Source organism: Nicotiana tomentosiformis, chromosome 6, assembly GCF_000390325.3.
Source record: "Nicotiana tomentosiformis chromosome 6, ASM39032v3, whole genome shotgun sequence".
Taxonomy (NCBI): domain Eukaryota; kingdom Viridiplantae; phylum Streptophyta; class Magnoliopsida; order Solanales; family Solanaceae; genus Nicotiana; species Nicotiana tomentosiformis.
This window is the reverse complement of record NC_090817.1, coordinates 57,146,898-57,218,986: the sequence shown is the minus strand read 5'-3', so window position 1 is coordinate 57,218,986 and position 72,089 is coordinate 57,146,898. Positions and strand designations below refer to the sequence as shown.

At 40.5% G+C, this 72,089-nt stretch overlaps 2 protein-coding genes across 2 annotated transcripts; both read right to left on the bottom strand.

Annotated features, from left to right (window-relative positions):
• Positions 1-27,364: 27,364 nt before the first annotated feature.
• Positions 27,365-27,940, bottom strand: LOC138894042 (uncharacterized). Its single transcript, XM_070178716.1, has one exon. The coding sequence runs from the start codon at positions 27,938-27,940 to the stop codon at positions 27,365-27,367; it is 576 nt and encodes a 191-aa protein (XP_070034817.1).
• Positions 27,941-28,261: 321 nt separating this feature from the next.
• On the bottom strand, positions 28,262-57,101 carry LOC138894041 (uncharacterized). The gene is made up of 2 exons (XM_070178715.1): positions 56,920-57,101; positions 28,262-28,502 (listed from the first exon to the last, which is right to left on the bottom strand). The coding sequence occupies exons 1-2, from the start codon at positions 57,099-57,101 to the stop codon at positions 28,262-28,264; spliced, it is 423 nt and encodes a 140-aa protein (XP_070034816.1).
• Positions 57,102-72,089: the final 14,988 nt, after the last annotated feature.

Genomic DNA, 72,089 nt, shown 5'->3' with positions numbered 1-72,089 from the left:
GACCAACATAGCTGCCCGTAATCTAATCCAGTGCCAGCAATTAGCCTCATATCCGTTAGAACTCTGTTTCAAACCTCCACTAAACCAACAATGATGGAAGAAAAATGAAGACCTCATAACTACTCACCCGAATCAACAGTCACATCTAACACCACCGGGACACACACCTCGCAAGCTAAAACTCAATAAGCACAACACGAACATGACTGAATATATAAGGGAACACATGAAAGAACTATCAAACAAGCCCGGCAGGCACCACTCCCTATCAGTACCATACTACAAACTGATTACACAAGGGAGAATCAAAACATATGAACAATTCACAAGTATCTCATCCTGATATAACTCCACCGCGGCATGCAGCTCGGTTCAAACACATCAAAACACATGACACCACGAGGGTCTCACCCTCATCTCTGAATCGCAAGTATAATATGCATCATATCAATCGAAACCTTCCACTAATTCGATTACGACCACAAAATCACAACACATGCTGAACTTCCACACCGGTAGAGCATCTAAATCACAAATCATAGCCTATTGCCCAAAAATCACATCAGAACTACCGAAATAAATAACGGAAAGACACCTCAAGTCTTCTAGCTCTCAATAATGAATTAAAACAAAATGGTAGACACGGGCTACCACTATAGAATCTCCCATTAGGGGGGGAGGGGGGGAGGTAAACACATAAGTAGAGTACTAAATCACGAAACTCACCCACATGTGAAGCAAAATAGGAGGACTCACCCCGATAAGCAGAACCGAAACAAAATACGATGACGCTCCTCTATAATAATTCGAAACCATAACTGTACGGCATCATCTAGTGCAGCGGCCTCAGCCCTACTATAGAAAACATATCGATGGGCCGGGTCTCCTCCTCTTAGGTGCCCTCAACTCGCCTGACCTGTACCCCAAGATGGCGGTGCAGGGATATTAGCAACTGGGGCCGAACTCATAGCTTGAATACCCCGCTGTGACACATCTGTCCGGAGTCTGGAACAATCTCTCACCATGTGGCTGGTATCTCAACACTTAAAGCAACCTTTCTGCTGACTGATGAGTGGTGATTTTACCATTTATTTTAGTCTCTTTTCTTTAGTTTTTGTGTCTTTTAATTATAAAATGAGGTAATTTATGGTGTGCATTGCTAGATTTTCAGGTACAATGACTTTTGAAGAGAGTTGAGACCAAATGGAGTGGAATTGAGCAAAAATGGTTGAACAATTGCAAAACTGCTCCCAGTGATCTCGCACCTACATGAGAATTACCGCTTCAGCGGACTCGCATCTGCGAGTAGAACACTGCATCTGCGGAATAGGAAAGCTTCGCATCTGTGCTGGGCCATCCGCATCTGCGAAGGCGCTTCTGCGGAATAAGTCTGCTCCTGCGTATGCGCTTCATGGACCGCTTTTGCGGAGATTCAACCATCTACTCAATTTTGCATCTGCGTGCATAATTTTGCATTTGCGTTGATCCTTCCGCAGGTGCGGCCAACAGACTTCAGCTCTGGACAGATTTGGCAATTCACATTTTCCTTATCCCAAACCCATAAATACACGACCTAGCTCATTTGTAAAATATCTTTTGGCTTATTTTCAGTCTCTTGACAAGAGAACACAAGTTTTGGAGCTAGGGTTCTTGCACACACACTTGTGTCTTGAAGATTTGAAGCTTTTGGTTGAGAATTTCTTGCCCATTTATATTCATTTCTTCATTTCCTTGCTTTGTGTTGAATATCTAAGTGTGTAGTATTTGTTTCATTACTTGAATCTTGTTTATGGGAATATTCATATTTAAAGTGTGGATTAAATATCTTGTTGTGCTTATGTATTGAACGATTTTTATTTATTATGAAATGAGGTATTGTTTCTTTAATTATTCTTGTTCTTTAATATTTCCAAAGGGATTAGCTAACCAAGGACTCGCCCATTCACTTCGAATTAATTTTGGGAAAGATAATTCGGGGTTGGGAAAGATTAATTAACAAGAACTTGAGGCGTTAATCCTCACTTTATATATTCTACCTAGGGATAGGATTGAACTACTTGTAGCCATATTCGGGTGTGCCTAATCTCTTAATTGTTTTAGGGATAATTCAATTAGGATGTCTTGTTAGTCTTCGGAAGAAGCTAATATAGAATTATTACCCGAGGCTAATTAACATAAACTCGCTCGTATTTGTAAAATCGTGAAATACATTGGATTGTTACTTGAGTGTAATTCCCATTACATCCATGCTTGTAGCCATTGATCATTTTACTTGCCTTTTAGGTTAGTTTATATTATGGCATTTAGCTATAATATTTTCACAATCACCCTTTAAGTGTTTGGCTTAGCATAACAAGTGATAATTATCTTACACGCCTAATCGCCTACATATTGTTCTATGTGGGATTCGACCCTGACTCATAGTTGGATAAAATATATTGCATGCGATCATGTCTATTTACTTTTTAGTAGTGGATTTCGACGTCATCAAAATTGGCATTGTTGCCGGGGAATAATTTGGCGTATTTAGGTTGTTTGAGAAATAAGTGTACGTGCTTTGGTCCAAACTTGTAAATATTTATGTAATTATTTTTCTCATCTTTGTCTATTTTTCTTGTTGTTTTCTTGATTGTTTCTTATTTATTTTCTTAGTTTGGAAAAATGCCATCGCATAATGAAAATTGGCTGGATGGTAGTTGTTCATACTTTGATGACCCTTGTCCTTATTGTGGAGGACCACACTCATGGCAAAATTATTTAAATTCTCCCGGGAGCGGATTGCGTGCATAATCTCAAACCCATGAGTGGAGTTTATGTGATAAGTGTGGTAGTCAAAATGACCATTGGGATAATTGTGCTTATTTGCTCTTCCTTTCCCCGAACCCCCACTACGATGATTCTACTTTTTGTGATGCTAATTATAGGGAAATGGAAGTGGAAGAAATTGAGCATGGTTAAAATGGAGAGTTCAGGCTCATGATAGAATTCCTACTTGAAGGAGGAAACAAAGAGCAAAATGCCTTGGAGGAGCTTTTGAAAAATAGTCTCCAAAATGATTTGGTGCTTGAAAGGTTGAACTCACAAATGAGAGAAATGCTTGAAGCTTTAGAGGTCCAAAAAGCCTCGGAAGTAAATGATAGCCAAGAACCTTCCTTAGAGGTTAAAGCCGAAATCCTTCTTTGGCACTTGATCAAAACCAAGAAGAACTCTCAAATGCTCAAAATGAGAGGATGATGCTCATTTTGGAGGCTATTCTTGAAAATAAGGAGAAGCACAACTTGACACTCGAGGACTTGAAATAAGTTTTGACTCAAAATGATGAGAATATCCGCACTTTGGAAGCTCAAATAAAAATATTGGTTGTGGCTCACTATGCCCACCAACTTGAGAGTGTGGAAAGAGCTCAAGAAAAGTCCAACTTCGAGGAAGAAAGTGAGCTTTATTTTGAGGAATCAAGAATTGAACATCCGCCAACCGACTCCATGCTTGTTAATTGTCACGACCCCAGTTTCCCTCCGTAGGATGTCATGACGGCACCTAGTCTTCTAAGACTAGGTAAGCCTAACACTTACTGAATTATTAGAAGTAATCAACCATCCACGAAGAATATGAAATAAAAATCTTATACAAATTTCAATTCCCAAAACCGGTAGTACAAGTCATAAGCTCTACTGAATTTGCTAAAAAAACCCTCTAAATACAACTGTTTCAAAATTGAGAATAAACAGTGCAAATACAATAACAGAAGGTGACTTTGAGGCCTATGAACGCAGCAATAGGTTTACCTTAAGTCTCCATAGCAAGATCCGTACAGCTAGCTAGCGATTGACTGACTTCGAATTTTCTGGATCTGCACAAAAATATGCAGAAGTGTAGTATGAGTACACCACAGCAGTACCCAGCAAGTATCAAGACTAACCTCAATGGAGTAGTGACGAGGGACAGTAAAGACACCTACTAGACTAGATAACCTGAACAAGTATAGGTATAGAACTAACAGAGTGCGATATCTCTACAGAACTACCATAATGACAACAATAATACAGGGCTTACGATATGAAATAGAAGCAACAATCAGCAGCGGAACACCACCAGTAATAACACAGTTTAAATGTGAAAAACAAATAAAGGGAAGACAAGTAGCAATTGATAAGAATAACCGCTTCCGCACCAGGTTTATTCCATAATCTCCATGAGGTACCATACCTCAAAATATTCACAAGTCACGGGTCCCACTTTGTGAACCCTAAACACTTGGCATCTTGTGCCCTCATTTCAACTGATAACTGCATGGACGACTCACGTGCTAATATAACCATTCTCACATAGAAGGCAAGTAGACGAGGGTGTGTATAAATGTTCAATAATATCAGGAAACATCTTCTTAAATCGATAGGAGTGATTAATTACGTGTATGCTTGTGCAAGTGTTCAGACACAGTTCAGGCCAACCAGTAAGTGTAGAGAAAATGAACAGCACGTAAGAATGTCCCCCATAATTTTTCACAAGATAAACTCACATATGTTGGTACGCCACTACACAAATATCAGCAACAAGAATGCCCCCAGGCCATCACAAGTCATCACAGATCAATCCCTGACATAGCCACGTGCGCAATAATAAAGTAAATGCCCGCCTTGTCTCGCCACACGTGCATAATAATATTCCCACCTTGTCTCGCCACATGCGCAACCCACATATATAGCCCGCCTTGTCATGCCGCATGTGCACATATCAATAGTAACAATAGCATGGCAGAAACCTCGTGCAACACAACAACAACCGCATGGCAGAAACCTCGTGCATCACAACACTGAGTATAACATCAACAATGACAATAACACAAGAGTACGACAAGCAAATCAACTCAAGAGCTTTCGATCACAAAGAAACGGTAGAACGAGTTCACAAAGAATAAATACAATAGAGAATACTAGTCATAATAAGAATAGCTCAACAGGGAGTAATAATATCTAACAACGATCCCACAAAGTACAGTTCAACAACAACGGAGATAACACGAGTCAATAATTCCAAATAAGGATAAGTCAACTAAGATATAGGATAACTAAACTTCTTTTAAGGTTGAGCAATTACGAAAGAGATACAACAAATCCAATTAAGGGTAAGCAGTGGAAGGATAATCATAACCTCAATTAAGGATGAGCAATTACATAAGAGATAATTATAATTTCAATTAAAGAGAAGCGAAGGAGGGATAGCATGGCAATAGAAGAGGTAACAACTTCAGTTAAGTCACATAAGAGTCAAATAGGCAATACGAGTGGATCATGAAGCAATTAATTCTAATTAAAACATGTAGAGGCGAAACTAGTAAATGGAAAACTTAATCATAACAAAAAAACTTCATATTCAGTGAACATGAGGACTTAAGAGCCCTAAAAGGTCAACTTTCCACAAATAAGCCCGAGCACGTACTCGTCACCTCGCGTACACGGACTTTACATAACACAATTAACATAAAAGACTCAAGTCCTAAGAGGTAGTTCCCCCCACATGAAGTTAGGCAAGATACTTACCTCAAAGAAGATAGACCGTTACTCTAAAATGAACTTCTCGAGTGAAATAACCTCCAGACGGATCAAATCTAACCAAAATAACTTCAAAGCATAAATAAAATTCATAAGAAACTATTCCGGATAATAAAAATTCAATCTTTATCAAAACAAAAAAATTAACCCAAAAGTCGACCCCCGAGCCCACACCTCGGAACCCAACAATTTTCATAAAATCCGAATACTTCATTCCGATACGAGTTCAACCACACCAAAATTATCAAATTCCGATACCAATTCGTCCCTCAAATCATCATTTTACATTTTGAAAGTTTTCTTCAAAATCCCCATTTTTCCTCAACTCAAAACACTAATATAATGATAAAAATAAAGATAGAATCATAGAATATAATAAATTCTAGGTGAATAACACTTACCCAATTGATTTGCTTTAAAAACCCACAAATAATAGCCCAAAACCGAGCTCTAGAACTCCAAAAATGTTAAAAATGGCCAACCCTCAGGATAGAGTACTTTTATATTCTGCCCAGTGATTACTACATCGCGATCGCGGAATTTCAATTGCGATCGCGAAGAGGAAATGGCTACTGCCCGGATTAGTGCTACGCGATCGCGAATAAACATGTGTGATCGCGAAGAAGGAAATTCTGATGGCCCAAGAACTGAGCTACGCGAACGCGTGAAGCAGTATGCGAACGCGAAGAAATGAAGTGCACACTTACGTGATCACGGATAGAAGCATGCGAACACGAAGAGTAAAGATTATCTGCCTCCAAAAATCACACTACGCAATCGCGGAAGAGCTGGTGCGATCGTGATGAAGGAAACCATCAACCACCAGAACAATAATCCAAAATCATGGAGAAATGGTCCGTAGCCCATCCAAAACCCCCGGGACCCCGTCTAAACACACCAACAAGTTCCATAACCTAGCACGGACTCGCTCGAGGTCTCAAATCACATCAAACAATGTTGAAACTATGAATCGAACTCATGAACTTTCAAATCTTCCAACTTTTAAAACTCGCGCCGAAACCTATCAAATCAATTCGGAATGGCGTCAAATTTTGCAGGCAAGTCCCAAATGACATAACGGAGCTGTTACAACTCTCGAAATCGCATTTTGACCCCGATATCACCAAAGTCAACTCTTGGTTAAACCTCTCAACATTCCAAAACTTCAACTTTTTCAACTTTCACCGAAATGCTTCAAATTACCCTACTGACCTCCATATCCAAATCCGGGCACACGCCTAAGTCCAAAATACTATCCAAAACTGTTGAAATTATCAAAACTCCATTTCGGAGTCGTTTACACAAAAGTCATATTTCGATCAACTCTTACCGCTTAAGCTTCTAAAACAGAAATTCTTCTTCCAAATTGACTTCGTATCATCCGATAACTGAACTCGACGATGCACACACATCATAATACGTAATATGAAGCTGCTCAAGACCTTATGTCACCGAGCAGGACCTTAAATTCTCAAAATGACCGACCGAGTTGTTACATTAGTGGTGCCAAGAAAAATATGGAATTAGAGTAAACCGATATAATTGAAAATATGGTTGAAGTTGCCTCTAGTTCGGGGGAAAAAGAGGATGTCAAAATCCAAAAAAAGTTGCAAGTTGAGAGTTCGATATCTCATTCCAAGCACTTTTCAACTTTAGACTTGTATGGTGATATGGGAATTGAGCCATGTGAATACATGTGGGAGTGAAAAGAAGAAAGACAAAAGCTATACATCTTGCAATTTGAAAATTCAAGAACACAAAATGACTTTCCTCACATGAAAGCCAAGAAATTCAAAGTGAAGAAATTAAAGTTTGGCTTGATCATCTACTTATCACCCTCCATCGCTCGTGGTCACAAACTTGATTCCAAGTTAGGTGCCCGGTTCATATCTTCCAAGATGTTAAATGCGATGCTTGGTTGGAGGCAACCCATCGTTTTCAAATATTGTTGTTAGATTTTTATTTTTGTAGAGTAGTTGTTTTTGTTGAACATTTTGATGTGTGTGTGTCTTAGAGTACAGGGAAAGTGAAGAAAAAGTGGCTAAACTTGCTTTTTTGCGGCAAAATAATGCGATCGCATACTGGTTATGCGGACCGCATATTGGTCGCAGAATGAGTCAGAAGTTCGTAAGCTTTGGTCGCTCAAAAATACGGTGGAATGCCAATTCTGCGGATCGCATGATGGTTATACGACCAAAAATGTGATCGCACATTGGCCAAGCACACACCCGTCATTTTTCAAATTTTGAGTTCATTTTTGAAATTTTTTTTTAGAACAACTTAGCATATTATTTTTGAGTAATCTGTCAAGTTTCAGATTTTTTGGAGTTGAATTGAGGAGTTTGAGGTGTTGGAATAAGCCAAAATAGTGGCTACCATGTTCCGCCCAGCAGAACTCTGGTTCAACCGCACCTGCGACCACATTTGCGCATATGAAGCCTCACAGAAGCGCCAGTTGGAGCGCAAATGCGGATGCTTCACAGAAGCGACTCATTAACCACAAAAGCGCAGGCGCATAAGCGATTAAATCATCGTAGATGCGACACGTCGGGTAATTTTAAAGAGTCCATATCGCTCTCTAGGTAATACCATCTCTCTTTCAATCTCAACTCCCCAACCCAAAATGCCTCTCATCTCTCATGCTATTGCTCTTCACCACTGCTCTCACACTCAGGCAACACAGGTATCATCTTCAGCCCTCTCTTCTACTCCTCTCTTCTACTTTTATTTTCTTTTCTTCTTCATCTCTTCTCCATGGCAGAATTCCCACAACCTCGTTTCCTTCTAATTAATGTTAATATTAGGGGTGAGGAAACTGGTTTAATGTAGTCGTGTGTGCTGTTGTTGTTTAAAAACATTTGGGAAAATCTGAGTACCTAATTTGTTCAAAAAGGCATAACATTATCTATGCTTGTAATGTGTTCGACAAATTGTCCGAAAGAAATTTTGTTTCTAAGTACCTTAAAATAATGTTTAATCAAGTCGTATGTTTATGTAGTGAACTAATTTAGAATTCTTGAGTATAAATTATGTGCCAAAATCATGTTTGGAATTGAAAAGAATCGGCAGTAGTTGGGTTTGTAAAACCCCTGATGAACACCGCATAAGCGAAAACAATTGTCGCAGATGCGGCCTCGCACCTGTGATGCCTTCTTTGCAGGTGCGATTTCTGATCAATTATGCAAGTTTGTAGAAGCGGTATAATTTCCACAAAAGCAGAACCGCATCTGCGAGGCTTTTCTGCAGGTGCGGTGACTGAGCATTTTGTGCACAAATAGTAGCTATGCAACTTTGGCTTGCTGGGCATGTTTAACTAGATTCGTTGGCCTAATTGCATTATTTTGAATTGTTTAACATGATTCTAATGCTTGACTAACTTTGTTTTGAATTTTTTAGGTACTTTGAGCTTAAAATGGACCAGAACAAGAACGAAAATGCGGCGGTTGATCATGAAATTGAAGAAGTGGCTGAGGATTTGAACTATGATGCCAGCAGATTCATGTCTTCCGAATGCCAAAACCGGTATTATGATGATCTCCTAACGGAGAAGTTCAAACTTGAGAAAGGAATTGCCAATGACAAAGTAGCCGAGCTCCTTCCAGATTTCCATGGCCAGCTGGTTTCAAGTGGCTAGACCTGCTTCATCCCCACTCTATGAAAGGCCAATGAAGAATGAGTTAGGGCATTTTATGCCAACCTAAAGCGTACAGATTTCCAAAACCATGAACTTACAATAAGGGACAAGACTATGAAATTTGGAGTTGAAGAGATAAATGATGTCTATGGGCTTCAAAATCATCCGCTCGAGCCAATGCGAGAAAGAGATACATGCGACAATGGTGATTGGCTAGTCTCAAAGCTTTGTCCTACAGGTCAAACAGTAACTTGGGCTAAAAAGAAAAAAGGCATCAAATGTTGTGATTTCACAGTTGAAGCAAAAATGTGGTTGTATATCGTTGCGAGCAGAGAGTCTCCTTGTGGGAATGTGTCTGATATCACATATACTAGGGACCTGATAATTGCTTGCATCCTTGATGGCATTCCAGTGAATGTTGGTCATTACATCATTTAGGATCTAAAGGAGTATGTGCTTCAAGGTGGCTTGACATTGATATTTCCATCATTGATTACAAAGTTGTGCAGGCGTGCACAGGTTGAGGAATGGAATGGAGATCATTTGATACCGGAAGACAAGCCGTTTCACCCATTGAGAGTAACAGGAGAAGGTAGTGTGGTAAAAATCAAGAAGAGGAAAATGGAGATTGCTGTAGGTGAGGGGTCCTCCTCACAGGCAGCACTGCCTGAGGGACCATTTGGGATGTTGAACTCATAACTTGTCTCCATCCATGACTTAGTGTCACAGCTCCCTAGTGGGGCCTCACACTCCCAGCCTACACCCGAGTATTTTACTAGGGAAGAAATGAAGACCTACCTAGAGAACCAGAAGAAGCAAGCAGAGTCGCATGAGAAGTTGGCAGCTTCTGTTAGCAGGCTCGAGGTAGCCTATGGCAATATGGCCAAGGCACATGTAGATCTTCAGGCAGACTTCCACAAGGAGAAAGATAAAAATAAGAAGAAGAGCAAGTTCATGATAAAGATGTGGAGAGGCATCAAGGCCATCTTCAAATGGGGGCAACCGAACAGGAAGATACCGGTCGAGGACACAGATGATAGTGAAGAGTATTCCTTCCTATCGAGTGCTATTGATGCTGATGCTACCGATGATGATGAGGCCGAGAGCTTTACACGGCAGTGCTTAGCTTTTTCACGCAGTCTGCTAGTCTGATGCAGACCTCAGGGAGACCCTCAAACTACTTTTATTTTGTCTTGATATTGTGCAGTGAGGACACTGCAGTGTTTTTTGTTGGGGGTGGCTTTAGGGAATATACTTCATTTGTACATTGATGCTTAACTTGTGCCCTTGCCGGGCTTATGCTTTTGTATGGATATTGTGTGCTCTTGCCGGGCTTGTTGTACTATTGTTTATCATGTGCCTTTGCTGGGCGTAGTTTGTGATTGGTGATATAATTGTGGATTTGTCGCTTTTGTTATTTTATTTTATTTTTCTTTCTTTCTTTCTTTCTTTCTTTATTTATTTATTTTTAGTTTATTTTATTTTTGTTCCTTTAGTATTAGTTGCTTTTGTTATTTTATTTTCTTTAGTAGTTTTTAGTTATTAAAATTTTATTCCTTTAGTGTTTATTTTATTTTCTTTAGTAGTTTTTAGTTTATATTATTTTTATCTCTTAAGTAGTAATATACTTTTCAATAAATTTTCTTGGATTTTTTTTATGCTACGGTTCTTTCCCGAGGAATATTTTTGTGTTGAACCGGGTGACTTTTCCCTATGATGGATGACATGATAACTTTCTTAAGGGAATTAGTCTTGTTTTGTTATGTGGAGACTTTTGAATTATTTGGTACTAATAAAATTAGTCTCTTGGATGTGATGTGTGAATTAAGAATACCCCTCCAAATTGTGGTTGTAAATTAGAAAAGTAAGTTGCATGGGGAAGATTTTTTTTTTTTTTTGTGATAACTTTTTGGCTCATTTTGTGACTTTTTGCCCACTATTTGGCATGATATTGCTCTAATTGTTCTTATTAAGAAGTGAAATTGATCCTTCTTGCTTAGTTCATGTGCCATGTGTGTTAGTTTTTGTTAAAAATAATTCTTGTGTTTACTTTTATCATCTAGAACTTGTCCGGTTGGTCTTTCAATGCTAATATTAATTATGTTTGGTTGGAGGGACGACCTTAGGAATTCTTTGTGATCTTTGAAAAAGCCTCTTTAGCCTTTCAAGCTTACCATTGCATAAATATTATCACTAGTTTACCCCATTTGAGCCTTTAACCTTTTCTTTGGCTACCTCATGACAAACCTTTACCCTTTTGTGAAATAATTCCCTCTTTTGAACCCGTCCCTCCTTGAATGTTGAGAATGAGGCTAAAAGACTAAGTTGGGGGTGTTGGTATTAATTGGGAAATGGTGAATATGTACATTGTGTGTAAAAGCAAATACCTCAAAGTTGTGTTAGATGAAGATACTCAAGCTCCAATAGAAAAGCAAAAGAATATATATATATATATATATATATAGGCTAAAAGACTAAGTTGGGGGTGTTGGTATTAATTGGGAAATGGTGAATATGTACATTGTGTGTAAAAGCAAATACCTCAAAGTTGTGTTAGATGAAGATACTCAAGCTCCAATAGAAAAGCAAGAGAATATATATATATATATATATATATATATATATATATATATATATATATATATATATATATGGAGTCTTGAGAAAATTAGAGAGGTACTTTAAGGTAGTTCTATATTGGTAACTAAATGTCAATAAGGAGTATGTGGTTTAAAAAGAAGCAAAGTGCAAAACGAAAGACAAATGTGAGTAGTGTTCAAGGAGGGTGTAGTCACTTGTATCCCAAATGCTTATCCTACCCTTCCCTAAGCCTACATTACAAGCTTGAAATATCCTTGTGGGATCTCCAACCGAATGTTCTTGAATAGGCGGCTAAAATAAGGGCAAGCTTATGGCATGATATTTTGTAACACTTAAAATTCTTTGTAGAGAGTGAGTGTCTTTGTACATTTGTCCCTTGTGTTGTTATTGTAAATATGGTGGTTTTGAGATTTTCTTTCTTGTGAGGGTAGATGGATTATGATGGATTGGTGACATTGATATATTCCGAATTGAGTAAATTGAGCATATGTAGTAGACTAGTGCTTTTGAGTCACTTCTTGAGGCTTGGTTGTTGTCACTTGATAAATTTGAAACTCCATTGCATTCTTAAGATCGAGTTTTAATTGAGGGAGTTATTTGGTTGAGTCACATGCTTGAGCCTAATTATTAGTACCAACCAAAGCCATAAGTGCTATGCTTAATTGGAAAATATGATTTGGAAATGATAGTGATGCTAATTGTGCTTTAAAGGGTATAACCTCATTGAAGTTTTGGTTTTGATTTGCTTGAGGACACACAAAAGCTTTAAGTTTGGGGTGTTGATGAGTGGTGATTTTACCATTTATTTTAGTCTCTTTTCTTTAGTTTTTGTGTCCTTTAATTATAAAATGAAGTGATTTATGGTGTGCATTGATAGATTTTCAGGTACAATGAGTCTTGAAGAGAGTTGAGACAAAATAAAGTGGAATTGAGCAAAAATGGTTGAACAGTTACTGCTCCCAGTAATCTCGCACCTGCGTGAGAATTACCACTTCAGCGGACTCGTATCTGCCAGTAGAACACCGCATATGCAGAATAGCAAAGCTTCACTGGGATCGCATCTACGCTGGGCCATCCACATCTGCGGAGGCGCTTCTGCGGAATAAGTCTGCTCTTGTATATGCGCTTCATGAACCGCTTCTGCGGAGATTCAACCATCTACTCAATTTTGCATCTGCGTGCATAATTCTGCATCTGAGGAGCCGCATCTGCATTGATCCTTCCGCAAGTGCGGCCAACGGGCTTCAGCTCTGGACAGATTTGGCAATTCACATTTTCCCTATCCCAAACCCACAAATACACGACCTAGCTCATTTGTAAAATATCTTTTGGCTTATTTTCAGTCTCTTGACAAGAGAACACAAGCTTTGGAGCTAGGGTTCTTGCACACATACTTGTGTCTTGAAGATTTGAAGCTTTTGGTTGAGAATTTCTTACCCATTTATATTCATTTCTTCATTTCCTTGCTTTGTGTTGAATATCTAAGTGTGTAGTATTTTTTCCATTACTTGAATCTTGTTTATGGGAATATTCATATTTAAAGTATGGATTAAATATCTTGTTGTGCTTATGTATTGAACGATTTTTATTTATTATGAAGTGAGTCATTATTTTTTTTAATTATTCTTGTTCTTTAATGTTTCCAAAGGGATTAGCTAACCCTAAGACTCGCCCATTCACTTCGAATTAATTTTGGAAAAGATAATTTGGGGTTGGGAAAGATTAATTAATAAGAACTTGAGGCATTAATCCTCACTTTATAGATTCTACCTAGGGATAGGATTGAACTACTTGTAGCCATATTCGGGTGTGCTTAATCTCTTAATTGTTTTAGGGATAATTCAATTAGGATATCTTGTTAGTCTTCGGAAGAAGCTAATATAGAATTATTACCCGAGGCTAATTAACATAAACTCGCTGATATTTGTAAAATTGTGAAATACATTGGATCGTTACTTGAGTGTAATTTCCATTACATCCATGCTTGTAGCCATTGATCATTTTACTTTCTTTTTAGGTTAGTTTATATTACCGCATTTAGCTATAATATTTTCACAATCACCCTTTAAGTGTTTCGCTTAGCATAACAAGTGATAATTCTCTTACACGCCTAATCGCCTACATATTGTTCTCTTTGGGATTCGACCGCGACTCATAGTTGGGTAAATGATATTGCATGCGACCATGTCCATTTACTTTTTAGTAGTGGATTTGGATGTCATCACTGACATGGCTGTGAAAGCTATCCGATACAGGTACCCTGAGACCTATGGGTACCTAGAACTTCGTGCGAAACCTGAAGTGCAAACTGAACTGACTAACCCATACAACCTCTACCATGCCATACTCTGCCTTCAAAATAGGAACCAATAGGTCCCTCCGATCTACGAGGCCTCTTTAGCCTCGCCGTCCTCTATCTCCTGACCCCGCATGACTCCTAATCGGTGAGCGATCTCTACCACCTGCTAAAATGGAACATCCCAATAAACCCGTGGACTCGCTCTCTAACTATAGAACCAAAATAGGTGCATGTCTGGGCAATTCACCGAATTTATTGGCATACTCTGACACTGACATAGTGCCCTGGTGTGGCTGCTCAACTGCACGCGCCATGCATTCCAAAGGGTCTGGGGACCAAACTCTTTCAAAAACATTTATGAAAATTGAGCCTAAGTTGGTGGTGTTGCATCGCCCGGTCTACCCTCTTCATAAACTTGCCATGATTCATAGGCTGCTCCTGATAGGTGAAATGTAGTAAAGGCAACTCCGCTCACTTCCACAATGCCCATGGTGCATAGAATACAGTGACACTTTTCTAGAAATACCTAGGCATCCTCGGTAGCTGTGCCACTGAAGGTAGGCGGACTATACCTCTTAAATCTCTCAAGTCTCTTTTGTTCTTCTTCTGATGCCTCTGGCCTGACCTTAGGCTGAACCGGAATAACAGGCTGTGCCGGTACTATACCCAAAACCTGTCCAATGTTAACCTACTGCTCTGGAGTATGGGCGGTAGGAGTCTGAACCCCTCCCCCAATCTGTGAAATATTTGGTGAAATGGAGATCAATCCCGCCTAAGCTAATGTACCAAACATGTTCAGGAACTGTGCTAAAGTCTCCTGAAGTCCGGGAGTAACAACAGGTGCTTCTGGTACTTGTCCCCTAACCGGAGCTACTGGCCGCTCCTCAACAGCTGCTCTGATGGGTGCTCTAGCTGTAGTACGTGCTCTTCCTCGGCCTCTGCCTTTTCCTCGACCTCTAGCAATGTCATCTCTAGGGCAGCGTTGTCGGTAAATTTAGTTCGTGTTCTCACCATTTGTGAGAGAATTGAATGACAAGGTTCAAACTCCAAGATCAATAAAGTCGCATGATAGGAATGAAAGAAGTGAAACTGTCCTAATAGTTCCATAGCCTCTCGAAGATAAGTACAAACGTCTCCGTACCGATCCGCAAGACGACTAAACTCGCTTATGACTCGTAGCACCTATGAACCTAGAGCTCTGATACCAACTTGTCACGCCCCAAATTTCCCTCCATAGGATGTCGTGACCGCACCTAGTCTCTAAGACTAGGTAAGACTAACACTTACTCAATTAATAGAAGAATTTGACCAACAATTAATAATGATGAAATAGAACCTTATTACACAAATTACATTTCCTAAAATCGGTAGTACAAGTCATAAGCTCTACTGAGTTTACTAGAAAAATCCCTAAATTAAATTATTTGAAATAGAAGTAAACAGTACAAATACAAAATTAGATGGTGACTCTGAGGCCTGCGAACACGACGACAGGTTTACCTTAAGTCTTCACAACTCGACCAACCAGCTAATAATCAACAATAATTGTGGCACCTAGATCTGCACAAAAATGTGCAGAAGTGTAGTTTGAGTACACTATAGCATTACCTAGTAAGTATCAAGACTAATCTCGGTAAAATAGTGATGAGGGACAGTCAAGACACCTACCAGACTAAGCATCCTGAACAAGTGTGAAGGTGAACTAGCAGGGAAACAATATTAATATGAAGCTAAGCAGGATAAGAAACACAAAACAATACTTGCAATGATACACTAATAACAACAATATTTAACGAGAAGCAGTCAAGTAGTAATGTCGTAGAGTAAGCTGGACACAGTCTAAGTCCGGTGAAACCAAATAAAGGAAACCCGGCAATAACTCAATAAGAACAACCACTTTCTTACCATATTTGCTCGATTATTTCCACGAGGTACCGAACCTCAAAATCATAGCTCACTGGTCCCAATTCTTGAACCCTAATCACTTGGCATCTTGTGCCCATATTCCAATTCATAACCGCACGGATGACTCACATGCCAAGAGAACAACTCTCATACATAAGGCATATAGTTGAGAGTACATGCAATGGTCAACAACGTCAGGATTCCTCTTCTTAAATCAATAGGGTGATTTAACTACATGTATGCTTGTGCAAGTATGCTACCACAATTCAAGTCCACCGATAAGAGTAGAGATAATGAATGGCACAAGAGAAATGTAATGACCCGGCCGGTTATTTTGAGAGTTGTAGCCCCGCTCTCTCATTTACTGCTCATTTTGTACTTTATAACTTTTATGTGACTTGCCGGGGTAGTCGGTTCAGGTCCGGTGTGATTTCAGAATGAAATGAGACACTTAGTCTCAAGGTTGAAAGCTTAAGTTGAAATGATTGACCGAATATTGATCTTTGAGTAAACGACCCCGGAACGGAGTTTTGATGTTTCCGTTAGCTCTGTTAGGTAATTTTGTACTTAGGAGCATTTCCGGATTGTGATTTGGAAGTCCGTAGTGGAATCGGGCTTGAAATGGTGAAAGTTGGAATTTTTGGAAAGTTTGACCGAGAGTGGACTTTTGATATTGGGGTCGGATTCCGATTTCGGAAGATCGAGTAGGTCTGTAATGTCATTTGTGACTTGTGTGCAAAATTTGGGGTCAATCGGATGTGATTTGATAGGTTTCGACATCGTTTGTAGAAATTGGGAGTTTAAAGTTCATTAGGCTTGAATCTATGTGTGATTCGTGTTTTTGATATTGTTCGAGGTGGTTTGAAGGCTCGACTAAGTTTTTATGAGGTGTTAAGACTTGTTGGTATGTTTGGTTGAGGTCCCGGGGGCCTCAGGGTGATTTCAGAAGGTTTTCGGATCAAAGTTTGAGTTGGAGAACTGCTGAAGTCTGCTGGTGTAATCACACCTGCAGAGCTTTGATTGTAGGTGCGAGCTGAGGAGCGCAGATGCGGCCAGACATGGGGAGGATAGTGCTAGCAGGTGCGAATATTTTTCCGCAACTGCATGGTCGCAGGAGTAGAGTGATTGGCGCAGAAGCAAAAGTTTGCACAGGTGCGATGGGTAATTTCGCACCTGCGATGGTGCAGATGCGGGTGAAAGGACCACCGAAGCGGAGGCCCAGCTCCAGTGGTTCACCACAGAAGAGGAATTTTGGTCGCTTCTGCGATGCCACAGATGTGGTTAAGTGTCCGCAGAAGCGGAAGTGCTGGACAGAATATTTAAAAGCAAGGGTTCGCGATTTTGGCTTCACTTTTAACATTTCAAGCACGGTTTAGGCGATTTGTGATTGGGTTTTCGAGGGGATTATTGAGGTAAGTCACTTGTGCCTATTTATGATCAATAATATTGCTTCCCCATTGATTTTCCCACCTAGTTGGTTTGTATTTAAGGTGGAGATTGGGAGTTTGAGGCTAGGGATTTGGAGAGTTTGATTTGGGGATTTGGGTGACGATTTGGTGTATGATTTTGATGAATTTGGTATGGTTGGACTCGTGGTGGAGTGGGATTTTGGGTTTTGTGAATTTTATCGAATTCCAAGACGTGGGCCCGGAGGCCGGCTTTTGAGCCGATTTTTGATTTTGATTAATAACCTAGCATTTTCTTATGAAGTTGATTCCTTTAGCCCGTATTGATTTTATCGCATTGTTTATGGCTAGATTCGAGGCATTCAGAGGTCGTTTCGCGAGGCAAGGGTATGTTGGAGTATAGATTTGCTCGTATTGAGGAAAGTAATAGTTCTAAATTTAGCTCTGAGGGTACGAAACCCCGTATTACGTGTCATGTATTTGGTTTTGAGGTGACGCATATTCTAGGTGATGGGCGTGTGGGCGTGCACCGTAGGAATTGGGACTTGGTCAAATTTTGTGGAACCGTGTAGTTGTATAATCTGTTGTTACATGTACATTCTCCATGTATTAGAGAAATTGATCCACAAATCATGTTTAGACCACGTGTTGGCATTATAGGGACCCACAAAGGTTGTGTACATGTTGAATTATCTGCTAAATCGCTGTTTGTACTCAGTCACATTTTATTTGTATATTACATCTCAGTCTCTATTGTTCATTTTTTATGCATCATATCATTACTGTCTGGGCTGCTTATTATGATTTCTGAGAACCCGAGAGACTAGAGAGGTTGGTGACTGAGTGAGGCCGAGGGCTTGATAGTGAGGTATTATACTATAGCACGTGAGTTGTCCGTGTGGATCCAGATATTATTCTATAGCACGTGAGTTGTTGATGCAGCACGTGAGTTGTCCGTGCGGATCCAGATATTATATTATAGCATGTGAGTTGTCCGTGCAGCACGTGCATAGTCCGTGCAGATTATAGCGCTTGGGCGGAAGGAGCTCCTCCAGAGTCTGCACACACCCTAGTGAGGACACGTACCTATTGAGTGCGAGTGCCGAGTGCTGAGTGCTGAGTGCTGAGTGCTGAGTAAATGGCAAGGTTGAGTGGCTGTGGCCTTAAGAGGATACATTTGATTTTATTATTGTTGCATTAACTACCATGTATCATTGTTTGAAATTTCTGAAAGATATTACACTCTGTTTCACTTGAACTGTTCATGGAATAACTGTTGGCCTAATTTATCGAACTTGAGAGCATGCCTACTTTCTTATGTTGAAATCACTCTAATTGAACTATCATTGTGAAGCTCGTCACTACTTTCTGTTGTTTATTTAGTATTATTACTTGCTGAGTTGGTTGTACTCATACTACACCCTGCACTTCGTGTGCAGATCCAGGTGTTCCCAGACATAGTGGGTGTTGATTTCCGCGCACAGTTGATCTTCCGGAGATTTTGAGGTAGTTGCTGGCGTTTTGCAGACCTTATTTCTCCTTCCCTATCTTTCCACTTATTGTATTTGGTTTTAGATTTTCATAGACAATATTTTTCGCACTTGTGATCTATAGATGCTCATGTACTCAGTGACACCCCGTTGTTGGGAATTTCCGTGTTGTATTATGGATATCTATCCTGTTTATGGGAAGTTGTTATCATTAAACTATTTTAAATCCGTTTTCTGTTAAGTGTTGGAGTTATTTCATAAATGTCGGCTAGCCTAGTACCACGATAGGTGCCATCACGATAGGTTAGGATTTTGGGTCATGACAAGAAACAATCACCAAAAAAATGTACAGAGTACTAATGTCACGCCCCGAGCCTGGGGGGAATCGGCACTCGGTACTAAGGTCTACCCACCTGTCTGTCTGAACCTGCACGCATGAAATGCAGCTTCCCCAGAAAAAGGGACATCAGTACGAAATAATGTACCGAGTATGCAAGGCAATAAAATAACTGAAAGCTGAAACTGAACTGATAATATAATAACTGAAAGTAACTGGGAGTCAAAGATGATATGGAGATATACTTACTTCCTAATACTAACTCAACTCTCTCAATATAGTAAGTAAAATAAGTGTCCGGCCCTATAAGGCTCGGACTGCTCCGCCGTAGTAGGCTCGCTCATAGGCGCTCGACCATACTAGGCTCTGTATCTCGGCCATTCTGGGCTCGCTCATATGCGCTCGACCACAGTAGGCTCGGTATATAACTTACCATCTGATCAGAGATTGCCTAATAGGGGCCTGCCAATCGATTATAGCTCGATGGTAATGAAAATACTGTAATACTGTATTTATAGTCTCTCTGCTCTCTAGACTGGAAGAAGACAATACTCAATTAAATATGAAGTCCTGATAAGGGGAATACTATAATTTATGAGACTAGGATAATGTATATAAATTCGGGAGTATGGAATTCTCTTTATGCCTCGTTATCAAACACATGTAATTACGAGATCATGCCAAAATGAAGGAAGGGCTTAGCCTTAACATACCTGGAGTAGGGAAAAATTCGTATGATATTCTTGAGAAGGATTACACCGTACTACCTTAGAATCAAAAAATCCCGTTGCTATTATAATATGGAGTCTCGTATGAATTTCCAAATCCCCTCACCTTCGTTCTTGGCTTTGCCTTTCTATATAACTCCCTTACCAAATGGAGTTTGATATTAATTCAAGATAAGTGTAGGAATGATTATCGTTCTTGGCTTTGCATTCTGTATAACTCCCTTACCAAATGAAGTTTGGTATTAATTCAAGATAAGTGTAGGGATGATTATCGTTCTTGGCTTTGCATTCTGTATGACTCCCTTACCAAATAAAGTTTGGTATTAATTTAAGATAAGTGTAGGGATGAGTATTGTGACTTCTCTTTCTACGTGTTTGCAAGGAGTGGATTAGGATATTATCCATGTGTCCTCTTAATTCAATGGTCTAAAGTCAAGAGTCACTTATCCAATATTCCTCCACTTGCTGCCACGTGAGGGGGGGCTTTGTCCCCACCTACAATTATCCATAAATCCTTAATTACATGGTTAATCTCCCATTAAACCAATAATTAATCAATTACCCATATAATTAAGAATTATCTCAAATTACTTAAAATACTACTCATTTTTAATACACTTTATACATCATACTATCATGGTCATGTGGTACCTTGTATGGTACTAGTCCATAAATACGGGGTATTATAGCTTGGACCGTATTTTATCCCAAATTACCAAACTTTGACGAAACTCATTTTCTTCTATTTGCTTACCCTCTGCCCTTCACGAATTTACTCATCATGTGTTTGAAATAGCATAATGTTTATAATCCCAAAATAACCTCATTCCCCAACTTACATCGATTAACTTACGACGAGACTTTAACGTATGAAAACGCGAGACGTAACAACTAAAAGCAGCAATGAAGTTGAAACAATGACTAGCACAACAAAGTAAGCTACATAGAACCAAACAAATAATGCAACACGGAGGAAGACAATTAATAGTATGCTAAGAAAACAACAATCAGAGACAAGTGCACAGAAAAATGGGATATGACAAATGAGCCCTCTCGAGGTACTGCCTCGTAGTCTAAAATCATAAATGAATCACAACGGCACGGCATAAACATCGTGCAAACAATAACAACTGCATGGCAGAAACCTTGTGCCACAATAACATCCGCATGGCAGAAACCTCGTGCCACAATAACATCCGCACGGTAGAAACCTCGCGCCATAATAACATCCGCACAGTAGAAACCTCGTGCCACAATAACATCCACACGGCAAAAACCTCGTGCCACAATAACATTCGGACAATAGAAACCTTGTGCCACAATAACATTCGCATGGTAGAAACCACGTGCCACACAACACTGAATACCACAACAACAACGACAATAACACAAGAGTACAACGAGTAATTCAACTCAAGAACTCCTAAACACAAAAAAAAGACGGAAGAACGAACTCACAAGGAAAGACACAACAAGAAATAATGGTACAAAATAGCAATAGCTCAACAAGGAAGGGATAATGTGTAGCAATGATCCCATATAAGTACAATTCAATGATAAGAGTTAGAACATGAATCAATGACTTGAATTAAGGGTAAGTCAACAATGATAAGGGATTACAAATCTTCACTTAGGGTGGAGCAATTATGGAAGTGATTCACCAAATTCAGTTAAGGATAACCAGATTATGGAAAAGATAATAATAACTTCAATCAAGGATAAATAATTACGAGAAGGATAGCATAGCAATAAAATAGGCAACAACTTCAGTCAGCGCACATAAGAGTTTAATCAGCAATAAGGGTAAAACATGGAGCAATTAATTCCAATTAAGACACGTAAGGGTGATTTATTAAATGGGGGATTTAACATAGTAAAAGAACTTCATATCTAATGAACATAAGAACCTAAGATCCCTAAACGGTCAAATTTCCACAAATAAGCCCGAGCACGTACTCGTCACCTCGCGTACGCGGACTTCACATGACACAATTAGCACCAAGACTCAAATCCTAAAGGGTAGTTTCCCTCACACAAGGTTAGGCAAGATACTTACCTCAAACCACGCTCAATCAATCAATTAGAAGGCCCTTCCCTCGATTTTCTAACTCCGAACGGCTCGAATCTAGCCAAAATAATTTTATACTATAAATATAATTATAGGAAACTAATTTAAATAATGAAATAATGATCTTAGCTAAGAATTGAAAAATCGCTCTAAAAAGTCGTCCCGGGTCCCGCATCTCGGAACCTGACAAAAATTACAAAAACCAAACAACCATTCGATAACGAGTCCAACCATGCAAGAATTACCAAATTCCGATAACAAATCGACCTCCAAATCTTAAATTTCCGTTTTTGAAAAGTTTTACAAAAATCCCAATTTCTTCCATTAAAGCTCGAATTAAACGATGAATATAACCATGGATTTATGAAATATAATCACTTTCGGATATAGAACACTTACCCAAGTCGAAGTCGTGAAGAAATCCTCAAAATCGCCCAAGAATCGATCTCCAAAAATCCCAAAACGAAATAAGAAAAATGACTAAGTTCGATCCCTTAACAATCTGTCCAGTTTCGCTTCTGCGGACATATTTGTCGTGCCAGCGAGCACGCTTCTGCAACCAAAATCATGCTTCTGCGTTCTCTCTGCTTCTGCGAGCACTGTCGCAGATGCGAAAGAAATTCCGCTTCTGCGGGAAACCACCAAGCTGCCAGCTTCCGCTTCTGCGTGCTGGAATGCGCTTGCGCTTCTGCGGAAAAGTTTCCACTTCTGCGGCCTGGTCCATCAGCCTCTGCCCAGCTTCCCTTTAGTCTCTTCTGCGAGGAGAACCTCGCTTTTGGAAGGTCGCTTCTGCGAGGCCGCTTCTGTGATCAAGCTTCCGTAGAAGCGATTGCACCAGCAAGTCCAAAATTCCAGCATTTCCTTAAGGTCAAAAATCATTCCGTTAACCATCCGAAATCCACCCAAGGCTCTCGGGACCTTAACCAAATATTCCAACACATCCCAAAATACAATACGAACTTAGTCGAGGCCTCAAACCACATAAAACAACGTCGAAACTATAAATCGTACCTCGAATCAAATTATGAGTTTTCAAATCTTTCAACATCTATAATTTGCGCCGAAACGTAATTTATGAGACTAGGATAATGTATATAAATTCGGGAGTATGAACTTCTCTTTATGCCTCATTATCAAACACATGTAATTACGAGATCATACCAAAATGAAGGAAGGGCTTAGCCTTAACATACATGGAGTAGGGAAAAATCCGTATGATATTCTTGAGAAAGATTACACCGTACTCCCTTAGAATCAAAAAATCCCGTTGCTATTATAATATGGAGTCTCGTATGAATTTCCAAATCCCCTCACCTTTGTTCTTGGCTTTGCCTTTCTGTATAACTCCCTTACCAAATGGAGATTGATATTAATTCAAGATAAGTATAGGGATGGTTATCGTTCTTGGATTTGCATTCTGTATAACTCCCTTACCAAATGAAGTTTGGTATTAATTCAAGATAAGTGTAGGGATGATTATCGTTCTTGGCTTTTCATTATGTATGACTCCCTTACCAAATGAAGTTTGGTATTAATTCAAGATAAGTGTAGCGATGAGTATTGTGACTTCGCTTTCTACGTGTTTGCAAGGAGTGGATTAGGATATTATCCATGTGTCCTCTTAATTCAATGGTCTAAAGTCAAGAGTCACTTATCTAATATTCCTCCACTTGCTGCCATGTGGGGGGGGGGGGTGGCTTTTTCCCCACCTACAATTATCCACAAATCCTTAATTACATGGTTAATCTCCCATTAAACTAATAATTAATTAATTACCCATATAATTAAGAATTATCTCAAACTACTGAAAATACTACTCATTTTTAATATACTTTATACATCATACTATCATGGTCATATGGTACCTTGTATGGCACTAGTCCATAAATACGGGTATAATAGCTTGGACCGTATTTTATCCCAAATTGCCAAACTTCGACGAAACGCATTTTCTTCTATTTGCTTACCCTCTCTCCTTCACGAATTTACTCATCACGTGTTTGAAATAGCATAATGCTTATAATCCCAAAATAACCTCATTCCTGAACTTATGTCGATTAACTTACGACGAGACTTTAACATATGAAAACGCGAGACGTAACATCCTTCCCCCCTTAGAAACTTTCGTCCTTGAATGTTTATTCTTAGAGACTTTGAGAAAATTTTGCCAGAGTCTCCTCCGTACACTAGATTAAAACAAAGTTGTACGCAGCCAAAAAACATACTATACATGCCACGTATGGCCAATGTCTACAAATAGCAACACTTGGTCTCACACAACTGTCCATTATAAATTCTGAAAGTCAAAAATAAGAGCTTACCTAATGACCTACTGGCCTGAATAGAGCTGTGCTGAGGTATCCCACCCCGAGCCATATTTTCAGTTTCAAATAGGTGGGGGTATTTAGACTTCATTTCTTCCTCCGCTTCCCACATCGTCTCTTCCACATTCTTGCTTCTCCATAAGACCTTCACAGAGGCTACCTCCTTATTCCATAGCTTGCGGATTTGTCGGTCCAGGATGGCAATCGGAATTTCCTCGTATGACAAGTCCTCCGTAATCTGTACATCATCTGTGGGAACCACTCGGGTAGGATCGCCAATGCACTTCCGTAACATAGATACGTGAAAAACTGGATGGACAGACTCCAATTCCGAGGGCAATTCTAACTCATAAGCTACTTTGCCCACTCTCCAAATGATCATATAAGGCCCAATATACCATGGGCTAAGCTTGCCTTTCTTGCCAAACCTCATGACGCCCTTCATAGGTGACATCTTTAAGAATACCCAGTCATTAACCCCAAACTCTAAGTCTCATCGGCCCACGTCAGAATATGACTTCTGACGACTCTGGGCTGTCAACAGTCGCTCCCGGATAAACTTTACTTTCTCTATGGCTTGCTGAACCAGGTCTGGCCCATGTAACCCAGATTCTCCAACATCAAACCACCCTATAGGAGATCTGCACTTACACCCATACAATGCCTCGTACGGAGCCATCTGGATACTGGAGTGGTAACTGTTATTATATGCAAACTCGATAAGAGGTAATTGTTCATCCCAACTTCTTTTAAAATCTAACACACATGCTCGTAACATAACCACGAGCGTCTGAATTGTGCGCTCAGCTTGTCCCTCAGTCTGTGGATAAAGCTGTGCTGAGATTCACCTGACTCCCTAGACCTTTCTAAAATGACCTCCAAAAATGTGTTGTAAACTGGGCCCTACGGTCAGATATAATAGATACTGGTACTCCGTGTAGCCGTACTATCTTCTTAATATACAACTTTGCATAGTATTTTGCTGTATATGTATATCTAACCGGTAGGAAATGAGCTGATTTCGTGAGCCTATCGACTATCACCCATATGGAATCGAACTTATGATGAGAACGAGGTAAACCCGTGATAAAGTCCATGTTTATCGCCTACCATTTCCACGTTGGGATCTCTATAGTCTGCATTAGCCCTCCGGGCTTCTGGTGCTCTACCTTCACCTGCTGGCAACTAGGACACTGAGCGACATACTCAGCAATGTTCTTCTTCATATCGTTCCACCAGTACACATCCTTAATGCCATGATACATCTTCGTCGACCCTAGATGAATGAAGTACCACGAATAATGTGCCTCTGACATAATCCTGTCTCGTTGCCCTGCTACATCTGGAACACACAGACGACCCCTATATTTGAGAACCCCATATCCCTTGAGCTCTAATAACAGCTTCTTCTGCTGCGGAACTCGCTCTCTCAACTTGACCAACTCTGGGTCATCGTACTGCCTCTCCTTTACTTATGCTTTGAGAGATGATTTTGCAGTATTTTGGAGTACAACTCCACCATCGCCAGAGTCTACTAAGCGAACCCCTAAACAAGCCAATTGATGAATCTCTCTAGTTAATTGTCTTTTCTCGACCTCTACATGTGCTAAGCTACCCATAGATCGGCGACTTAAGGCATCTGCTACAACATTAGCTTTCCCTGGATGGTAGAGAATGTTAACATCGTAATCTTTCAATAACTCAAGCCATCGCCTCTATTGCAAATTCAAGTCTTTTTGCTTGAAGATATATTGCAGGCTTTTATGATCTGTGAATACATCAACATGAACACCATATAAATAATGCCGCCATATCTTAAGTGCATGGACAACCGCAGCTAACTCGAGGTCATGGGTTGGATAATTCTGCTCGTGCTTCCTTAACTGCCTTGAAGCATATGCAATTACCTTCCCATGTTGCATCAGGACACATCCTAACTCGACACCTGAGGCATCACAATACATGGTATAACCATTTGGACCCTCTAGAAGCGTTAAAACTGGCGCTGAAGTCAACATGTTCTTAAGTTCTTGGAAACTCTGCTCGCAAGCCTCTGTCCACTGAAACTTAGTTGCTTTCTGCGTCAGCTTTGTCAATGGTGCCGAAAGGGAAGGAAAAGCCTCTACGAACCTCCGGTAGTATCCTGCTAAGCCTAGAAAGCTACGAACCTCTGTCGGAGTGGTAGGTCTAGGCCAGGATTTCACAGCCTCAATCTTCTGAGTGTCTACCTTTATACCTCCATCGGATAAAATGTGCCCCAAGAATGCTACAGACTTCAACCAAAACTCATATTTAGAGAACTTAGCATATAATTTACTATCAAGGAGGGTTTGGAGTACCGTTCGCTGGTGGTCCGCATGCTCATCCTATGAACGTGAATAAACCAGAATATCATCAATAAATACTATCACGAACAGATCTAAAAATGGCCGGAATAGGCTATTCATCAAGTCCATAAATATGGCAGGTGCATTCGTCAACCCGAAGGACATGACAAGGAACTCGAAGTGGCCATATCGGGTCCTGAAAGCTGTCTTGGATTCATTTTTCTCCCGAACTCTGACCTGGTGGTACCCCGACCTCAAATCTATCTTTGAAAAGCATCTAGCTCCCTGCAACTGATCAAACAAGTCATCTATCCTTGGAAGGATATACTTATTCTTAATAGTTACCTTGTTCAGCTGCCTATAATCGATACACATCCTTAGCGAGCCATCTTTCTTCCGTACAAACAGTACCAGTGCACCCCAAGGTGAGGTACTGGGCCTGATGAAACCTTTCTACAGCAAATCTTTTAACTGCTCCTTCAACTCCTTCAATTTGGCAGGTGCCATTCTATACGGAGGGATGGATATTGGTTGAGTTCCCGGAAGCAAATCGATGCCAAAACCAATCTCTTGCTCTGGAGGAATACCTGGAAGTTCATCTGGAAATACATCTGCATACTCTTTGACTACTCGAATAGACTGAAGTGTAGGTATCTCAGCATCTGCATCTCTAACTCGCACAATATGATAAATTCACCCTTTGGCGATCATTTTCCTATCCTTCAGATAGGAAATAAACCTACCTCTGGGTGTCGCTGTATTACCTACCCATTCAAGGACTGGCTCACCCAAAAAATGAAATCTGGCTGTCTTTGCTCGATAATCAACTGTGGCATAGCAAGCTGCCAACCAATCCATGCCCATGATAGCATCAAAATCCAACATCTCTAGCTCAACTAGGTCGGCTGAGGTCTGACGACCACAAACTGACATCGTACAACCTTGGTAAACCCGTCTAGCAATAATCGATTCTCCAACCGGTGTAGATACCGTAAAAGGATCACTTAGTATTTTAGGCACTATATCAAACTTCGCCGTGATAAATGGGGTAATACACAATAAAGTAGATCCTGGGTCTATCAAGGCATAAGCATCGTGAGAGTAAATGGTCAACATACCTGTCACAACGTCTGGTGAAGACTCCTGGTCCTGTCGACCAGCTAAAGCATAGCTACAATTCTTGTGACCACCTGAAATGGAACCTCTACCTCTGCCTTGACCTCTACCAGTCGAAGACTGATACTCACGCCCTGAAGGATGCGCAGACATAATTGATCATGTTGCTGAATTCACTGGTTGTGCCATACCCCCAGAATCTCTATTTGGAAAATCTTGCATCATATTCCCCGGACGTCCACATGTATAACAAGCACCGAAATCGGCTTGGCATTGGCCCAAGTGTCCTCTACCACAGATGTCACACTGCGGCAGAAATGACCATGTTTGCCTTGAACCTCGTTATCGCTTCAAACTCGACGCCCGTGAGCTCTTACCTGGTCTTGACTGAGTATAACGGTCATACTTGTAACCCTGTAACTGAGGTGGCAGAGGCCTAGGTGGCCATTCGAAGTATCAGGGCCTATAACTGCCCTAAGACTGCTCCTGAGACCTGGCAAATCTTATCCTCTTACGCTGCCATGACTCAGTCCTCTCTGTACCCTGCTGCCGACGCCTATCCCTTTTTATATTCTGGGCGAATTCCTGAATCCGGGAGATATCCATACTATTCTGCAATGCAGCAGTGGCACATGCCTCAATCAACTCTAGAGCCAATCCTGCTATAAACATGTGAATCCTGTCCCGCATAGTAGCAACTATGGATGGTGCATATCTGGCCAATGAGTCAAAATGGAGACTATACTCTCGAACACTCATATTACCCTGCTTGAGGGATAGAAACTGATCGACTCGAGCCTGTCGGATCTCCCGCGGTAAGTACTGGTCAAGGAAGGCATCTGAAAAATTCTCCCAAATAGCTGGAGGTGCATCACGTCCCCTGGACCTCTCCCATCCCTCGTACCAAAGGATGGCTATATCTCGGAGTCGAAAAGCTGCTAGCTCAACTGCCTCTTTCTCCGTGGCATGCATAACACGAAAGATCCTGTGAAGCTGATCTATGAAATCCTGCGGGTCCTCCCTCTGATCTGTCCCCGTGAACTCTGGGGGACTCAAAGCAATAAACTCTCGGACCCTTGAACTCCCAGACCCCTCAGAAGTTCCTGCACTAGCTGATGCCCTAGCCTGTTGCTGGGTAGCTACCAACTGTGTCAACAAATGCACCGCACTCCTCAAGTCCTGATCTGATGGAAGTGGAGGGGGAACTGGATGTGCGGTTTCCCTAGGAATCTCCGTAGTTGGTGGAGGAGCCGGTAATGGCTGAGTAGGGGTCTCACCTTGAGCCTCAGACTGGGCCCCATCTACTGGGGGTACCCTGCTGGTCCCCTCACCTACTGCTGTATCTCTCCTCTGGCTAGCCGTAGTCTTCCTAGTCACCGTCATCTGTGCATGCAAACACCAACACATAAGTTTAATTCAAATTTCCTATAACTCAGTTCTATAGCACGATTTAGATTTCAAAGAAGGGTAACCAACTCCTAAATGCCCTGTAGCCCCCTGCTTATATAATGTAGTGCACCAAACATCTATAAACAAGACCCTACTAGACACGACTTGTAGACTCCCTAGGACAGAACTGCTCTGACAAACCAACAAAATATACATACAAGGCCTACAAGCCCAACATACTGCACTAACTGACAAGTTATGTCCACAAGCCTCTACTGATTGATGTACCGTGATCGGAACAGGGCCCTGACCTACCCATAACCTATATACGTAAATACACAAGATGTACACAAAACTTCTAGACCCAGCAACTCCGAAGGATGTGGAGCTTACAGATAAAGCTGAACTTGGGCAATACCTACTGAGGAGGTCTACCCGCCTGTCTGTCTGAACCTGCACGCATGAAATGCAGCATCCTTTAACTGGGAGTCAAAGATGATATGGAGATATACTTACCTGCTAATACTGACTCAACTCTCTCAATATAGTAAGTAAAATAAGTGTCCGGCTCTATAATAGGGCTGCTTATCGGGCGGATTGGGCGGTTAATTACTCTTAACGGTTTGGCTTAACGGTTATCGGCTTTTAAATATATTAATCCGCTAGCCACCCGATAAGATATCGAGCGGATTGGTATCGGTATAGCTCTTATCGGGCAGTTTATCGGCCTAATTCAATCTATATTGCGTGCATTAATTGTTTGTTAACCGCCTAGCATACAAATTCAGAATAGGGTTGTCATGGCTCTCATGTAGGTGGCTCCAGCATTCTTCAAACCAAACGACATCATTTTGTAATAGTATATTCCCCATGGTGTGATAAAGGCTGTCTTTTCAGCATCCTCTTCATCCATCCAGATCTGATGGTATCCTGCGAAGCAATCCACAACGTATTGGAGTTTATGCTTGACGCAGTTGTAAATCAGTATGTGTATGTTGGGCAACGGGAAATCATCCTTAGGACTTGCTCTGTTCAAATCTCGGTAATCGACACACACTCTAACTTTCCCATTTTTCTTCAGAACTGGCACAATGTTAGCCAACCAAGTCAGATATTCGACCACTCGGAGAACCTTGGCTTTGATTTACTTGGTGACCTCCTCTTTTATCTTCAAACTCATATCCAGATTGAACTTTCTGAGCTTCTACTTTACTGGTGGACATATAGTATTTGTGGGTAGTTTGTGCGCAACTATGGATGTGCTTAAACCAGTCATATCATCATAGGACCATGCAAAGATGTCTTCATATTCCTTTAGGAATCTGATGTACTCTTCCTTCTCTAACGGTGATAGATGAATACTTTTTTTTCAGAACACATTGTAGTCTACATTACATCCCAAAGCAAACTATGATATGATGTAATTAAGGAAAAAGTAGTTCTAATGGATATGCCACTGTAACTCTTGCTAGCTATAACATGGATCATACAACGATATCAAATTTCATTGAGATAACTATGTGATTGCTTGGGTTTAGATGCAAAGGAACAATTTCAGTAGTTTAGCTCATTAAATATAATGGTATCTAAGCTTTTATTAATTTATTCATAGCACAACGAAGCAAAATTACAATAAATGTGCGGTCCTTCCCTTTGTTTCTTGTTCATTTCTCTTAGAAAGGTAACAATATATTAATAATTAACACAAAGGCTGTGCTGGAGGCATACTTATAATTTTAAAAAGCAAAGATATGAGCTTGCTCTTCATACTAGGGCACTAAGATGGAGTGATGGAAGCCTGGACGTCGACGAGATAGAGTACTGCGGGTGGCTACTGGAGTGCTGGTTGAATTTCTATTGAAGCTGGTTGAATTATGGTCGAATAAAGAGAACCATAATTCTGCCGGTGGCGGTTGAATTAGGCGTTAGGGTTCTGATTATTTAGGAATTAGGCGTTAGAACTTAGAGATAGAGTACTGGAAGAAGTGGAAGGGTTTTTGATATTTAATATATATATATATATATATATATCCGTTAAGAAAATTGAATAATTCGCCCCCAAACCGATAAGCCGTTAATTAAAAAAATTCAATCCGTTTCCCGTCCGTTAAATCGTTAACCCGATACCAATAAGCCATTAAGCTTCGGTTTCGGTTCGGGTTTCGGTTTCGGTTCGGTTTTAAACACCCCTACTCTATAAGGCTCGGACACATGTAACTGCTCCGCCATAGTAAGCTTGCTTATAGGCACTCGACCATACTAGGCTTTGTATCTCGGCCATTCTGGGCTCACTCATAGGTGCTCAGCCATAGTAGGCTCGGTATATAACTTACCATCTGATCAGAGGTTGCCCAATAGGGGCCTGCTCATCGATTATAGCTCGATGGTAATGAAAATACTGTAATATTATATATATAGGCTCTCTCCTCTCTTGACTGGAAGAAGACAATACTCAATTAAATATGAAGTCCTGATAAGGGGAATACTATAATTTATGAGACTAGGATAATGTATATAAATTCGGGAGTATGGAATTCTCTTTATGCCTCGTTATCAAACACATCTAATTACGAGATCATGCCAAAATGAAGGAAGGGCTTAGCCTTAACATACCTGGAGTAGGGAAAAATTCGTATGATATTCTTGAGAAGGATTACACCGTACTACCTTAGAATCAAAAAATCCCGTTGCTATTATAATATGGAGTCTCGTATGAATTTCCAAATCCCCTCACCTTCGTTCTTGGCTTTGCCTTTCTGTATAACTCCCTTACCAAATGGAGTTTGATATTAATTCAAGATAAGTGTAGGAATGATTATCGTTCTTGGCTTTGCATTCTGTATAACTCCCTTACCAAATGAAGTTTGGTATTAATTCAAGATAAGTGTAGGGATGATTATCGTTCTTGGCTTTGCATTCTATATGACTCCCTTACCAAATAAAGTTTGGTATTAATTCAAGATAAGTGTAGGGATGAGTATTGTGACTTCTCTTTCTACGTGTTTGCAAGGAGTGGATTAGGATATTATCCATGTGTCCTCTTAATTCAATGGTCTAAAGTCAAGAGTCACTTATCCAATATTCCTCCACTTGCTGCCACGTGAGGGGGGGCTTTGTCCCCACCTACAATTATCCATAAATCCTTAATTACATGGTTAATCTCCCATTAAACTAATAATTAATCAATTACCCATATAATTAAGAATTATCTCAAATTACTTAAAATACTACTCATTTTTAATACACTTTATACATCATACTATCATGGTCATGTGGTACCTTGTATGGCACTAGTCCATAAATACGGGGTATTATAGCTTGGACCGTATTTTATCCCAAATTACCAAACTTTGACGAAACACATTTTCTTCTATTTGCTTACCCTCTGCCATTCACGAATTTACTCATCACGTGTTTGAAATAGCATAATGCTTATAATCCCAAAATAACCTCATTCCTCAACTTACATCGATTAACTTACGACGAGACTTTAACGTATGAAAACGCGAGACGTAACAACTAAAAGCAGCAATGAAGTTGAAACAATGACTAGCACAACAAAGTAAGCTACATAGAACCAAACAAATAATGCAACGCGGAGGAAGACAATCAATAGTATGCTAAGAAAACAACGATCAGAGACAAGTGCACAAAAAAAGGGGATATGACAAATGAGCCCTCTCGAGGTACTGCCTCGTAGTCTAAAATCGTAAATGAATCACAACGGCACGACAAAAACCTTGTGCCACAATGACATTCGGACGATAGAAACCTTGTGCCACAATAACATCCGCATGGTAGAAACCTCGTGCCACAATAACATCCGCACGGTATAAACCTCGCGCCATAATAACATCCGCACGCCAGAAACCTCGTGCCACAATAACATCCACACGGCAAAAACCTTGTGCCACAATGACATTCGGACGATAGAAACCTTGTGCCACAATAACATTCGCATGGTAGAAACCTCTTGCCACACAACACTGAATACCACAACAACAACGACAATAACAAAAGAGTACAACGAGTAATTCAACTCAAGAACTCCTAAACACAAAAAAAGACGGAAGAACGAACTCACAAGGAAAGACACAACAAGAAATAATGGTACAAAATAGCAATAGCTCAACAAGGAAGGGATAATGTGTAGCAATGATCCCACATAAGTACAATTCAATGATAAGAGGGAGAACATGAATCAATGACTTGAATTAAGGGTAAGTCAACAATGATAAGGGATTACAAATCTTCACTTAGGGTGGAGCAATTACGGAAGTGATTCAGCAAATTCAGTTAAGGATAACCAGATTATGGAAAAGATAATAATAACTTCAATCAAGGATAAATAATTACGAGAAGGATAGCATAGCAATAAAATAGGCAACAACTTCAGTTAGGGCACATAAGAGTTTAATCAGCAATAAGGGTAAAACATGGAGCAATTAATTCCAATTAAGACACGTAAGGGTGATTTATTAAATGGGGGATTTAACATAGCAAAAGAACTTCATATCTAATGAACATAAGAACCTAAGATCCCTAAACGGTCAAATTTACACAAATAAGCCCGAGCACGTACTCGTCACCTCGCGTATGCGGACTTCACATGACACAATTAGCACCAAGACTCAAATCCTAAAGGGTAGTTTCTCCCACACAAGGTTAGGCAAGATATTTACCTCAAACCACGCTCAATCAATCAATTAGAAGGCCCTTCCCTCGATTTTCTAACTCCGAACGGCTCGAATCTAGCCAAAATAATTTTATACTATAAATATAATTATAGGAAACTAATTTAAATAATAAAATAATGATCTTAGCTAAGAATTGAAAAATCGCTCTAAAAAGTCGTCCCGGGTCCCGCATCTCGGAACCTGACCAAAATTACTAAAACCAAACACCCATTCGATAACTAGTCCAACCATGCAAGAATTACCAAATTCCGATAACAAAATCGACCTCCAAATCTTAAATTTCTGTTTTTGAAAAGGTTTACAAAAATCCCAATTTCTTCCATTAAAGCTCGAATTAAACGATGAATATAACCATGGATTTATGAAATATAATCATTTTCGGATATAGAACACTTACCCAAGTCGAAGTCGTGAAGAAATCCTCAAAATTACCCAAGAACCGACCTCCAAAAATCCCAAAACGAAATAAGAAAAATGACTAAGTTTGATCCCTTAACAATCTGTCCAGTTTCGCTTCTGCGGACATATTTGTCGCACATGCGAGCCCGCTTCTGCAAGCAAAATCCTGCTTCTGCATTCTCTCTGCTTCTGCGAGCACTGTTGCAGATGCGAAAGAAATTCTGCTTCTGCGGGAAACCACCAAACTGCCAGCTTCCGCTTCTGCGTGTTGGAATGCGCTTGCACTTCTGCGGACAAGTTGCTTCTTCTGCGGCCTGGTCCATCAGTCTCTGCCCAGCTTCCCTTTAGTCGCTTCTGCAAGGAGAACCTCGCTTTTTCAAGGTCGCTTCTGCGAGGCCGCTTCTGTGATCAAGCTTCCGTAGAAGCGATTGCACCAGCAAGTCCAAAATTCCAGCATTTCCTTAAGTCCAAAAATCGATCCGTTAACCATCCGAAATCCACCCAAGGCCCTCGGGACCTTAACCAAATATTCCAACACATCCCAAAATACAATACTAACTTAGTCGAGGCCTCAAACCTTATAAAATAACGCCGAAACTATGAATCGCACCTCGAATTAAATTATGAGTTTTTAAATCTTCCAACGTCTATAATTTGCGCCGAAACGTATCAAATCAATCGGGAATTACTTCAAAATTTTCACACAACTAATAAATAATTCCATGGACCTTTTCCAATTTCCAAAATCGAAATCCAACCCCGTTATCAACAATTCAACCTTCGGCCAAACTTATAAATATTTTAAAACTTCAACTTTTTCAATTTTTTTCCAAAATTCGCCAAATTGTCATACGGACTTTCAAATCTAAATCCGGACATACGTCTAAGTACGAAATCATCATACGAAGCAATAAGAATCATCAAAACTTTATTCCGGAGTCCTTTGCTCAAAAGTCAAACTCCGGTCAACTCTTTTCATTTAAGCTTCAAAACCAAAATCGTTCTTTCAATTTAATTCTGAATCATCCGAAAACCGAACTCGACCGCACACGCAAGTCACAATACATATTACGACAAGTCGGGTCGTTACATTAAGCTGCTGAACGGACGTTAATTCTCAAAATGACAAGTCGGGTCATTACATTATTATTATTTAATTGACTGGTATTTTATTTAATGTATGTTTCTGTTAGTAAAAACAATGTTAAAATTTAATGCTAAATACAGTTGAATACATCATACATCTATGTCCATGTTTTCACAAATAACAGGTGTCATGACCTAAAATCCACCTAGTCGTGATGGCACCTCCAACCCGTCAGATAAGCCAATTAGCAACTAACCAATTTAAATGAGATTTATTATGAAAGAAATGAGATTATAACCACTTTTATACAAGGACTTCCCAAGGACTGGTAGTACAAATCATGAATTTCTAAGATTAGAATTTACAAAGTTGGTATGAAATAAATACATCCTCTATTTGAAATATACATAAACAGACTTTTATAAATCTAAGGCTATCATGAACAAGAGGCAGCTACCACCAGAAGACATGTACGTCTTCAAATACCGCTCCCGTCGATCACGGCAACATTAGCATCCAATATCTGCACGCAAGGTGCAAAAGTGTAGTATGAGTACAACCGACTCCATGCACTCAATAAGTAACAAACCTAACCTTAGGTTGAAAGTAGTGACGAGTTAGAACACAGGTCAAAGCCCAACACCAATAGCCAACAACAACTCATAACAATATAAAAAAAAGCGGTACAGGATATAACTCAGAAAATATAATGTTCAGTTCGTTCACAATTCCAGAAAATAGGCATGCTTTTCAAGTATATCAGTGAAAACCCAAATCTTTTACCGAAAGCACCAAAATATGAGTAAGTTTTCAAAAGTCGTGATTTTTCCTTCCAAAACTGTTCAATAAGGTAAATGCTTCATTATAAAATGGCATGAGGAAAAGTACATCTCTATACCTACATGTCAATGTGCATGTGAAGTCATGAATGACGCAATATCGTATAGCATGAGGAAAATGCATCTCTATGACTGTATGTCAAGTGTGCATATCAATGCAATGCAACATAGTGAACAACCATATGCATACTCTCAGAGTATCAATCCACTCAGTCCTCCCAATCACTCGGCACTCACACTCGCACTCAATAGGTACTTGCGCTCACTGGGTGTGTGTGCAGAATCTAGAGGGGCTCTTTAAGCCCAAGTGCTATAATTCGTACGGACAACTCACGTGCTGCACGAAAAACTCACGTGCTATAATATCAATATCTGGATCCGCACGGAAAACTCACATGATGCAGGGACATCTCACGTGCTATAGTATCAATATCTGGATCCGCACAGACAACTCACGTGCTGCACGGACAACTCACGTGCTATAGTATCAATATCTCAAAATCAGGCCCTCGGCCTCACTCAGTCATCGATCTCTCCAGTCTCTCGGGCTCACAATGTTATGAAACTAGCCCAAAATGATGATATACTGTGTCAATAAATAAGAACAGAGACTGAGATATGATATGCATTGAATGAACAGGACTGAGTATGAAATTGCAATGTAAGCAAATAACTCCACAACAGTAATGACCTCAGTGGGTCCCTACAGAATAAGTATGTAGCCTAAACATGGTTTCAAACATGGATCACAGCTCAATAGCTCTAGCACGTAGAGATTTCATGTTTATAGATAAGTTCAGGTAACTACATAACACAATAGAAATAACGGAGTTACAATTCACACGGTGCACGCCCACACGCCCGTCACCTAGCATGTGCGTCACCTCAACAACAAACACATAAAACGTATAATCAGGTTCAAACCCTCAGCTCCAATATTAGAAGAGTTACTTACCTCGAACAGGCCAATTCCAATACCGAGCAAGCCAAGCGATGCTCCAAAATGCCATCCAGCATGTCCCGACCTCCGAATGGCTCGAATCTAGCCAAAAGCAACTCAAATACTTCAAGTAAAGCCCAAGGAAATATTTCCAATTGATAAAGGTCGAATCTTAATCAAAAACCCGAAATCGACCCAAAAGCCCAACCCGGCCCCGCACCTCGGAACCCAATGAAACTCATAAAATCCGACAACACATTCAATTACGAGCCCAACCATACTAGTTTCATTAAAATCCAACTCCGAGTCGACATTCAAAACTCAAAAACTCACTCTATGAGACTTTAGGCTAAAATTCCCAACTTTTCTCTTTAAAGCCCATAATCCAATTACCAAAAATAAAGATAAAACATCGAAATATAATCAAAACCGAGTTTAGAACACTTAGCCCAATCTTTGTGATGAAATTTTCCTCCAAACATCTCCTCAATCCGAGTCCCACGTCTCAAAATATGAACAAAACGACCAAACCCTCGATTTAAAGCTTCTGCCCAGTCATTCCGCTTCTGCGGACACAAGAGCCGCTTCTGCGGACTCCACTAGCCAGCTGACTCCTCGCACCTGCGGATCTCCATCCGCTTTTGCTCAACTGCAGGTGTGAAGCCAAACGCGCTTCTGCGCTCCTTCTCGTTTCGGCGCCCAGGGCCATTGCTTCTGCGGGGCCGCAGATGCGCCCCAATTTCCGCTTCTGCGATCTTCCCCAGCCAAGCCTACTTGCGCTTCTGCAATCAACTTTCCGTATTTGCGGACTCGCATCTGCGCCCATTCTTCCGCAGACGCGGAAACACCAGAACTAGCATACCTCCAGCAATGCAATATGAAACAAAAATGATCCGAACCTCATCCAGAACTCACCCGGGCCATCCGGGACCCCGTCCGAATATACCAACAAGTTCCATAATATAACACGGACCTACTCGAGGCATCAAATCACGTATAACAACATCGAAATGACGAAGCTCACCTCAATTCGAACTAGAATGAACTTTGGACTTTCAATTTCCACAATTCACGCCGAAACATATCAAATCAACCCTGAATGAACTCAAATTTTGCATGGAAGTCATAAACGACATGACAAACCTATTCCAATTTCAAGAATCAGATTCCGATCCCGATATCAAAAAGTCAACTCCCCGGTCAAACTTCAAAACTTAAATTTCCTATTTTTGCCATTTCTAGCCAAATTCAACTACAGAGATACAGAGCTATTGGAATCATCAAAACTCTATTCCAGGGTCGTTTACACATAAGTCAACATCCGGTCAACTATTTCAACTTAAGCTTTAAATCTTGGAACTATGTATTCCAATTCATTCTGAACCCTCTCCGACGAGTCGCATAATTAATATTGAACACATGATAAGTAGTAAATGGGGAAACAAGGTTGTAATACTCAAAACGACCGACCGGGTCACTACATTCTCCCCCACTTAAATATACGTTCATCCTTGAACGTGCCAAGAGTTGTTCCTAAGCCTTTAAATCACCGTTCCACCCTACCATGCACATACCCGGGGGTGATCCCATGTCACCCTATTCTATGTAGGCTTGACAACACAACATAACTGAAAATCATTAATTCAACCTTAGCCTATAACCTTGGAATTCAATTTCCCACATTCAGAATTTCTTTTCAAGACCTGAATCTCACATCTACACACTGTATAAGTCTGAACATACTGTATCAAGCCATAACCATAACCCCATATATAATCACATAACATACTACACAACTCGCATACTCGCAGCACCATTTCCGATCACAGTAACTACTCAAAACCAACCTGGTACTAGTATTAAACCCCATAACAACAAAACCTCGTTCCAAAACATTCGTACATTGCTGATAATGAAAGAAACACGCGGAATCACATAACCACTTATCAGATCAACAAGTCATGGAGCTCTCTCACCCCAACCATAACCATAATCACTTTCTAAGTCGATCAACGACATTATCCTTTCAAATATACCACAGTCAAATCAGATAACACCCATTCTAGCCCCGATGACCTCATCTTATCAAATACAAGCTACTCTACTGACATGCCATACCAACACTACCCGGGGCCACAAAACGTGCAATCCTTGCGCCAATACGCAACATTTCAAGTGTACTCAAATATAGAAAATGACTCAAACGAGAGAACCATCCCGCAACTTCAACAAGTACCACCACAACCGCAATGCTACAAACCCATCATACATAGTAGAACCAAAACACACGAATCTAAAACAAAGGATCATATCCCGACGTAACCCCGCTGCAATGGGTGACCCCATCCAAACACTGGTCCATATGAAATACCTCCAGCTACCATGCTCAAAACTAACAACCGCGCGCAATTTGACATCAAGTACCCAAGGTGCAGGACCATAACCACGGAGAAGTAGATAGCACAATATACCACAGTTCGGAGAGAACATACCCAAATGCGCAATCAATCATTCAACACCCTAATATACATCTCGCTCAAATTCCTCTATAAGGCCTAAACAGAACCGCACCATGTGTGCTTATAACCAACAAATCACAACCCCTCGTAGCGTAGAGGAGTAACACATAGATCATATCAGAGCATGAATAAGCTCCACTCTAACCGAATGGCACATCTCCCGATAATAGCAGTACGGAGTCGACCAATCCGACCCGGTGTAGAATACACATCCTCGTTGGGCCTACCAATGGGCCCCAAATCAACTCTGGTCATCCACAAATAGATAAATAATTCTCCAAAAGTCCACAATGACCTAACCACAACATATACTATTATCGGGCTAGCCTTAGCCACAACTTCATAGTCCACAATCACGAAACGCTCTGCTTCTGAGAACTCATAGTCTCCAAATTCATAGAACACACGAATCAACATATCTGCTCCCAACTCCACCGCTCGAATGTCTAACATATATCTCATACACGATCATCCCATCATGAATACTCCCATAATTCTTCCGTGCCACATAGCAAAATCTGACTAACGGTGGTCGATCAACCAGGCGAGTACCGCAATATCAATGAAGCATCCGTAAGTCAAAACACAGTGCAACTTTTGAAATATACACTCTCCTCAGGCAATACCAAATAGTTATAGAATTCATCTAAACCTCAAAACCCATCGATGCTGCCTAAGAATTCATGACCTCCCCTTCAAATCTGAACCGCGACCTTGCACATACCAATCTCGATCCTACACAACACACCACCGTTATCATGCTATCACATGAAAAGTACGAGAATCTCATAATCAACTCTCAGTCCAGCAGAAATACATACTCAATTAGCCAGGAACCTTTTATTTGATCTCATCCAGGAGAAACTCACAACACGCAACACGCTCCCCACGCCAACAGGAATATACACCTCGAACCGTGGTAGAAAGCCTTGAGAACACTTTGAAATCCATTTGCGCATAACCCAGCCATCAGAACTGAGTCCCTATAACTCAACCACGCCACGCAGGTCGCCAAAACACATGAGCATTGCCACGAAACACTTGTAGAGACTCGCTGCATCATAAGTACCCAAAGAACTTATCATATCCTTTACCGTGCTGATCCAACCTGCTACCAGGCTGTCCTATTTCCCCGAGTTCTTTCCTAAGAATCCCCAAGTTGACACTTCTTCTTGCCAAAACACCACGATGCTTACCCAAAGCTCACCACCGGAGATTCTAGCATATAACCACACTGCCCTATGGACCATAAGCCGATGTATTCCCTCTCAAGCACCCCAAAAGTACCACAACTGAGACACTCACTCTGAAGAGACCTTCTGTGAATCTAAAGCCGTTAACTTCACCTTCCTGATGCTGAAATGTATAATCCAAAATGATATAAACATCCCGTGAGTCTCGACACCATCCATTGAAAAAACTCGGATGCTAACCATATACCGGTCCAGAAAATTCTCAATTGCTGCATATATAAATCTTGAACCCATTAGACCCTTCTCGAGAGTCATCCACTCTGTTCAAATCCCAATTGTGCCGCCCAAATGAGCTGAATGACATGTGCCCTATTAGCACAACAACACCCAAGAAAGTAACCTTGCCTTAACAAAATCGATCAAATTCATACCCCATGCACACTACATCCTTCACACATAATAACTCAATTCATTTCCATGATTTCCATATGCCCATAAAGTGTAATATAATCTGTATTCAGAAATTCCCTTACTCGACTCATCCTCGAAGCCAGCCTCTGCAAGTCATAACTGATTCACAGTATACCTCAAACCGAAGCCAGTACAACACATAACCACGCAATTAAATTGTCGATAGCAGACTCCCCCACTTGGTTCAAAGCCATATAACAAAACACTCGATAAATCATAATACCCATACTCTACTACTGCCAAAATCCCGCACTGAAGTTCAACTAAATCCTTCCTACGCTCACATAACACAACCCATATAGTACCTCCATTCATCTACTAAGCTAGCATACATCCACATGACGATCAGGTCAACTTTCTCAACCAAATTCAAATTCGAATCTCAACACATATACCCCGCTGGTAGAAAAGAAACTCTCCAAACAATTTTTATAAGGATCACAGCTCCGTAGATTACTCCGTAGGAGATAACCCACCTGCTTAGCCTCAATTTGGCATCTTGCCATGCCTTTTCACAGCCATGATTACTACGCCATCACTTAATCCTCCTGAGTCTGAACTCACAATAAGACATGAAATCTACTTTGTCCCACAAATAAACAACATGAAGGATTCCGCATTACGAGCATAACTCGAGACTATACAACAAATTAGGACAGAAATCAAACAGCCAATAGTCCTTTTTACAACTCAAGCAAACTATTCTCGTCACAATCAAACCATCAAAACACATCCCGTAGTCATATCATACTCATCATATAGCCATCCAGCCACTCACCGAGCCATAATTTCCACTAATAGGGACACTACCGGACATATAAGTCCCAAAGAATGTACTCACACACAACCAAAAACTCCGTGCTCAAGCTACCGTCAAACCCTGGCCTCAAGTCCTCCAGACTAGCCCATCATCATCACACCGAAGTCACATCTCACACATCATCCATGGAATCACAAGCCGGCAATGCACATCTGATACCGAGCGTTCACATGCGCATACGAATGCATGGAAGGAATTCAAGAGTTACACTCCAACCTGGACCAATGCCGCATGATAAAAAATGAAAGATGGGAAATTAATCCTAAATGCCGTGTAGCCTCTCGAAGATAGGTATGGACGTCATCATACCGATCCGCAAGACTCCACTAGACACTTGCTCATGACTTGTAGAACCTATGAACCTAGAGCTCTGATACCAACTTGTCACGACCCAAAATCCACCTAGTCATGATGGCACCTAACCCAACCCGTCAGGTAAGCCAATTAACAACTAACCAATTTAAATGAGATTTATTATGAAAGAAATGAGATTACAACCGGCTTTATACAAGGACTTCCCAAGGACTAGTAGTACAAATCATGAACTTCTAAGATTAGAATTTACAAAGTTGGTATAAAATAAATACATCCTCTGTTCGAAATGTACATAAACAAACTTTTATAAATCTAAGGCTACCATGAACAAGAGGCAGCTACCACCAGAACACATGTACGTCTTCAAATCCCGCTTATGTCGATCACGGCAACATCAACATCCAATATCTACATTCAAGGTGCAGAAGTGTAGTACGAGTACAACCGATCCCATGTACTCAATAAGTAACAAACCTAACCTTAGGTTGAAAATAGTGACGAGTTGGAGCATAGGACAAAGCCCAACACCAATAGCAAACAACAACTCTTAACAATATAATAAAAAGCGGTACAGGAAATAACTCAGAAATATAATGTTCAGCTCGTTCACAATTTCAGAAAATAGGCATGCTTTTCAAGTATATCAGTGAAAACCCAAATATTTTACCGAAAGCAACAAAATATGAGTAAGTTTGCAAAAGTCATGATTTTTCCTTCCAAAACTGTTCAACAGGTAAATGCTTCATTATCAAATGGCATGAGGAAAAGTACATCTCTATGCCTACATGTCAATGTGCATGTGAAGTCATGAATGACGCAATATCGTATAGCATAAGGAAAATGCATCTCTATGACTATATGTCAAGTGTGCATGTCAATGTAATACAACATAATGAACAACCATATGCATACTCTCAGAGTATCAATACACTCAGTCCTCCCAATCACTCGGCACTCGCACTCGCACTCGTACTCAATAGGTACCTGTGCTCACTGGGGGTGTGTGCAGACTCCGGAGGGGCTCCTTCATCCCAAGCGCTATAATTTATACGGACAACTCACGTGCTGCACGGATAACTCAGTTGCTATAATATCAATATATGGATCCGCACGGACAACTCACGTGCTGCACGGACAACTCATGTGCTATAGTATCAATATCTGGATTCGCACGGACAACTCACGTGCTATAGTATCAATATCTCAAATCAGGCCCTCGTCCTCACTCAGTCATCAATCTCTCTAGCCTCTCGGTCTCACAATGTCATGAAACTAGCCCAAAATGATGATATGATGTGTCAATAAATAACAACAGAGACTAAGATATGATATATAATAAATAAACAGGACTGAGTATGAAATTGCAATGTAAGCAAATAACTCAACAACAGTAATGACCTCAGTGTGTCCCAACAGAATAAGTATGTAGCCTAGACATGGTTTCTAACATGGATCACAGTCCAATAGCTTTAGCACATAGAGATATCATGTTTACAGATAAGTTCAGGTAACTACACAACACCATTGAAATAACGGAGTTACAATTCACACGGTGCACGCCCACACGCCCGTCACCTAGCATGTGCGTTACCTTAACAACAAACACATAACACACATAATCTGCGTTCATACCCTCAACTCCAAGATTAGAAAATTTACTTACCTCGAACAAGCCAATTGCAATACCGATCAAGCCAAGCGATGCTCCAAAATGCCATCCCACGCGTACCGACCTCTAAATGGCTCAAATCTAGCCAAAAGCAACTCAAATACATCAAATAAAGCCCAAGGAAACAATTCCAATTGATAATGGTCGAATCTTAATCAAAAACCCGAAATCGACCCAAAAGCCCAACCCGGGTCCTCACCTCAAAACTCGATGAAACTCACAAAATCCGATAACCCATTCAATTACGAGTCCAACCATACTAGTTTCATTCAAATTCGACTCCGAGTCGACATTCAAAACTCAAAAACTCACTCTATGAGACTTTAGGCTAAAATTCCCAACTTTTCTCTTTAAAGCCCATAATCTAATTACCAGAAATGAAAATAAAATATCAAAATATAATAAAAACCGAGTTTAGAACACTTAGCCCAATCCTTGTGATGAAATTTTCCTCCAAAAATCGCCTCAATCCGAGTCCCACATCTCAAAATATGAACAAAATGACCAAACCTTCGATTTTAAGCTTTTGCCCAGTCATTCCGCTTCTGTAGACACCAGAGCCGTTTCTGCGGCGTCGCTTCTGCGACACGAGCTCTGCTTCTGCGGACTCCACTAGCCAGCCGACTCCTTGCACCTGCGGATCTCCATTCGCTTCTGCGCAACCGCATGTGCGAAGACAAACACGCTTCTGCGCTCCTCCTCGCTACTACGCCCAAGGCCCTCGCTTTTGCGGGGCCGCATATGCGCTCCAATTTACGCTTCTGAGATCTTCCCCAACCAAGCCTACTTGCGCTTTTGCGATCAACTGTCTGCATCTGCGGACTCGCATCTGCGCCCATTCTTCCGCAGATGCGGAAACACCAGAACCAGCATACCTCCAGCAATGCAATATGAAACAAAAATGATCCGAACCTCGTCCGAAACTCATCCGGGCCACCCGAGACCCCGTCCGAATACACCAACAAGTGCCATAACATAAAACAGACCTATTCGAGGCCTCAAATCACATATAATAACATCAAAACGACGAATCACACCTCAATTCGAACTAGAAAGAACTTTGGGCTTTCGGCTTCCACAATTCGTGCCGAAACATATCAAATCAACCCGGAATGAACTCAAATTTTGCACACAAGTCATAAACGACATGACGAACCTATTCCAATTTCCAGAGTCGGATTTCGATCCCGATATAAAAAAGTCAACTCCCCGGTCAAACTTCCAAACTTAAATTTCCTATTTTCGTCATTTCAACCCAAATTCAACTACGGACTTCAAAACAAATATTCAGACACACTCCTAAGTCCGAAATGACCATACATCGCTATTGGAATCATCAAAACTCTATTCCAAGGTCATTTACACATAAGTCAATATCCGGTCAACTGTTTCAACTTAAGCTTTAAATCTTGGAACTAATTGTTCGAATTCATTCTGAACCCTCTCCGATGAGTAGCATAATTAATATTGAACACAGGGCTGTATTACTCATTCTGAACCAGCCGGGTCGTTACAACAGGAATACAACAGAATAAATGATACAGTTTTACAGCTACACATTTAATTCAATGTTATAAATATTTTATACAATACAAGTGAATACATGTATATACATAATTGCCCATATACATAAAGAAGAGTATATTAGTAATCATACATCAAATATTATTTACATTGAGTGTATTACTATTTTCAGATGAAATACAACAACATTCAACCAACCGCTAGTGAGATTGTAGTTATTCAGGTGCCTTCGGGTGGCGTTGATGTAAACATAAGTCCACTTCATACAAACCATAATTGTCACGACCCGAAATTTCCCACCGACGGGACCGTGATGGCGCCTAACATTTCACTTGCCAGGAAAGCCAACGTTAGAGAATCATTAAACCAATTCCTTATTTTCATTCATTAAGTAACAATAATTAACTAAAATAAAATATAATATGTGCGGAATATCATAAAAAAATATATTAATTACTACCGCCCGGATCTGGAGTCACAATTCAAGAGCATTCTAGAATTTACTACAAGTAATAGTCTGAAAGAAATACAACTGTCTGAATAAACGAAACAGTAGAACAAAAATGATAGGGGACTTCAAGGTCTGTGGACGCCGACAGATCTACCTTGAGTCTCCGGACAACTGACTAATAGCAAAATCTCGATTAACCAGAGCCGGTATCAAAATTTGTAGAGAAAGTGCAGAGTGCAGCATCAGTACAACCGACCCCATGTACTGGTAAGTGTCGAGCCTAACCTCGACGAAGTAGTGATTAGGCTAAGGCAAGGCACCTACAATGATCAGTGAATACCTCACATGGCACGCCGTAAAGATAGTGCCTCCAAATCTTCAGCGCGTGAACAATGGCTGCCAACTCTACATCATGAACAGGTAATTCTTCTCGTGAACCTTCAGCTGCCATGAAGCATATGCAATAACCTTGCCACCCTGCATCAATACCACACCCAGACCAATACGAGATGCGTCACAATATACTGTATAAGATCCTGAACCTGTGGGTAACACCAATACCGGTGCCGTAGTCAAAACTGTCTTGAGCTTCTGAAAGCTCACTTCACACTCGTCTAACCACCTGAACAGGGCACCCTTCTGGGTCAATCTGGTCAACGGGGCTCCTATGGATGAAAACCCCTCCACAAATCGATGGTAATAGCCTGCCAAACCCAGGAAACTACAGATCTCTATAGCTGATGTGGGTCTAGGCCAGTTCTGGACTGCCTCAATCTTCATAGGATCCACCTGAATACCCTCTGCTGATACAACATGACCCAAGAAAGCAACTGAACTCAGCCAAAACTCGCATTTTGAGAACTTAGCATATAATTGGTTGTCTTTCAGAGTCTGAAGAACGATCCAAAGGTGCTGCTCATGCTCCTCTCGACTGTGGGAGTAGATCAAGATATCATCAATAAACACAACTACAAAGGAATCCAAGTAGGGTTTGAACACCCGATTCATCAAATCCATGAAGGCTGCTGGGGCATTTGTCAGCCCAAATGACATCACTAAAAACTCATAATGCCCATACCGAGTTCGAAAAGCTGTCTTAGGAACATCAGATGCCCTAATCCTCAATTGATGGTAGCCAGATCTCAAATCAATCTTTGAAAACACCTTGGCACCCTGAAGCTGATCAAATAAATTGTCAATCCTCGGCAATGGATACTTGTTCTTGATGGTGACTTTGTTCAACTGCCGATAATCTATGCACATCCTCATCGATCCATCTTTCTTCTTCACAAACAACATAGGTGCACCCCAGGGCGAGACACTAGGTCTGATGAAGCCCTTATCAAGCAAATCTTGTAACTGCTCATTCAATTCTTTCAACTCTGGCGGGGCCATGTGATATGGCAGAATGAAAATAGTCTGAGTGCTTAGAGCCAAATCAATGTAGAAACCAATATCCCTGTCGGGTGGCATCCCCGGCAGGTCTGCAGGAAACACCTCTAGAAACTCACGAACAACCGGAACCAAATCTATGGAAGGAACCTCTACACTAGAATCGCGGACATAAGCCAAATAAGCTAGACGCCCCTTCTCGATCATATGCCGAGCCTTTACGTAAAAGATAACCCTGCTGGTAGAATGGGCGAGATTCCCCTCTCCACTCTAATCGAGGCAACCCCTGCAAGGCTAGGGTCACCGTCTTGGCGTGATAATCTAATATAGCATGATAAGGTGACAGCCAATCCATACCAGTATGACATCAAAATCAACCATGTCGAGATGTAAAAGATCTACACGAGTCTCAAGACTCCCAATGGTGACCACACACGAACGATAAATACGATCTACAACAATAGCATCTCCCACTGGAGTAGACACATATACAAGAGCACTCAAGGAATCACAGGGCACAACCAAATAGGAAGCAAAATAGGATGACACATAGGAGTAAGTAGATCCCGGATCAAATAGAACTGAAGCATCTCTACTGTAAAATGAAACAGTACCTGTGATAACAGCGTCAGATGACTCAGCCTCAGGCCTGGCTGGGAAAGCATAACACCGGGGCTGGGCCCCACTACCCTGAACTACGTCCCTGGGACGGCCTCTAGCTGGCCGGTCTTCACCTCTAACGGCTTGACCTCCACCTCTAACTGTCTGGCCCCTACCTCTGGCTGCCTGACCCCTGCCTCTGGCAGGCTGAGTAGGTGGTGTAGCAATTGGTGCCGGAACCATGGCACGAGAACTCTGATGCTGTGAGTTGCCCGTTGCCCGAGGGCAAAATCTGGCAATGTGCCTCGGGTCACCACAAATATAACATAACCTCGGCGGCTGTGACTGCTGACCCTGAAACTGACCCTGTCGACCTGAATCACCACCCTGATAACTCTGGAGTGGAGGTGCACAAATAGGAGCTGGTGGTGCACTGTAGACTAGCTGGTCGGAATAATGCATCTGAGGGCCACGACTACCTGAGGCACCGTGGGATGCCCGGAGCGCTGAATGAAATGGCATAGGAGGATGGCCTCTACCAAAAGTACTCCTGCCTCTATATGAGGCACCGCTGAACTCACCGGAATGACGAGGCCTCTTGTCAGACCCCTGACCTCCTTGAGTAAGAACCATCTCGACTCGTCTGGCGACATTAGCAGCCGCCTGAAAAGAAATCTCACTCCCAGTCTCCTTAGCCATCTGCAATCTGATAGGCTGAGCAAGTCCATCAATAAACCTCCTCACCCTCTCTCTCTCGGTGGGAAGCAAAAGAATGGCATGACGGGACAAATCCACAAAACGGGTCTCATACTGAGTAACCATCATCTCACCCTGCTGGAGACGCTCAAACTGACGGCGACGCTCCTCCCTTAATGTGATAGGCAGAAACATCTCTATGAAGAGCTGAGAGAACTGGTCCCAAGTAAAACCAGGCGACCCAGTTGGTCTAGTCAACAAGTAATCTCTCCACCATTTCTTGGCGTAACCAGTCATTTGAAATGCAGCAAAATCGACCCCATTGGTCTCCACTATACCCATGTTCCGTAGAACCTCGTGACAGCTATCAAGATACTGCTGGGGGTCCTCTGAAAGGGCACCACTGAAGTGAATAGGAAAGAGCTTGGTAAACCTGTCCAATCTCCATAAAGCCTGAGAAGACATAGCTGGCACATCTCCTACCTGTGCCGCAATAACGGGCTGAACTAATCTGACTGGCTGAGCTGCTGGAGCCTGATACTAGGGAGCCACCTGCTCCGGAGCGGGAGTGGTAGGAGTATGGGCTCCTCCTCCAGCCTGAGAGACTGCTGGTGCCATGGGGAATGCGCCAATCTGGGCCACACTCTCCATAAGGCCTACCAAACGGACCAAAGCGTCCTGAAGTACTGGGGTAGCAATGAACCCCTCCGGAACCTGAGCTGGTCCGATAGGAATAGTCTGGGCTGGAACCTTCTCGCCAATCTCTATATGAGGCTCCACTGCTGGGGCTGCTGCTCGGGTCCTAGGCTGAGCCCTGCCCCTGCCTCGGCCTCTGGCACGGCCTCGGCCTCGACCTCTGCCTCGTGCATGAGCTATCATTGGAGGCTCTGGCTACTGCTCAGCTGAGGAAGCGGTATGTGTTCTCTCCATCTGCGAGAGAATAAGAGTAGAAGAGTTTAATTAGTGTTGAGAAAGCAAAATCGCACGACAAAGAAGAATAGAAGTGAAACTTGTTCCTAAACGTCATAGCCTCTGGAAGATAAGCACAGACGTCTCCGTACCGATCCTCCAGACTCTACTAAGCTTGCTCTTGAATCATGAGACCTATGTAACCTAGTGCTCTGATACCAACTATCACGACCCAAAATTTCCCACCGATGGGACCGTGTTGGCGCCTAACATTTCACTTGCCAGGCAAGCCAACGTTAGAGAATCATTAAACCAATTCCTTATTTTCGTTCATTAAGTAACAATAATTAACTAAAATGAAATATAATAAATGCGGAATATCATAAAAAAGGTATTAATTACTACCACCCGTATCTGGAGTCATAATTCACGAGCATTCTAGAATTTACTACAAGTAATAGTCTGAAAGAAATACAACTGTCTGAATAAAAGAAACAGTAGAACATAAATGATAGATGGGGACCTCAAGGTCTGTGGACGCCGACAAATCTACTTTTAGTCTCGGATCAGCGGACCATTAGCAAAATCTCGATTAACCAGAGCCGGTATCAAAATCTGCACAGAAAGTGCAAAGTGCAGCATCAGTACAACCGACCCCATGTACTGGTAAGTGTCGAGCCTAACCTCGACGAAGTAGTGACGAGGCTAAGGCAAGGCACCTACAATGATCAGTGAATACCTCACATGGCACGCCGTAAAGATAGTGCCTCCAAATCTTCAGCGCGTGAACAATGGCTGCCAGCTCTAGATCATGAACAGGGTAATTCTTCTCGTGAACCTTCAGCTGCCGTGAAGCATATGCAATAACCTTGCCACCCTGCATCAATACCACACCCAGACCAATACGAGATGTGTCACAATATACTGTATAAGATCCTGAACCTGTGGGTAACACCAATACCGGTGCCGTAGTCAAAACTGTCTTGAGCTTCTGAAAGCTCGCTTCACACTCGTCTGACAACCTGAAGAGGGCACCCTTCTGGGTCAATCTGGTCAACGGGGCTCCTATGGATGAAAACCCCTCCACAAATCGACGGTAATAGCCTGCCAAACCCAGGAAACTACGGATCTCTGGAGCTGATGTGAGTCTAGGCCAGTTCTGGACTGCCTCAATCTTCATAGGATCCACCTGAATACCCTCTGCTGATACAACGTGACCCAAGAAAGCAACTGAACTCAACCAAAACTCGCATTTTGAGAACTTAGCATATAATTGGTTGTCTTTCAGAGTCTGAAGAACGATCCAAAGGTGCTGCTCATGCTCCTCTCGACTGTGGGAGTAGATCAAGATATCATCAATAAACACAACCACAAAGGAATCCAAGTAGGGTTTGAACACCCGATTCATCAAATCCATGAAGGCTGCTGGGGCATTTGTCAGCCCAAATGACATCACTAAAAACTCAAAATGCCCATACCGAGTTCGAAAAGCTGTCTTAGGAACATCAGATGCCCTAATCCTCAATTGATGGTAGCCAGATCTCAAATCAATCTTTGAAAACACCTTGGCACCCTGAAGCTGATCAAATAAATTGTCAATCCTCGGCAATGGATACTTGTTCTTGATGGTGACTTTGTTCAACTGCCGATAATCTATGCACATCCTCATCGATCCATCTTTCTTCTTCACAAACAACATAGGTGCACCCCAGGGCGAGACACTAGGTCTGATGAAGTCCTTATCAAGCAAATCTTGTAACTGCTCATTCAATTCTTTCAACTCTGGCGGGGCCATGCGATATGGCAGAATGAAAATAGTCTGAGTGCTTAGAGCCAAATCAATGCAGAAATCAATATCCCTGTCGGATGGCATCCCCGGCAGGTCTGCAGGAAACACCTCTGGAAACTCACAAACAACCGGAACCGAATCTATGGAAGGAACCTCTACACTAGAATCGCGGACATAAGCCAAATAAGCTAGACACCCCTTCTCGACCATATGCCGAGGCTTTACATAAGAGATAACCCTGCTGGATGAATGGGCGAGATTCCCATCTCCACTCTAATCGAGGCAACCCCTGCAAGGCTAGGGTCACCGTCTTGGCATGACAATCTAATATAGCATGATAAGGTGACAGCCAATCCATACCAGTATGACATCAAAATCAACCATGTCGAGATGTAGAAGATCTACACGAGTCTCAAGACTCCCAATGGTGACCACACACGAATGATAAATACGATCTACAACAATAGCATCTCCCACTGGAGTAGACACATATACAAGAGCACTCAAGGAATCACACGGCACAACCAAATAGGAAGCAAAATAGGATGACACATAGGAGTAAGTAGATCCCGGATCAAATAGACTGAAGCATCTCTACTGCAAAATGAAACAGTACCTGTGATAACAGCGTCAGATGACTCAGCCTCAGGCCTGGCTGGGAAAGTATAACACCGGGGCTGGGCCCCACTACCCTGAACTACGTTCCTGGGACGGCCTCTAGCTGGCCGGTCTTCACCTCTAACGGCTTGACCTCCACCTCTAACTGTCTGGCCCCTACCTCTGGCTGCCTGACCCCTGCCTCTGGCTGGCTGAGCAGGTGGTGTAGCAACTGGTGCCGGAACCAAGGAACGAGAACTCTGATGCTGTGAGCTGCCCGTTGCCCGAGGGAAAAATCTGGCAATGTGCCTCGGGTCACCACAAATATAACATAACCTCGGCGGCTGTGACTGCTGACCCTGAAACTGACCCTGTCGACCTGAATCACCACCCTGATAACTCTGGAGTGGAGGTGCACAAATAGGAGCTGGTGGTGCACTGTAGACTAGCTGGTCGGAATAATGCATCTGAGGGCCACGACTACCTGAGGCACCGTGGGATGCCCGGAGCGCTGAATGAAATGGCATGGGAGGATGGCCTCTACCAAAAGTACTCCTGCCTCTATATGAGGCACCGCTGAACTCACCGGAATGACGAGGCCTCTTATCAGACCCCTGACCTACGTGAGTAAGAACCATCTCGACTCGTCTGGCGACATTAGCAGTCGCCTGAAAAGAAATCTCACTCCCAGTCTCCTTAGCCATCTGCAATCTGATAGGCTGAGCAAGTCCATCAATAAACCTCCTCACCCTCCCTCTCTCGGTGGGAAGCAAAATAATGGCATGACGGGACAAATCCACAAAACGGGTCTCATACTGAGTAACCGTCATCTCACCCTGCTGGAGACACTCAAACTGACGGCGACGCTCCTCCCTTAATGTGATAGGCAGAAACTTCTCTATGAAGAGCTGGGAGAACTGGTCCCAAGTAAAACCAGGCGACCCAGCTGGTCTAGTCAACAAGTAATCTCTCCACCATTTCTTGGCGTAACCAGTCATTTGAAATGCAGCAAAATCAACCCCATTGGTCTCCACTATACCCATGTTCCGTAGAACCTCATGACAGCTGTCAAGATACTCCTGGGGGTCCTCTGAAGGGGCACCACTGAAGTGAACAGGAAAGAGCTTGGTAAACCTGTCCAATCTCCATAAAGCCTGAGAAGACATAGCTGGCACATCTCCGACCTGTGCCGCAATAACGGGCTGAACTAATCCGACAGGCTGAGCTGCTGGAGCCTGATACTAGTGAGCCACCTGCTCCGGAGCGGGAGTGGTAGGAGTCTGGGATCCTCCTCCAGCCTGAGAGACTGCTGGTGCCATGGGGAATGCGCCAATCTGGGCCACACTCTCCATAAGGCCTACCAAACGGATCAAAGCGTCCTGAAGTACTGGGGTAGCAATGAACCCCTCCGGAACCTGAGCTGGTCCGATAGGAATAGTCTGGGCTGGAACCTCCTCGCCAATCTCTATATGAGGCTCCACTACTGGGGCTGCTGCTCGGGTCCTAGGCTAAGCCCTGCCCCTACCTCGGCCTCTGGCACGGCCTTGGCCTCGACCTCTGGCACGGCCTCGGCCTCGACCTCTGCCTCGCGCAGGAGCTATCATTGGAGGCTCTGGCTACTGCTCAGCTGAGGAAGCGGTATGTGTTCTCTCTATCTGCGAGAGAATAAGAGTAGAAGAGTTTAATTAGTGTTGAGAAAGCAAAATCGCACGACAAAGAAGAATAGAAGTGAAACTTGTTCCTAAACTTCATAGCCTCTGGAAGATAAGCACAGACGTCTCCGTACCGATCCTCCAGACTCTACTAAGCTTCCTCTTGAATCATGAGACCTATGTAACCTAGTGCTCTGATACCAACTATCACGACCCAAAATTTCCCACCGACGGGACCGTGATGGCGCCTAACATTTCACCTGCCAGGCAAGCCAACGTTAGAGAATCATTAAACCAATTCCTTATTTTTGTTCATTAAGTAACAATAATTAACTAAAATTAAATATAATAAATGCGGAATATCATAAAAATGTATTAATTACGACCACCCGGATCTGGAGTCACAATTCACGAGCATTCTAGAATTTACTACAAGTAATAGTCTGAAAGAAATAAAACTGTCTGAATAAAAGAAACAGTAGAACATAAATGATTGACGGGGACTTCAAGGTCTGTGGACGCCGACAGATCTACTTTTAGTCTCGGGACAGCGGACCAATAGCAAAATCTCGATTAACCAGAGCCGGTATCAAAATCTGCACAGAAAGTGTAGAGTGCAGCATCAGTACAACTGACCCCATGTACTGGTAAGTGTCGAGCCTAACCTCGATGAAGTAGTGACGAGGCTAAGGCAAGGCACCTACAATGATCAGTGAATACCTCACATGGCACGCCGTAAAGATAGTGCCTCCAAATCTTCAGCGCGTGAACAATGGTTGCCAGCTCTAGATCATGAACAGGGTAATTCTTCTCGTGAACCTTCAGCTGCCGTGAAGCATATGCAATAACCTTGCCACCCTGCATCAATACCACACCCAGACCAATACGAGATGCGTCACAATATACTGTATAAGATCCTGAACCTGTGGGTAACACCAATACCAGTGCCGTAGTCAAAACTGTCTTGAGCTTCTGAAAGCTCGCTTCACACTCGTCTGACCACCTGAAGAGGGCACCCTTCTGGGTTAATCTGGTCAACGGGGCTCCTATGGATGAAAACCCCTCCACAAATCGACGGTAATAGCCTGCCAAACCCAGGAAACTACGGATCTCTGTAGCTGATGTGGGTCTAGGCCAGTTCTGGACTGCCTCAATCTTCATAGGATCCACCTGAATACCCTCTGCTGATACAACGTGACCCAAGAAAGCAACTGAACTCAACCAAAACTCGCATTTTGAGATCTTAGCATATAATTGGTTGTCTTTTAGAGTCTGAAGAACGATCCAAAGGTGCTGCTCATGCTCCTCTCGACTGTGGGAGTAGATCAAGATATCATCAATAAACACAACCACAAAGGAATCCAAGTAGGGTTTGAACACCCGATTCATCAAATCCATGAAGGCTGCTGGGGCATTTGTCAGCCCAAATGACATCACTAAAAACTCATAATGCTCATACCGAGTTCGAAAAGCTGTCTTAGGAACATTGGATGCCCTAATCCTCAATTGATGGTAGCCAGATCTCAAATCAATCTTTGAAAACACCTTGGCACCCTGAAGCTGAACAAATAAATCGTCAATCCTCGGCAATGGATACTTGTTCTTGATGGTGACTTTGTTCAACTACCGATAATCTATGCACATCCTCATCGATCCATCTTTCTTCTTCACAAACAACACAGGTGCACCCCAGGGCGAGACACTAGGTCTAATGAAGCCCTTATCAAGCAAATCTTGTAACTGCTCATTCAATTCTTTCAACTCTGATGGGGCCATGCGATATGACAGAATGAAAATAGGCTGAGTGCCTAGAGCCAAATCAATGCAGAAATCAATATCCCTGCCGGGTGGCATCCCCGACAGGTCTGCAGGAAACACCTCTGGAAACTCACGAACAACCGGAACCGAATCTATGGAAGGAACCTCTGCACTAGAATCGTGGACATAAGCCAAATAAGCTAGACACCCCTTCTCGACCATATGCCGAGCCTTTACGTAAGAGATAACCCTGCTGGTAGAATGGGCGAGATTCCCCTCTCCACTCTAATCGAGGCAACACCTGCAAGGCTAGGGTCACCGTCTTGGCGTGACAATCTAATATAGCATGATAAGGTGACAACCAATCCATACCAATATGACATCAAAATCAACCATGTCGAGATGTAGAAGATCTACACGAGTCTCAAGACTCCCAATGGTGACCACACACGAACGATAAATACGATCTACAACAATAGCATCTCCCACTGGAGTAGACACATATACAAGAGCACTCAAGGAATCACAGGGCACAACCAAATAGGAAGCAAAATAGGATGACACATAGGAGTAAGTAGATCCCGGATCAAATAGAACTGAAGCGTCTCTACTGCAAAATGAAACAGTACCTGTGATAACAGCGTCAGATGACTTAGCCTCAGGCCTGGCTGGGAAAGCATAACACCGGGGCTGGGCCCCACTACCCTGAACTACGTCCCTGGGACGGCCTCTAGCTGGCCGGTCTTCACCTCTAACGGCCTGACCTCCACCTCTAACTGTCTGGCCCCTACCTCTGGCTGCCTGACCCCTGCCTCTGGCTGGCTGAGCAGGTGGTGTAGCAACTGGTGCCGGAACCATGGCACGAGAACTCTGATGCTGTGAGCTGCCCGTTGCCTGAGGGCAAAATCTGGCAATGTGCCTCGGGTCACCACAAATATAACATAACCTCGGCGGCTGTGACTGCTGACGCTGAAACTGACCCTGTCGACCTGAATCACCACCCTAATAACTCTGGAGTGGAGGTGCATAAATAGGAGCTGGTGGTGCACTGTAGACTAGCAGGTCGGAATAATGCATCTGAGGGCCACGACTACTTGAGGCACCGTGGGATGCCCGGAGCGCTGAATGAAATGGCCTGGGAGGATGGCCTCTACTAAAAGTACTCCTGCCTCTAGATGAGGCACCGCTGAACTCACCGGAATGACGAGGCCTCTTGTCAGACCCCTGACCTCCTTGAGTAAGAACCATCTCGACTCGTCTGGCGACATTAGCAGCCGCCTGAAAAGAAATCTCACTCCCAGTCTCCTTAGCCATCTGCAATCTGATAGGCTGAGCAAGTCCATCAATAAACCTCCTTACCCTCTCCCTCTCGGTGGGAAGCAAAAGAATGGCATGACGGGACAAATCTACAAAACGGGTCTCATACTGAGTAACCGTTATCTCACCCTCCTGGAGACGCTCAAACTGACGGCGACGCTCCTCCCTTAATGTGATAGGCAGAAACTTCTCTATGAAGAGCTCAGAGAACTGGTCCAAAGTAAAACCAGGCGACCCAGCTGGTCTAGTCAACAAGTAATCTCTCCACCATTTCTTGGCATAACCAGTCATTTGAAATGCAGCAAAATCGACCCCATTGGTCTCCACTATACCCATGTTCCGTAGATCCTCGTGACAGCTGTCAAGATACTCCTGGGGGTCCTCTGAAGGGGCACCACTGAAGTGAATAGGAAAGAGCTTGGTAAACCTGTCCAATCTCCATAAAGCCTCAGAAGACATAGCTGGCACATCTCCGACCTGTGCCGCAATAACGGACTGAACTAATCCGACTGGCTGAGATGCTGGAGCCTGATACTAGGGAGCCACCTGCTCCAGAACGGGAGTGGTAGGAGTCTGGGCTCCTCCTCCAGCCTGAGAGACTGCTGGTGCCATGGGGAATGTGCCAATCTGGGCCACACTCTCCATAAGGCCTACCAAACGAACCAAAGCGTCCTGAAGTACTGGGGTAGCAATGAACCCCTCCGGAAACTGAGCTGCTCCGATAGGTATAGTCTGGGCTGGAACCTCCTCGCCAATCTCTATATGAGGCTCCACTGCTGGGGCTGCTGCTCGGGTCCTAGGCTGAGCCCTGCCCCTGCCTCAGCCTCTGGCACGACCTTGGCCTTGACCTCTAGCACGGCCTCGGCCTCGACCTCTGCCTCGCGCAGGAGCTATCATTGGAGGCTTTGGCTACTGCTCAACTTAGGAAGCGGTAGGTGTTCTCTCCATCTGCGAGAGAATAAGAGTAGAAGAGTTTAATTAGTGTTGAGAAAGCAAAATCGCACGACAAAGAAGAATAGAAGTGAAACTTGTTCCTAAACGTCATAGCCTCTGGAAGATAAGCACAGACGTCTCCGTACCGATCCTCCAGACTCTACTAAGCTTGCTCTTGAATCATGAGACCTATGTAACCTAGTGCTCTGATACCAACTATCACGACCCAAAATTTCCCACCGATGGGACCGTGATGGCGCCTAACATTTCACTTGCCAGTCAAGCCAACGTTAGAGAATCATTAAACCAATTCCTTATTTTCGTTCATTAAGTAACAATAATTAACTAAAATGAAATATAATAAATGCAGAATATCATAAAAAATGTATTAATTACTACCACCCGGATCTGGAGTCACAATTCACAAGCATTCTAGAATTTACTACAAGTAATAATCTGAAAGAAATTCAACTGTCTGAATAAAAGAAACAGTAGAGCATAAATGATAGACGGGGACTTCAAGGTCTGTGGACGCCGACAGATCTACTTTTAGTCTCGGGACAGCGGACCATTAGCAAAATCTCGATTAACCAGAGTCGGTATCAAAATCTGCATAGAAAGTGCAAAGTGCAGCATCAGTTCAACCGACCCCATGTACTGGTAAGTGTCGAGCCTAACCTCGACGAAGTAGTGACGAGGCTAAGGCAAGGCACCTACAATCAACCTGTACAATTTAACAGTGTATACGCAAATAACAGGAATGAAGAACTAAACAGGAAATGTCGGGAGGGGAAACATACTGAGGGGAATACAAGATAAATAACTACAACACAATGATCACTGGAGCAGTGAATATACCATGAATCAACAGGAATTGTGAATACAATAAGGAAAAATGCACGGCATCACCCTTCGTGCTTTTACTCTCAATCTCACCATAAAATTAATAGAAATGGCACGGCATCACCCTTCGTGCTTTTACTCTCATATCATGGCACGGCATCACCCTTCGTGCATTAAGACTCACAATATGGCACGACATCACCCTTCGTGTATTAACACTCACAATATGGCACGACATCACCCTTCGTGCATTAATACTCATAATATGGCACGGCATCACCCTTCGTGCATTAATACTCACAATATGGCATGACATCACCCTTCGTGCATTAACACTCTCCCTTACCATAATGCAATGCATAAATATCAATAGGGAGATAGAATAGCAAGTACAAACCTTACCTCAATATTTGGTTCCATAACATCAATCTCAACTTTGAAATAAAAACTCAATTATCACCAGAAAATCCGTAAACATGATGAGAACGATAAATTGAACAACACTAGTATAACACATCGTAATTAGGCATAGGATTGAGACAATATAACGAAAACTGAGAAACATGAAAAACAGGTAAATTGGCGGCGCATAAGTATTCGTCACCTCACATATACGCCGCTCACATGAATTTCACTTAGCAAGTAATCTAAGGTTCCTAATTCCCTCAAGTCAGGTTTAGACACAACACTTACCTCGCTCCGAAGGCCACTTAATTCTCAATTACAGCTTTTCCTTTGAAATTCACCTCTAAACCACTCGTATCTATTCAAAAATGACTCAATAATATCAAATATTGCTAAAGGAATCAATTATATTGCATAAATTTAGATTTCCTAAATTTTCCTCCAAAAAGTCGAAAATCGACCCCAGGCCTGCTTAGTCAAAACCCGAGGTTCGGACCAAAATCCATTTACCCATTCACCCCTGAGCCCAAATATATAAGTGGTTTTGGAATCCGACCTCAAATTGAGGTCTAAATCCCCAAATTTCCGAAATTCCTAGTTTCTACCAAAAACCCCTAATTCTACCATGAAAACCTTAGATTTTAGGTTGAAATCTTAAAATCTTGGAATCCGACCTCAAATTGAGGTCTAAATCCCCAAATTTCCAAAATCCCTAGTTTCTACCAAAAAACCCCTAATTCTTCCATGAAAACCTTAGATTTTAGGTTGAAATCTTGTGAAATGTAGTGAAAGATTGAAAGAAACCAGTTTAGAATCACTTACCTATGATTTGGGGAAGAGATGGTCTTTGGAAAATCGCCTCTTATGTTTTAGGTCTTGAAAATTTGGGAAATGAATGAAAATTCCCGTCCAAAAGTCATTTTGTTCAGCTGTAGACGTCGCATTTGCGACCTGAGCTTCGCAAATGCGAAGCTCGCAATTGCGAAGAGGCTATCGCAATTGCGAAGCCTTCACAATCCTGCTGCCCTTCGCAAATGCGAGGAAAGTGTCGCAATTGCGATCACTAACCTCGCAAATGCGGACAAAATATCGCATTTGCGATCAATACCCCTCCTAGACTCGCTTCGCAAATGCGAAGAAAAGTTCGCAATTGCGAACACAGGCTGGCCCAGTTTCTCTTCGCATTTGCGATGAGAATTTCGCAAATGCGACCTCAACAGTGATCGCAAATGCCAACCCTGACCTCGCATTTGCGAGGCCTGAGGCCTGCAACACAGCTGAAGCACACTAGCTATTTTTCTAAGCCCAAATCACTCCGTAGCCTATCCAAAACTCACCCGAACCCTCGGTGCTTCAAACAAAACATGCACACGAGTCTAAAAACATCATACGAACTTTCTCGCACGATCAAATCGCCAAACTAACACCTAGAACTATGAATTTAGTACCAAATCAAATAAAATTCTCAAGAACACTTTAAAATTTCTATTTTCTCAACTGGATGTCCGAATCACGTCAAATCAACTCTGTTTCTCACCAAATTTCACAAACAAGTCTTAAATATCGTAATGAACCTGTACCAGGGTTCGGGACCAAAATACGGACCCGATACTAACAATGCCAAATATCAATCAATTCTTAAAAACAAATAATTTCCAAACTTTTAATTTTTATCAAAAATTCATAACTCAAGCTAGGGACCTCCAAATTCGATTCCGGGCATACGCCTAGGTCCCATAATTCGATACGGACCTACCGGGACCATCAAAGCACGAATCCGGGCCTGTATACCAAAAATATTAACCGAAATCAACTAAAATTAACTTTTAAGGTAAAAATTCTTATTTTCATTAGTTTTCAACATAAAAACTTTTCGAAAACCTATCCGGATTGTGCACGCAAATCGAGGAGGGTAAAAATGAGATTTTTAAGGCTTAAGAGCGTAGATTCGAGTTCTAAAATATAAGATGACCTTTTGGGTCATCACAATAATGAAGAGGATTCAGATGACTTTAGTCCTACACCGACTTTTTAGCCGAAGAAGAAAAATGATGTAAGAGTTGGTCCATCTTCATCACCACCTCACAAAAAGTGCAAACAACAGCTAATTGATCCCTCAACTGCAAAGAGTCTGATACCACATGTGTCTGCAAAACCTCATGCCAAGAATCCTCTTACTGCTAAGATTGAAATGAAGAAAACTGTATTGAGTGTTAAGAAGCCAGCTAATTCTAAATCAGATGATTTGTCTGTCTTGAGGCAGGATCTAAATTCATTCAAGGATTATGTAAGTATTGTTAATGCATATTCATCTTTACAGTTTATGTATTAACTTTCCTATCTGTTCTAACCCCTCTCTAATTGTTTGTGTAATTATTAGGTGATGGGCGAGTTCACTTCTCTACGAACATTAATCAATGGAAATTTCAAAAAGCTTTCTGAACATGTTATAAAGCCAATCAAAATACAGAAAGGGTATATCAAAGAAAGAAATATACTGGGAGACATGATGGTGGTATTCAAAGGTCAACCGAGGCCAACTTGTGTGATACTCTCGGAAGTCAAATATAGCATGATACATCTATTGGGGAAAATTCAGAGGTTAATTTTTTTTAAACATATTTAGTATATATGTAGTATAATGATACATGTTTAATCAGTGTATTTAGACATATTAAGTATTTATGTTCTGTATTAATGTATTCATGATTTTCTGAATACATATTTGTAATTAACTTTTACTATGATTCAGTTTAATCATGTATACATTAACATACATAATTCAGAATACACTTATATACATGAGAAGATACCATTATATTTGTGAATACATTTACAGAATACAGGTGAATATAGTAAGATACATTTTAATACAGTGATAACCTTAAGTATATACAGGTCTGCCACAATACATATATACACAAGTGTATACACTTACTCTGAATTTGGTACTTTATGTTTATTTCAATCTATTAAATATATTTCTTTTAAATAAATAATATATTAATGTATTCCATTGGGTGTATGTTAAAGCTATGGAAAGGAAGCTGAATACCGACATTCGTGCCGATGGACTTCCACATGCTATTTTAAGTGGAGACACATTAAATGCATCTACAGAGTAGATTCCTATCTGTGGTGAATTAAGAGATGAAGAGCCTACTGAATCAGAGGTGCCCGAGTGTCATACCACCCAAAACTGATGAGGATTTATCCGGTGGCCCAAATAGAATACAGTCTGATGTTCTACCTCATGCCGGTCAAATGTCTGGAGAAATACATATTTCATAATTTGAGTTGGCCGACGAGGACCTTCCAAGTCAGATTCCTGAAACAAGAATTGTGATACATGCAACAGCTAAACTTGTTGATTCAACGCCTTTACCATCGCATAGGACTCGACGTCCAAGTCGATGAAATTCTTCGCCTTACGAGACAAACTCCGACTCGGCTGGTCAGTAAATCTGTATACAAATATACATTCTGATTGTCTTATTAATATCATATTAACTTCTATCAAGCTATATTTTATATCCCCATGTTAACTATAATTAAATATCACTATTAATGACTCCGATCCACTACAGGTACTTCAGTGAAGTTGACTCCCATATTTAATAAAAAACATCCCTTTGAAGATGATTTAATCTCGGGACCACATCATACTTTAGTCATTCAAGAATTCGAGAAAAGGGTTCGCGATGGTCTGCTTGCTAAACATGATCAAAAGTAAGTTTTGTTCGATGTATAATGTATGGTTTTACACTTTATAATGTGAAGGCTAATGTTTTTTTTAAATCCTTGTAGAAAGGATAAGGAAGACCATTACAAGAAACACAAGTCAACACTGCCTATACCGTTAGATTTTGGAGTTCATGAAGTCACTGGAAAAAAATGGTTTTACCTTCTATTATTTGACGGGCAACTATGGAATGACGATATAAGATATATCCCTTATACATTCAATTTAGTTATATTCAATTTTTTCATTATTTGGATTCAATGTATTGAAATATGTATTCACTATGTTGCTCTTAGTGTATTCAAATGTATTTTTATTAACAGTAGTTAAGTTATTCCTAAAACATATTACTGCTGTATTCAGCATATTTCAGTGGGTGTTTTCAATATTTTTCTGGTTGTATTCATTGTATTTCACTGTATTCACTTTATCTCAAAATTAACTATATTCAGTGATTATATTCTATTTTATTTCCTATGTTTGTGTTCAATATATTTCAAAGGTTTATAATTATTGTATTCACTGCATTGAAATATGTATTCACGATGTGCCAATATTTGTGTTTTACTGTTTCATTCAGTATATTCAAAGTTTGTATTTACTGTATTCAGTATGTTTATCTCAACAGTATTCAGATGTATGTTTATTAACTGTATTCCTAATACATATATTCATAATACATATTACTGCTATATTCAGTATAATTCAGTGGTTGTTTTCACTATTTTTTGGTTGTATTCATCGTATTTTACTGTATTCATTATATTTCAATCTTAACTATATTCAGTGATTATAATCTGTTTTATTTCCTATTGTTGTATCCAATATATTTTAATATTTTATAATAACTGTATTCACTGTTAAGAAGATGATTTTTATTTTTTTATATTTAATTTATTGACGATATGTATTGAATTTGTTTACAGCATATTGTATGTCATATTTTACTACTTAAGAAAGAAGGGCAAGTATAACCAAAGTAACATATTCAAATACACCACTATTGATTGTATATTCAAGACAAGGATTGTTGAAATCTTCGACAAGTATAATGATACAAATAATGATGCAAGTATAGTTAAGGAAGAATATGTTGTATGTGAATACATAAGGGGCTACCGATTGCTAGATAATGTACCATGGCATACATTCGATAATTTCTTGATATCAGTCAACTTGAAAGACAAACTTCATTGGATATTGGCAGTTGTATCATTTCAAGAGAGATGTATCAATGTCTATGACTCCTACCGATCAACAGGTCATGATGTTTATGTTAGTTTTGAGATAGATAAGCTTGCTAAGCTTATACCTCTATACTTGTCGATCAGTGATTTTTACAGAGACAAGCAAGGCATAGATTGGTCTTGTGAACCAGCATACAATGACAAGGTACAAACTGACGCTTTTCATGATGTGTTTGTTTCAAATGTGCCTCAACAAATATCTGGGAGCATGTATACATTCAATCCTTTTTCTGATTCTTGTATCATTTATAATCTTATATATGTGCATTATATTTAACTGTTGTAAATCTTCTTTTTCATAGATTGTGGTTTGTATGTCGCATCATATGCTGAGTATTTGAGCACTTATGGATTGGTTCCACAAACAACCTTTGATGCTAATTTACTCGATCAAAGAAATGGTGCCCTCCTTTGGGACTATGGTTTGCAGAAGTTAGACGCCGATACGATAAGCGACAATGAAGCACCTGCAAAGATTGTTAGGGAAATCACATAATTAGATACTTCTGTGAAGAAAGTTTTAGAATAGTTTTCTGTTATTCGGATTGTATTTTCAGCTTATTACTGAATTGATCATGATTTTACACAACCTTTTTGGTTTTGAATACATGAATGTCTTCTTGTCTTAATGCAACTATCACTTGGTTTTGAATACTCATTTTTAAGTTTAATATTTTTTTCAAAACTTCTACCAATAATAGTATGTAAGTTATGTTGTTAATATATGTATTCTTCTGTATTTATGTATTAGTGTGATCATGTACATAGTTGTATTATGTATTCTGCTGCTAATACATATTATTACTATATTCAACATAATTTCACTATTTTTCTGGTTTTATTCACCGTATTTTACTGTATTTACTATATTTCAAACTTAACTAGATTCAATTATTATATTCTATTTTATTTTCTATGTTTGTATTTTTTTGTATTTATGTATTAGTATAATCATGTACATAGTTGTATTATATATTAAAAAGTATTTTGAATTGAATTACATATGTATTCAATTTTTTATACACTTTTGTATTATATGTATACATGTCCAGCTATACCTTATTTTATACATGTCTTGCTATAACCATTTTGAATCGAATTATAACACATACATACGTACATATATATATACACACATCATTTTTCAAGATATCACTAACTATAACAACATTCAATTTAGTAATCTAAACTTACAAAATTCATCCAGTAACAATCCAATATACCAAGAAATCAATATTGAATGTATAACTTGAACAAATCAAAAAACAGTGATTGCACGAATTAAAATCAGAATACCAACTAATTTCTACATGGAGCATTTCTACAAGTACGCATATTATGTCCATCCTATCCATATATACTACACGAATGTTGATTTTTCTTCTGAAGCAATTCACTTAACGGCTTATCGCGCTTCTTCTTTGGCCTTTCAGGAGGTCTTTTCCATTTGAGTGGTAAGACAACTTCTTATGATATATGTGCTGGTATATTCTATTCACTTCGGTCAGGCATAGGATACAAAGGCACCTCGTATGTCATTACATGTATTTACTATATTTCAAACTTAACTAGATTCAATTATTATATTCTATTTTATTTTCTATGTTTGTATTCTGTTGTATTTATGTATTAGTATAATTATGTACATAGTTCTATTATGTATTAAAAAGTATTTTGAATTGAATTACATATGTATTCAAATTTTTATACACTTCTGTATTATATGTATACATGTCCAGCTATACCTTATTTTATACATGTCCTGCTATAACCATTTTGAATCGAATTATAACACATACATACGTACATATATATATATATATATATATATATATATATATATATATATATACACATAATTTTTTAAGATATCACTAACCATAACAACATTCAATTTAGTAATCTAAACTTAAAAAATTCATCCAGTAACAATCCAATACACCAAGAAATCAATATTAAATGTATAACTTGAACAAATCAAAAAACAGTGATTGCACGAATTAAAATCAGAACACCAACTAATTCCTACATGGAGCATTTTTACAAGTACGCATATTATGTCCACCCTGCCCATATATACTACACGAATGTTGATTTTTCTTCTGAAGCAATTCACTTAACGGCTTATCGCGCTTCTTCTTTTGCCTTCCAGGAGGTCTTTTCCATTTGAGTGGTAAAACAACTTCCTGTGATATATGTGCTGGTATATTCTATTCACTTCAGTCAGGCAGAGGATACAAAGGCTCCTCGTATGTCATTAAATGTATTTCCTATATTTCAAACTTAACTAGATTCAATTATTATATTTTGTTTTATTTCCTATGTTTGTATTCTGCTGTATTTATGTATTAGTATAATCATGTACATAGTTGTATTATATATTCAAAAGTATTTTGAATTAAATTACATATGTATTCAAATTTTTTTATACACTTATGTATTATATGTATACATGTCCAGCTATACCTCATTTTACACATGTCCTGCTATACCTCATTTTGAATCGAATTATAACACATACATACATATATATATATATATATATATATATATATATATATATATATATATATATATATATATACACATTATTTTTTAAGATACCACTAACCATAACAACATTCAATTTAGTAATCTAAACTTAAAAAATTCATCCAGTAACAATCCAATACACCAAGAAATCAATATTGAATGTAACTTGAACAAATCAAAAAATAGAGATTGCACGAATTAAAATTAGAATACCAACTAATTCCTACCCGGAGCATTTCTACAAGTACACTTATTATGTCCACCCTGCCCACATATACTACATGAATATTAATTTTTCTTCTAAAGCAATTTACTTAATGGCTTATCGCGCTTCTTCTTTGGCCTTCCAGGAGGTCTTTTCCATTTGGGTGGTAAGACAACTTCCTCTGATATATGTGCTGGTATATTCCATTCACTTCGGTCAGGCAGAGGATACACAGACACCTCGTATGTCATTACATGTATTTACTATATTTCAAACTTAACTAGATTCAATTATTATATTCTGTTTTATTTCCTATATTTGTATTCTGCTATATTTATGTATTAGTATAATTATGTACATAGTTGTATTATGTATTCAAAAGTATTTTGAATTGAATTACATATGTATTCAAATTTTTTTATACACTTCTGTATTATATGTATACATGTCTTGCTATACCTCATTTTATACATGTCTTGCTATACCTCATTTTGAATCGAATTATAACACATACAAACATATATATATATACATCATTTTTTAGTTACCACTAACCATAACAACATTCAATTTAGTAATCTAAACTTAAAAAATTCATCCAGTAACAATCCAATACATCAAGAGATCAATATTGAATGTATAACTTGAACAAATCGAAAAACAGTGATTGCACGAATTAAAATCAGAATACCAACTAATTCCTACGTGGAGCATTTCTACAAGTACGGTTATTATGTCCACCCTGCCCACATATACTACACGAATGTTGATTTTTCTTCTGAAGGAATTCACTTAACGGCTTATCGCGCTTCTTATTTGGCCTTCAAAGAGGTCTTTTCTATTTGGGTGGTAAGACAACTTCCTCTGATATATGTGCTGGCGATACAACATGCTTTGGTTTGCAATAGTACGAGCAATAATCCTCCAGCATTAGAAACTTGCTTTTCAAGTCAGCCCAAGCATGTGGGCATGGTAACTCGTCAACTTGGAACCTGCCACAACTGTAATTTTTCTGTAAGAGGCAAACGGTGTAATGCCTTACTTCATCATTCACCATGTGCAAGTGTCCAGTCGTTGGTACAACCTACATTAAACAGAGAAAGATTAGTTTTGGACATTTGTACAAAACATGTATCTGTCGATGAATACATGGATTACATACAATATATATGAATACAAGAAAAAAATATTTGAAATACAATGAATTCAAATAGGTATTTATTAAACAGAATATAAAAAGTGAATAACATTATTTGTGAAATGCAGTAAAATACTCTCAATACAAATATAAAATCAATGAATACAACCAATAAAATATACTTAATACAGCAGTAATACCATGTATTAGGAATAAATAAAATACTATGAATACAAAAAAAACTTGTATACATTGAATACAACTATTAGATACAACAAAATACAAGCACTAGGTTTATTATAAAATATGCAGGCAGTAGGTTACTATTACAGGTTGTATCCGGCATAAATACATGATGTATTCATATATCTTAATTTTGTCAATGCAAGTAATTATAGGAAACAAAACTTACAGTCATACATGCAGACAATGCCTCATTCAATTTAAGAATCTCCTGTTATTTTTGCCAAGCGTTGTGTACGTGTGTGAAGCTTCTTTTCGATTGCTGCAATTCCAACATCCAAACATCTTCCTAACTTCTTCTAGGAAGTCATATATTGGCAATTCTCTTGCTGATACTGTCACGATCCAATTTCTCCAATATGCCGTGATGGCGCCCAATGTCGCCGCTAGGCAAGTTAATAATAAAGTAACCATGTGATTGCTCCTTTTAATAAATTTTCAAGTAATTAAATTCCATTTATTAATAAATTAAGGAGTAGAAAATTTACTAAATAAAACAAAGGCAACTGAGTGGCAATCATAGTGATATAAATACTCCAAAACCATAAAGTCTACTAGTATGTGTGCCAAAACCTGGTGTCACAAGAGCAACTAGTAGAATATACATGTCAAGACTCAAACAAATGGGCCACGACTGGCACCCAGTACCTTACTCAACCGAGTACCAACATAACGTATCTTTTCGTATCATACTATCATAGATAACTGAGCCGGAGATGCTGCCGTGAGACTAGTAGAATACAACATAAAATACCAACTTATATTTAAGACATACGGGCCTATAAGGGCAGAATGAACACTCTTACACTAAACATAGGCCAATAAGGTTACACAATCTTTCATTTACATGACATCTGTCTACAAGCCTCTAAGAGTACATAAATATCATAAAGGTCGGGACAGAGCCCCGCCATACCAATCAACACATGTTCTAATCATACTGACCAAATAGCAACTCGGGAGCAAATAGAGCGCACCAATACCTTCCGCTGAGCTGATGGCCTACTTGGAGGACTCTCATCCTGTATAACGGGACCTGCAGGCATGAAATACAGCGTCCCCAGCAGAAGGGATGTCAGTACAAATAATGTACCAAGTATGTAAGGAATGAAAATTAGTAAATAATAGACATGAGAGAAACATGGAGTAAAAGACTCGACATGTAAGTTTGAATAGCTCCGTGAATCATTTAATATTATAATATCATGCATATGCGTATAAATGCCATACCATCCATGGGTATATGCGTTCATAACATCATCAAGCCTCTGAGGGCATCCCATCATATCATCTCGGCCACTGTGGGCAAATTATCAACGTATACCAGCTGATCAGGTGGTGGTGCATATATAACGCCGTAACATTTCCCATATCCCATATATATATATATATATATATATATATATATATATATATATATATATACACATATATATACACACACACACACACACACATATATATATATATATATATATATATATATATATATATATATATATAACGCCATTTGGTCATGGGTCACTATGCATGTATAAATGCATGAAATGCATAAGAACTACGCTACTAAGATTTCTCGGAATATCATAAAATCAATATGCCTTTCGGATAAACTTTATCAAATACATATTTTTCTGAGACCCATGAACAGAAGATATAATAATAATTCACATGGGGAATCAAGAATATAGACGCCCCTAGTACTTCTATGAATAGAGTCATTTATGGAAATTGTGCATTTGCTCGTTTCGTTTATATTGTATTAATCATGCCAAAAAGAAAGAAGGGATAACCTTAACATATCTGAACCGATTCTCTTGACAATCCCTTTAACACCGTTGATTGCGACAATGCGTAATGACAGATCGAAGTAGAAAAATATCCGTATGACATTCTTGAGAAAGATTGCACCGTACTCCCTTAGAATCGCAAAATCTTGTTGCTATTATGCTAAGAAGTATCGTATGAATTGAAGTAACTTACGTTACAATTATATATGATCTTGGATGAAAATTTTCTTACTGAAACCTTCTTTGAATTGAAGAGACTCAAAATGAATTAAAGAGACCTCTTTAATCTTTTGGGTGTGGGCCCTACATTTTTGTGATGACTAGGCCACATAAATTCTCCAAATGTGCCACCTATTTCATGCACTTAAGAGTCACATATTAGGCTTAGATCAAGACTTTATGGGTTGCCATGTTGGGGCCCTTTAGTCTTTATCCAAAATTTCTGAATCACCTTGTTAATCTTTCATCAAAATCCATAATTAACCAAATATTCACATAATTAAGAATTATCTCAAATTACTTAAAATACTACTGTGACACCCCGGAAAATTTCGAAGTACTTAAGTGTAAAGCCCGATAAAGTTTGCAAAGAAAATAATATTTCATGGTGCCGGACTAGGCTTACGTGTTTGAGGATTGTAGAAATTCTTCGCGGCAAGCTTGCGAGCCGCAGCTTGGACTTTTTGGGTTGAACAATGCACCGGAAAGTAAAGAAAAATTTTCGGCGGAAAAGTGTATTTTTGCGATCCATTATGCGACCGCAGAACCACTCTGCGGACCGCATAATAGCTGCAGAGTGAGGCAGTTAATTGGATCAGTTGGAAGCAACTATGCGGTCGACTATGCGACTGCATAACTGTTATGCAGTGCATTATGTGACCACATAACAGTTATGTGGACCGCATAGAGACCGCATACATAGAAAGTGTTTTTAGCTATTTTGTAACCAATTATGCGATCGATATGCGGTCCACATATCGGTTATGCGATCGCATACCTTGTTCCGGAGCTCCATTTTAGGGTTTTTAAAACATGACCCTATTTCGTTAAATACACTCTTTGGGCCATTTTTGAGAGATAATCTGATATTTTAGAGTGAGAGAGAGTGCCCTAGAGTGAGAAGGTGTTCTTCAATAATTTTTCTTCAATTCTTACTCAAGTTTTGGAAGATTAAGAAGGGAAGCTTACTAGGTTTTCATCCTAGAGGTAAGATTTTATACCCTAAACCCTAATCTCGAAATTTTCTGAAAATGGGTAACTAGCAAGATAAATTTTTGGGCATGAGAGTTGTTTATTTTACATGCATGTGTTATCAAAGGGTGTACGAAGATTGTTGAGCTAAAAATGGTAAAGATTGGGTTGTGGGATGATGAAATCCTTCATAAAAAGGATATTGAAACTTTATGCACACGTAGTGTTTGATAAAATGCTCAAGTGAGCTAGAACCATGATCATCTTCCTAATTTTGGTTCAATTTGTTAAATTTCTACAATAGATTGAAGTTGCTAAAAATTTCGGAACATTTAGAGTGTGAGGAAGCTCAAGTGAGGTATGTTGGTTAAACTCTTCTCTTAGAATTGAATCCCATGATATTCATGTAAATTATGTAGGTCCCGAGTGATTCATTATGAAATTGGCTATTCCGAGTAAGATTGGGTTGAGAGATATATGTTCAAAAAGCATCCCAAATGCTCTATTCATGTTATGCTACCAATTGAGGATGTGTTAAAATATAGGTTGTGTATTAATAATATTTTGACTTTAAGTCAAGTTCAAATGAAGGCTATTATGCCAATTTTTGTGAAATATCTCTATGTGCATTAGACTCTAAATTGCTCACATGTGTACTACACACTTTGATTTGAATTGTGTTTATTGTTGATGATGAGGATGATATTTGAAATTGATAATGTGAGCATGAAATACTGAATATGGACAACGTGCCAAGAATGATCTTATAATTATGGCCACTAGTGCCAATAAAATGAAAAGATGTGAAAGTATTATGAAATGCGATGATTGATATAAAAAGGTTGATGTCTCAAATAAGACGGCCTAGCCGGTCAGGTCGTGATCGGACACCATGCCGCACACATGGTGGTGATTGTGCTGGAAATTGTAATTGAAATGGTAATTGTGGTTGATGTCCCTAATGGATAGCCTAGCCGATCGGGTCGTGATCGGACTCTGTGTTAAAGACG

Coding starts and splice junctions, on each gene's coding strand:
- LOC138894042 (XM_070178716.1), bottom strand. CDS start 27,940: ATGTCTGCGCATCCTTCAGGGCGTGAGTATCAGTCTTCGACTGGTAGA.
- LOC138894041 (XM_070178715.1), bottom strand. CDS start 57,101: ATGACTGGTTATGCCAAGAAATGGTGGAGAGATTACTTGTTGACTAGA. Junction 28,503..56,919: donor GGTGAGATAACGGTTACTCA/GTATGAGACCCG, acceptor CTCATTGGCCAG/ATATGCACCATCCATAGTTG.